Below are 72,089 nucleotides of genomic sequence, written 5' to 3'. Positions count from 1 at the left end.
CTTCAACAACAATACTGTATGAGGATGTATTCTGATGGAAGTGGAAATCTTCAACATAAAGGGGATCCAACTCACTTCCAGTTGATCAATGATGGACAGATGTAGCAACACCCAGAGAAGAAACACTGGGAAGTGAATGTAAATTGTTAGCACTAATATCTGTCTGCCCAGGTTACATGTACCTTCGTAATCTAATGTATATTGTGCAACAAGAAAATGATATTCACACACATGTATTGTATCTAGACTATATTGTAACACATGTAAAATGTATGGGATTGCCTGTCATCGGGGGGAGGGAATAGACGGAGGGGGGGATAATTTGGAAAAATGAATACAAGAGATAATATTATAAATATATATATATATATATATATATATATATATATATATATATGTATATATATATATATATATATATATATATATATATATATATATATAATAAAATTATTATTTAAAAAAAAAAAAAAGAATGAGCATCGTTTTCCAGGGAAGAAGATGGACATTTAATGAAATAAATGAATTCCATCTATTTTTGATGAAAAAAACAGACCTACATAAAAGGTTTGATCTTCAAATACAGAACTCAAGAGATTTCTAAAAAGGTAAAAAGAAATCTCGAGAACTATACTTCTTTCAAAAAAATATGTAAAGAACATATGTACAATTTGTCTTAGAAACTAGAGGTGGAAAGGAGATTATATCATAAAAAAGTGTAAAGTGGTGTTACTACATCTCATGAAGAGGCAAAGGTAACCTATTATATCTGAGAGAAAGAAAGGAGGGAGATGAACATAGCGTGTATCAATAGACATATTCGATTTATGGTGAAACTTCTTCCACTTCATTGAAAAGTGAAAGGGAAGGAGTAAGCTAAGGGGAAGGGAATACAGTAATTTCAAGGCAAAGGGGTAAAATAAGGGGAGGATCTTTAAGGTGGGGTGGGGATCCTAAAAAGGGAGGGCTGTGAAAAGCAAGTGGTGTTCACCAGTTTAATACTGGGTAGGAGGGTAAAAGGGAAGGAAAGGGGAAAAGCATAAGCAGGGGTTAATAGGATAGCAAGCAATATAGAATTAGTCCTTCTAACAATAAATGTGAATGGGGCAAACTGCCTCATAAAGAGGAAGCAGTTATCAGACTGGATTAAAAGTCAGAATCCTACTATATGTTGTTTACAGGAAACACACCTGAAACAGGGTGAGACATTCAAACTAAAAGTAAAAGGGTGGAGCAGAATCTATTATGCTTCAGGCAAAACCAAAAAAGCAGGAGTAGCCATCCTCATCTCAGATCAAGCAAAAATAAAAATTGATCTAATTAAAAGAGATAAGGAAGGGCATTATATCCTGCTAAAGGGCAGCATCAATAATGAAGCAGTATCAATATTAAACATATATGCACCAAGTGGTGCAGCATCTAAATTCTTAAAAGAGAAATTAAGAGAGCTGCAAGAGGAAATAGATAGCAAAACTATAATAGTGGGATATCTCAACCTTGCACTCTCAGAATTAGATAAATCAAACCATAAAATAAATAAGAAAGAAGTCAAAGAGGTAAATAGAATACTAGAAAAGTTTGATATGATAGATCTTTGGCGAAAGTTAAATGGAGACAGAAAGGAATATACTTTCTTCTCAGCAGTTCATGGAACCTATACAAAAACTGATCATATACTAGGGCATAAAAACCTCAAAATCAAATGCAGTAAGGCAGAAATAGTAAATGCATCCTTTTCAGACCACAATGCAATCAAAATAACATTTAATAAAAAGCCAGGGGAAAATAGACCAAAAATAATTAGAAATTAAATAATCTTATACTAAAGAATGATTGGGTAAAACAGCAAATCATAGACATAATTACTAACTTCACCCAAGAAAATGACAATAATGAGACATCATACCAAAATGTGTTGGATACAGCCAAAGCAGTAATAAGGGGAAGTTTTATATCTCTACAGGCCTACTTGCATAAAATAGAGAAAGAGAGGGCCAACGAATTGGGCTTACAACTAAAATTGCTAGAAAAGGAACAAATTAAAAACCCCCAGACAAACACAAAACTTGAAATTCAAAAAATAAAAGGTGAGATTAATAAAATTGAAAGTAAAAAAACTATTGAATTAATTAATAAAACTAAGAGTTGGTTTTATGAAAAAAACAACAAAATAGACAAACCCTTAGTAAACCTGATTAAAAAAAGGAAAGAGAAAAAACAAATTGATAGTCTTGAAAATGAAAAGGGTGAACTCACCACTAATGAAGAGGAAATTAGAACAATAGTTAGGAGCTACTTTGCTCAACTTTATGCCGATAAATTCGATAACTTAAATGAAATGGAAGAATACCTTCAAAAATATAGCTTGTCCAGATTAACAGAGGAAGAAGCAAGTAGTCTAAATAGTCCCATCTCAGAAAAAGAAATAGACCAAGCTATTAACCAATTTCCTAAGAAAAAGTCCCCAGGACCAGATGGATTTACAGGTGAATTCTACCAAACATTTAAAGAACAACTAACTCCAATGCTATGTAAACTATTTGTAAAAATAGGGATTGAAGGAGTCCTACCAAATTCCTTCTATGACACAGACATGGTACTGATACCTAAACCAGGTAGATCGAAAACTGAGAAAGAAAACTATAGACCAATTTCCTTAATGAATATTGATGCTAAAATCTTAAATAAGATATTAGCAAATAGACTTCAGAAAATCATCCCCAGGATAATACACTATGACCAAGTGGGATTTATACCAGGAATGCAGGGCTGGTTTAATATTAGGAAAACTATTAGTATAATTGACCATATTAATAATCAAATTAATAAAAACCATATGATCATCTCAATAGATGCAGAAATAGCATTTGATAAAATCCAACATCCATTCCTACTAAAAACGCTTGAGAGTATAGGAATAAATGGACAATTCCTTAAAATAATAAGGAGCATATATTTAAAACCTTCAGTAAACATCATATGTAATGGCAATAAACTAGAACCTTTCCCTGTAAGATCAGGAGTGAAACAAGGTTGTCCACTATCACCATTACTATTCAATATAGTACTAGAAACGCTAGCCTCGGCAATAAGAGCCGAGAAAGAGATTCAAGGAATTAGAGTAGGAAATGAAGAAATCAAATTGTCACTTTTCGCAGATGACATGATGGTATACTTAGAGAACCCCAAAGACTCTGCTAAAAAGCTATTAGAAATAATTCAGAATTTTAGCAAAGTCGCAGGATACAAAATAAATCCACATAAATCCTCAGGATTTTTATACATTACCAACACAATCCAACAGCAAGAGATACAAAGAGAAATTCCATTCAAAATAACAGTTGATAGTATAAAATATTTGGGAATATATCTACCAAAGGAGAGTTAGGAATTATATGAGCAAAATTACAAAACACTTGCCACAAAAATAAAGTCAGATTTAAAGAATTGGAAAGACATTCAGTGTACTTGGATAGGCCGAGCGAATATAATAAAGATGACAATACTCCCCAAACTAATCTATTTATTTAGTGCTATACCAATCAGACTCCCAAGAAACTATTTTAATGACCTAGAAAAAATAACCACAAAATTCCTATGGAAGAATAAAAGGTCGAGAATTGCAAGGGAACTAATGAAAAAAAAAAGTCAGAGGAAGGTGGTCTAAGTGTACCTGATTTAAAGCTATATTATAAAGCAACAGTCACCAAAACCATTTGGTATTGGCTAAGAAATAGACTCGTTGATCAGTGGCATAGGTTAGGTTCACAGGACAAGATAGTGAATAAAAATAGCAATCTAATCTTTGGCAAACCCAAAGATCCCAAATTTTGGGATAAGAATTCATTATTTGACAAAAACTGCTGGGAAAACTGGAAATGAGTATGGCAGAAACTAGGCATGGACCCACATTTAACACCACATACTAAGATTAGATCAAAATGGGTCCAAGATTTAGGCATAAAGAACGAAATCATAAATCAATTGGAGGAACATGGGATGGTTTACCTCTCAGACTTGTGGAGAAGGAAGGAGTTTGTGTCCAAGGGAGAACTAGAGACCATTATTGATCACAAAATAGAACATTTTGATTACACCAAATTAAAAAAGTTTCTGCACAAACAAAACTAATGCAAACAAGATTAGAAGGGAAGTAACAAATTGGAAAAAAATTTTTACAGTTAAAGGTTCTGATAAAGGCCTCATCTCCAAAATATACAGAGAATTGACTTTAATTTATAAGAAATCAAGCCATTCTCCAATTGATAAATGGTCAAAGGATATGAACAGACAATTTTCAGATGATGAAATTAAAACTATTTCCACTCATATGAAAGAGTGTTCCAAATCACCATTGATCAGAGAAATGCAAATTAAGACAACTCTGAGGTATCATTACACACCTGTCAGATTGGCTAAGATGACAGGAACAAATAACGAATGTTGGAGGGGCTGTGGGAAAACTGGGACACTGATGCATTGTTGGTGGCGTTGTGAAAGAATCCAACCATTCTGGAGAGCAATCTGGAATTATGCCCAAAAAGTTATCAAAATATGCATACCCTTTGACCCAGCCATACTACTACTGGGCTTATTCCCCCAGGAACTACTAAAGAAGGGAAAGGGACCTGTATGTGCCAAAATGTTTGTGGCAGCCCTTTTCATAATGGCTAGAAGCTGGAAGATGAATGGATGTCCATCAATTGGAGAATGGTTGGGTAAACTATGGTATATGAATGTTATGGAATATTATTGTTCTATAAGAAATGACCAACAGGAGAAATACAGAGAGGCTTGGAGAGACTTACATCAACTGATGCTGAGTGAAACTAGCAGAACCAGAAGATCATTATACACTTCACCAATGATACTGTACGAGGATGTATGCTGATGGAAGTGGATTTCTTCAATATAGAGAAGAGCTAATCCAATTCCAATTGATTAATGATGGACAGAACCAGCTACATCCAGAAAAGGAACACTGGGAAATGAATGTTAAACTGTTATTTTTACCTTCTGAATCCAATTCTTCCTGTGCAACAAAAAATTCGGTTCTACACACATATATTGTATCTAGAATATACTGTAATATATTTAACATATATAAAACTGCTTGCCATCTGAGGGAGGGGGTTGGGGGAGGAAGGGAAAAATCTGAATAGAAGTAAGTGCAAGGGATAATGTTGTAAAAAATTACCCATGCATATGTACTGTCAAAAAATGTTATAATTATAAAATAAAATAAAAATTTAAAAAAAAAAAAAAAGGAAAATCACAGAGGCAACTAACTGAAGGAGAAAGCTAAGGATAAATTGGAAGTGCATACAGTTCAGCTACCAAGTAACTTGAGAACAAGAAATCAGAACTATGAAATAGATAGATATTATAGAGACTGACACCATGAATGTATTCTAATAGTCCAATTAATTGTAGCAATGAAAACTCTTAGTTAATGTCTTTGTCTCATACATTTGAGTTTCCAAATTGATGAGCACAAAAGAAAGAAAGACAAAAAATGTGAGGGGAAATTTTTATTTCTATTTTAAAATTCTGATTGTTATTTTATGTCATATACTTATAAACACAGTGACAGAAAGGGGTGAAGAGAAAAGTTGTCCAGCCTTTCTATATGCTTAGGTTGGGAAAAGAGTGCCCTCAAACTTGGAGTATCTATGCTTTTTAATAAACTTATTGTGTAAAAACATGTTGATACAGTCTTTCAAATAATAAAGCCAATAGATCTGGAAAAAAAAAGATATACAATTCAGAACTTCAAATATTACTTTTAAAAGATTTAGATAGTAGAATAAAAACAATTCACTTAATTTTTCAAGATTGCAATTCATTCCTTAATAGAAAAGATCTTCTCTGTGTTGATGTTCAGATAAAGCAGGCTAACTCCACAAAGGACTTTGAAAAAATCCTTTGCTTTTCCCCAAATTTCTAGACCATATACCCATTTTCTTTCTAAAACTCTTACTTATCTGCCCATTTCATTTCTCCTAGAAGATTTAAAATATTAAACTTTCAATCTTTCTTAAAAGATACCAAATGGTTTGTTTTCAAATCACATTTCAAAGGCTCAATTAAAACTAAAACTAGAAAACAGGTCCTGTTTCATAATTAATATTGAATATTTTGATTCACTATTATAGAAGTTACTTAATAGGAAGTTATATAACTTCCAAAGCTATGTTAACTATTTAATCATTTGATTGGTGCAATACAATTTAATTGTCTGAGTTAGGAATACCTAACCAGCTAACTAACTAGCTTCTAATAATATCTTAAGGCCTATGGTTACTTCTCTGGAAGTACTGCTTAGGTACCTCTTGACATTTCTCTACCATTTACTAGACTAGAAGTGATTAATAAAGCTTTTATGCTTCATCATATTTCCTAAAATATGAATGGAATGAATCCATTTTCATATTTTTCCCTTCAGTATACTAAGTCAAACCTGACAGAGTAATTTTTCTTTAAAGGATGATCCATTTTTTTCTGGAAGAAGCCAAAACTCCTCTATGTGTTTGACATAAAATTTAAAAAAATATGTTTCCTTGGTTAAATATATATTATTATTTAATGGCTGTTTAAAATCAACTCTTCATTTCTGATATAAAACTGATTAAATTGTTTTATTTTTTTTGATGCAAGTGACTTTAAAAACATGATCCCTCAAATACTGACCTTTTCCTGACATCCATGTTAGAAGAAATAAATCAACTGCCTTAAATTAAGTCAGTTGAAGGAATCGAATACTTTAAATAAATTTAATAAATATTTCTCATATGTTTCAAACTCATTACTAATTTATATTTGGCTTGTAGGGCTTTTTCTTTTGTTTTTAATTTAGATGACTGAAGAGAGATGACAGATGCTTGATTGCTATGATCTTTTGTTCCAGAGATGAATTGTACTCAACTGAAACCATTCTATTTGGGTAGGTTTTCCACGTCTCTGCCTTTAGAACGATCCTGAAGGTGAAAACAGAAAATTATTTTATTTGTTTTTTTTGTTTTGTTTTGTTTTGTTTGTTTGTTTGTTTCTTATTTGCATCAGTTAAATGAAAAAAATAGTTAAGGATAAGTAGAAGTGAGAAAACCACAGATACAAAAATGAAAGTTCAAGTTCATATAGTAATTTACAGTTTAAAAAATACTTTGATTTTGAAAACCTTGTGAAGGGGGCAATTACAGTACCATATCCATGTATCATGTATGAGATTAGGAAGCTAAGCAATTAGGGAGACCTATGATGACATGATTTATAATAAGAAGCAGAGCTAGAACTAAAAGTCAAATCTCCTAATGACACCAAGGTCAGTGAATATGCCATTATACTCAGCATTACTCAATTTTTATGAATAACAAATATTAGGCAATAAAACAGTCATTATGAGGTATCAAAGTTTTATATTTTGTTGGATAAATCATTCCCCCCAGCTTTACTTTCAGGGACTAAATGTGAGTGATTTATCTAATACTCATGGATTCAATTTCCTTATCTCAAAATGACAAGATTGAACTAGGGAGCCTCTAAGAATACTCAAAATTAAAATATTTATTTTATTAAAATTTCAATAATGAAAGAAAAATAAGCAAGATATGGTTGCATCTAGGACTGGGAATATTAAAGTTGAATTTTTATCAGAATGAGGATACGTGTGTGGGGGTCTGTGTTTTTGTGTTTATGTGTATCTTAACTTTGGGTTATTGCTTTTTGTTCTACTTGTAAAAATTGCACAAGATTTATAGTTGGCTTTTATATTTATGAATACTTTTTATACCTGAAATTAAGTGAATAAGATTTTGTCTTTATCATGCTGCATAACAGTATCAGGACAGAGAAAGCTGTATCAGTTGAAAAACATTTCAGAATTTATTGATGTTTAAAATGATACTATAAACATTTAACTCTGCTAAAATGAACAAAAACAAAGAGACTGGACGAAGCTATTCATCAGCAGAATGGATAATTAATAGATTTATTATTTGTTAGTTGTATATTTAATTGGTATTTTTGAATATACACAATATATAATTAATTATATCATTGTTACAGAGATATCAGGCATTGTCTACCAAAGCCAAGTTAAATAAAGATTAGAAAACTGGAGATAGTTATTAATTTGAATCCTTCATTTAAAAATTATTTGTCTTTTTTGTTAAAGTTTTTTTTAATTTTCATAACATATAAATGGATAATTTATCAATATTTACATTTGCAAGACCTTGTGTTTCAATTTCCCCTGCCCTTCCCCCACCACCCCCTACATGGCAAGCAATTCGATATATGTTTAAACATGGTAGAAACACATGTTAAATATAATATATGCATACATATTTATACAATTATTTTGCTGCACAAGAAAAATAAAATCAAACAAAAAATGAGAAAAAAATAAAATGCAAGTAAACAAAAACAAAAAGAGTAAAAATGCTATGTTGTGAACAACACTCAATTTCTACATTCCTCTTTCTGGGTGTAGATGGCTCTTTTCATCACAAGATAATTACAACTGCTCTGAAACATCACAATGTTGAAGAGAACCATGTCCATCAGAATTCATCATCATATAATCTTGGTCTTGCCATGTACAACGATCTCCTGGTTCTACTTATTTCACTTAACATCAGTTCATGTAAGTCAACCATACCTCTCTTAAATCATCCTGCTGATCATGTCTTACTGAACAATAATATTCCATTACATTCATATACCATCACTTATTCAGTCATTCTCCAACTGATGGGCATCCACTCAGTTTCCAGTTTCATGCCAGTAAAGGACTATCACCAACATCTTTGCACTTGTGGGTCCCATTCCCTACTTTAAGATCTCTGTGATATAAACCCAGTAGTGTTTCTACTACAGGGTTAGAGTATGCACAGATTGATAACTCTTTGGGCATAGTTCCAAATTGCTCTCCAGAATGGTTGAATCCATTCACAATTCTACCAACAATTTGTCCCTGTTTTCTCACATTCCTTCTAACATTTTTCATTATCTTTTTCTGTCATCTTAGCCAATTTAAGAAGTATGTAGTGGTATCTCAGCATTGTCTTAATTTGTATTTCTTTGATCACTAGTGATGTAGAGCACCTTTTCATATGATTTTCATATGGTTTCTTATGGATTCATATGGTTTCATTTTCTGTAATATTCTGATTGGTTTTCTGGAAGTCTTTGGAACAGCCTTCATTTTAGCTGAGTAATCACCATGAGAATAGGCAGCGATAAAGTCCAAATTCTTTATTGTCTTCTTCACAGTTTTGTCTCCTTCCCTGGTGCCTGGGATAGCTTTCTGGAGTCCCTTCAGATGGGCCTTGGTCTCAGTGAAGAAGTGAAGGAGGACAGTCCAGCCACTACAATGGTGTGAGATGGAATGAATGTCTTTCCTACAGTATTTATTGACACTTTTATATTCTATTATAATTACATTATCATAGGTATGAATCTTGTGGAATAGGTGGCAATCTTGTAGAATTATATTAAGTACTAAGTACATGTAATGAACTAGAGAACTATTAATCACCATGCTAAACTAGACAACAATTCTCTTATCAATTCCATTGAGTTAACAACTTGTTTAAATCAATCATCCTGCTCTTAACAATTTTCTTCATTTGAAAATTGTCTGTTCATATCCTTTGACATATGTCAATTGGGGAATGGCTTGGATTCTTATAAATCTGAGTCAATTTTCTATATATTTTAGAAATGAGATTTTTATCAGGACCTTTAAATGTAAAAATGTTTCCCAAATTTATTACTTCCCTTCTAATCTTGTCTTCAGTAGTTTCATTTGTACAAAAACTTTTTAACTTAATAATATCAAAATTATCTAATAATGAATTCCAATTCTTTTTTGATCACAAATTTCTTCCTTCTCCACAGATCTGAGAGGTAAACTATCCTATGTACTTCTAATTTATTTTTATAATATCATGAAGCAATTTAAACCTTATCTTGGTATACTGTGTTGGTATGGGTCAATACCTAGTTTTTGCCATATTAATTCAAATTTTGCCAACAGTTCTTGTCAAACAATGACTTTTTATCCCAAAATCTGGGGTCTTTGGGTTTATTAAGCAATTAGATTGCTATAGTAATGTTCAAAGAACATTTTATTCTGTGAACCTAATGTTTTCACTGATTGTCTGCTTTATTCCTTAGGCAGTACCGAAAGATTTTGATAATCAATTCTTTATAATATAGTTTTAGGTATGGTAGAGCTAGGCCACATTCATTAGTATTTTTTCCATTAATTCCCTTGAAATTCTTGAACTTTTGTTCTTCTAGATGAACTTTGTTATTATTTTACCTAGCTCTGTAAAATAATTTCTTCGGGGTTTGTTTTGTATGACACTAAATAATTAGATTAATTTAGGTAGTATTGTCATAGTTATTATTTGGCCTATATATGAACACTTGACATTTTCCCAACTAATTAGATATGATTTTATTTGTGTGGAAAGTATTTTGTAGTTGTGTTCATATAGTTCCTGACTTTTCCTTGGCAGATATTTTATACTATTGACAGTTATTTTAAATGAAATTTCTCTAAGTATCTTTTGCTGCTGGACTTTGTTAGTCATATGTAAAAATCTTGATGATTTACATGGAATTATTTTGCATCCTGCAATTTTGCTAAAGTTGTGAATTGTGTATAGTAATGTTTTAATTGATTCTCTAGGGCTCTCTAAGAATACCATCATATCATCTACAAAGAGTGATTATTTGGTTTCCTCATTACCTACTTTAATTTCTTTAAACTCTTTTTTTTATTATTTCCAAACTAACATATTCAATACAATATTGAAAATAAAAGTGATAGTGGACAACATTGTTTGGCCCTTGATCTTATTGGGAATAGTTCCAGTTTGTCACTATTACATATGATGCTTACTGATCGTTTTAAATAGATGCTACTGATCTTTTTAAGGAAAAGTCCATTTATTCCTATATTCTCTAGTATTTTTAATAGGAATGAGTGTTGGATTTTATCAAGTGCTTTTTCTGCATTTATTGAGATAACCATGTGATTATTGTTAGTTTTGTTATTGATATAGTCAATTATGCTAATAGTTTTCCTAATATTGAACCAGCTCTGATATAAATCCTGTTGGTCAAGTGTATTATCCTGGAGATGACTGTCTGTAATCTTTTTGCTAATATTTTATTTAAGATTTTTTCTTTTTTATTCATTTTTCCAAATTATCCCCTCCCTCCCCTCCACTCCCTCCCTCCGATGGCAGGTAATCCCATACATTTTACATGTGTTACAATATAATCTAGATACAATATATGTGTGTAAATTACCATTTTCTTGTTGCACATTAATTAATTGCTTCCGAAGGTATAAATTTGACTGGGTTAGATAGACAGTAGTGCTTAACATTTACACTTTGCTTCACCAGTGTATCATTCTCTGGGTATAGTTATTTCTGTCCATCATTGATCAGCTGGAAGTGAGTTGGATCTTCTTTATGTTGAAGATTTCCACTTCCATCAGAATACATCCTCATACAGTATTGTTGTTGAAGTGTATAGTGATCTTCTGGTTCTGCTCATTTCACTCAGCAACAGTTGATTTAAGTCTCTCCAAGCCTCTCTGTATTCCTCCTACTGGTCATTTCTTATAGAGCAATAATATTCTATAACCTTCATATACCACAATTTACCCAACCATTCTCCAATTGATGGACATCCATTCAACTTCCAGTTTCTAGCTACAACAAAAAGAGCTGCCACAAACATTTTGGCACCTACAGGTCCCTTTCCATTCTTTAGTATTTCTTTGGGATATAATCCCAATAACAGCAATGCTGGGTCAAAGGGTATGCACAGTTTGACAACTTTTTGGGCATGGTTCCAAATTGCTCTCCAGAATGGCTGGATTCTTTCACAACTCCACCAACAATGTATCAGTGTCCCAGTTTTCCCACATCCCCTCCAACATTCATCATTATTTGTTCCTGTCATCTTAGCCAATCTGACAGGTGTGTAGTGGTATCACAGAGTTGTCTTAATTTGCATTTCTCTGATCAGTAGTGATTTGGAACACTCTTTCATATGAGTGGAAATAGTTTCAATTTCATCATCTGAGAATTGTCTGTTCATATCCTTTGACCATTTATCAATTGGAGAATGGTTTGGTTTCCTATAAATCAGGGTCAGTTCTCTATATATTTTCTCTATATACATTCTCTCTCTCTCTCTCTCTCTCTCTCTCTCTCTCTCTCTCTCTCTCTCTCTCTCTCTCTGTATATGTATATATATCTTTCCTTTTAAAAATATTTTCCCAATTTGTTACTTCCCTTCTAATATTTTTTGCATTAGTATTGTTTGTACAGAAACTTTTTAGTTTGATGTAATCAAAATCTTCTTTTTTGTGATCAATAATGATCTCTAATTCTCCTCTGGTCATAAATTGCTTCCTCCTCCACAGGTCTGAGAGGTAGACTATTCTCTGTTCCTCTAATCTATTTATGATCTCATTCTTTATGCCTAAATCATGGACCCATTTTGATCTTATCTTGGTATATGGTGTTAAGTGTGGGTCCATATCTAATTTCTGCCATACTAATTTCCAGTTTTCCCAACAGTTTCTTCCGAATAATGAATTTTTGTCCCTAATGTTGGTATCTTTGGGTTTGTCAAAGATTAGATTGCTATAGATGTACCCTTTTTTGTCCTTTGTTTTTATTTAAGATTTTCGCATCAACATTAATTAGGGAAATTCTTCTCTATTTTTTTCCTTTGTTTTCACCCTACCTGGTTTAGTTATCAGTACCATACCTATGTCATAAAAGGAATTTGGTAAGATGCCATCTTTTCCTATTTTTTAAAATAGTTTATATAGTTTTAGAATTAATTGTTCTTTAAATATTTGGTAGAATTCACATGTAAATCCATCTGTCCTTGGAAATATTTTTAATAAGGAGCTGATTAATAGCTTGTTCTATTTTTTTTTCTAAAATGGGGTTATTTAAATAATTTATTTCCTATTCTGTTAACCTGGGCAATCTATATTTTTGTAGGTATTCCTTTATTTCACTTAGATTATCAAATTTATTGACATATAGTTGTGCAAAGTAATTTTTAGTTATTACTCTCATTTCCTCTTCATTGGTGGAAAGTTTTCTCTTTTCATTTTTAAGACTAGTGATTTGATTTTCTTCTTCCCTTTTTCTCATCAAATTAACTAAAGGCTTATCTATTTTGTTGGGTTTTAAATAAAACTAAGTTCATTTTTTATTAATTCAATAGCTTTCCTACTTTCAGTGTCATTAATCTCCCCCTTTATTTTCAGAATTTCAAATTTGGTATTTAATTGAGGGTTTTTAATTTTTTTTTCTAACTTTTAAAATCGTAAGCCTACTTCATTGATCTTCTCTTTCTCTATTTTATTCAAGTAAGCATCTAGTAGCTGCATCCCACAAATCTTGTATATTATCTCATTATTTTCATTCTCTTGGATGATGTTATTTATTGTGTCTATGATTTGTTGTTTCACCCATTCATTCTTTAGCATTAGATTATTTAGTTTCTAATTAATTTTTGGTCTATTTTCCCCTAGCATTTTATTAAATGAGGTTTTTGTTACATCATGATCTGAAAAAAATGCATTTATTATTTCTGTCTTTCCGCATTTAACTTTGAGGTTTTTAATATCCTAATACATAGTTAATTTTTGTAAAAAATTCATGAAAGACCAAGAAAAAAGTGAACTTCTTTCTGTCTCCATTCAATTTTCTCTAAAGCTCTATTATATCTATTTTTTTTTCTAAAATTCTATTTACCTCCTTAATTGCTTTAGTATTTATTTTGTAGTTTGGATTACCTAATTGTGAGAGAGCAAGGCTGAAATCCCCTTCTAGTATAGTTTTGTTATCAATTTCTTCTTGCAGCTTTGTTATCAATTTCTTCTTGCAGCTCTGTTAACTTCTTTTCTAGGAATTTGGATGCTATACCACTTGGTGCATATATATTTAGCATTTATATTGCTTCAATCTATGTTCTCTTTAGGAAGATATAGTTTTCTTCCTTATCTCTTTTTAAGTAGATCTATTTTTGCTTTTGCTTGATCTGAGATCAGGATTGCTACTCCTGATTTTTTTTTCCTTCAGCTGAAGTATAAGTTGCTGCTCCTCACTCTGCTTAAACTGTGTTTGTTGTAAACAACATGTTGTAATATTCTGGCTTTTAATCCAGTCTGCTATCCACCTCCATTTTATGGGAGAGTTCATCCCACTTACATTCACAATTAAAATAACTAATTCTGTATTTCCTGCCATATTATTTACCCCAAGTTATAATTTTCTCTTTCCTTTCCCCCTTCCCTCTTCCAGTTTCTGATCACCACTTCTCTCAAATAGAGCTCTCCATTTATAGTCCCTTCCTCTTTCTTTTACCTTTCCCATACTACTTCTGTTTTCCTTGTTATTCTCTCCCTTTCCTTTCTCCTTTCTCTTCTCATTTCCTTATAAGGTGAGAAAAGTTTTTCAAAGAACTGATGTTTTTTTTTCATATTTATTCTGTAAGGAGTTATATGTTTTTCCCACTTCTTCAAGTCTATTTTAAAGGAGTTTTCTTCAGGTAATTTCTGTTTTACATTTTCCGTACTCTGTTGCAACTATTTCATTTACTTTTCCTGTTTTTTTCTGAGTCTCTTTTTAGATCTTCTTTTTGAAAAATCTTCCAAGAAAGTCTTGTGAAATGGATACCAGCCCATTCATATCTCCTTTTGAGGCTTTATTTGGAGTTGTTTTGTGTCTGAGGTCTGTTCTTTCTCTCCACAAAAGTTGTCTATGATTAGAGTTTTCTTTTGCTCTTTTTCTCATTTTTTTAAGGATTAAGATCTGTTCTTACAGCAAAGAAACAACAGCTGCACTTTAGTTTGCCTTGGGGACAGTTTTTGTGATTTTTGTGACAGATTTCCTGTGCTGGGTAACTGAGTTCTTCCAAGGCTCTATGGCTACAATTTGCCTTTTGCATTTGCTTTTGGGTGATTTTACAGCAAATCTGTTAAACAACCTGGTAGCAATCAGAATAGATAAGAGCCTCACAGTAAATTCCTGGGGTATACGGACTCTGCAATGCTCTGGCTACCCAAACCAGGTCTTTGCTCTAAGCTCCTTATACTGTAACCTAGGCTTAAGAGACTGTTCCCCTGCCTGACTGAAACAGACCTATTCTAAACTTCTTCCAAAGTATCTTCTTCTGAAATTGTGTGGAACCGCAAATATTTGTGGGTTCTTTCATTCCAAAATCACTTTAGGGGCTTAATCTGCTATTGTTTTGAAAGAAGGTCAGATAGAAATGTCAGATAGAAAGGTTATGTCTTGCAGGAGTTAAAGGAATTTCTAATAAGTTTCTTGAGGTGGTGAGAGGTGTGTACTCTTCCTAGATCTCCTCCTAGGATGCAACTCAATTCCACATGCCTCCTTCCTCCAACTCCACCTATGGCAGTGCTGAGTGGATGGGCACAAGGTAATCTGGGAAGAGAGGAAGTACTATATATATATATATATATATATATATATATATATATATATATATATATATATACACATATATATGTATATATTCATGTATTAAAGTCTATATTCAGAAATAAATGAGTAAGGGAATGGGGTGAGGAAAAGGGAGGAAGTTTTAGAGGGAACCTTACATTAGATCTGGGTTAAAGAGAAAACAACATAAATATTTAGAAGGGAATAACAGTCTTCTGAATTTATAAAGAAACAAAAGAGTGATTAAATTGAATAGGGGAATAAAGAAGGTTATATAGATTAATAGGAAAGGGATAAGGGATGATAAGAATAGGAAAAAAAGTGAAGAAAAGGGTAGAGGGAGAACACAAGGAAACACAAGGATACTTGCAGGAGAGTAAGTTAAGTAGAAAAAAGCAAGGTAGAAGATAAAGGAGAGGAGTCAGGCAGGATAGGAAAGAGTAGATACACACAAACATAATAATAATAAAGATCAGGAATAGAATTTGTCAGGTTGAAAAAAGAAAAAAGACTATAATTGATTTGAAAGTTAAAGCTAAAGTAGAGAAAAATAGGGAAACTACATTGTCAGCCATATTAATATTGTTTTAGATTATTTAACATAACTAAACAATATGAAATTGGAATATTTCTGTGGTCTAGGAATGTTAAATTGATGAATTTAAAAATTTGGAAAGATATAGACTTTGAAGTATTAGAAGTATTAATCCTTCTTTCAGGAAAACAGAGAACAACAAAGCAATGACAAATTGTAACTAGATATATAGAATGTATATCATGTGTGTATGGTTTTATATATATAAAATTATATATATAAATTGCCCAGCAGAATTTTCCTCTTCCCACAAAAAATACAAAATATGTCTTCTCAATTACATTTGAAAAATGTTTGAATAACTTTTTCTTCTTGTTTTATTGATACTATGAAAATAATATAAATTGTGGATAACAAAATAATTTGTAGTTCACTTTTATGGAAAAAAGTCTTGAAAAAGATTAAAAAAGTTAGGGTTAGAAGAATTAAGTTTTAGTTGCTTTTGTGATTTAAAAGCTATGACTATGTAAATCTTTTCTTCCACCTCTTATAACTTTTACATCCACTATTTCAGAAGGTACATTATGAAGAATTGGTTGAATGCAAAAGGGGCAGAAACTGCAAGAACCCATAATTTTCAAGTAGGAAAAAAAACATTCTTTATAAAATGTGGGCTTAAGGATTATTCAATAGAGAAAATAAGTCACCTAAAATAAATTTCCCTTAAAATGAAAATCAAGTCAGTGAATAAGTGACAAATTAAATAACATGGATAAAATATAAATTCAAATTCTTAGAAATTTGCTGAAAAAAGCAATAAAATGTTCTTAAACTGTTTTTCTAACAGAACATTTTAGACAATTTATATTTACATATATTTATTCATATATTTATATTTATTATATATGCTTATATATCTATCTCTATTTGTCTTTTTATCTGTCTATTTATCTATCTATCATATATCTAATTCACCTAAAGAGTTCTGTTGTTCTATCCAAACCACCTGGAAATATTTGTCCCTGAACTTTTCTGGTAGTTGCCTTTGCTTGACAAATTTTTTTGATGCCCAGGTAAGGTTTTAAAGAAACATTTTTTCCCCTTACAATGGCCTCTACTAATCTGAGTTCTACCATTTCCCTAGTTTTACATTTCTCTTACTGAAAATTTCCTATGCTTGAGTATATATGTGTATGTGGTTTAAAAACATGACAATTCGCTCAATATTTATCAAAAATTAATTGGCTATATTTCATATAATTGCAAATTGCTTACAAAAGACAAACACATATGTTAAAGAAATATTATTTGTATTTGATTTTTCTAGCATAAGATGTATTTAAATGTGACAGTAAGATTCCCTTTTTAATAAAGATAATAATAATAAAAGAAAACTACTTAGAAAATGGAATACCTTAGTGTACTCAGTGGTTAATCCTAATGAATATTTTTGGCTGAAAATAATTTAAATTTGAAAAATATTAAGGTAACTTTTAATCCTATTAATTTCACCTGGGGCCATTTGATAATATAAAAATGTAGGAGAAGTTTTATGAAGATATTCTAAAGAAAAGGTTTGGGCCTGAATAAATAATTTAGAACCTTGATCCTTGATACATATATATATATATATATATATATATGTATATATATATATATATATACACATATACATATATATATATATACATATATAATACATATATACTCATATTTATTAATAAAGATATAATACAATAATAGAAAGAATTGATATGGAGTTCAAGGCCTATTGACTTAAAAAGAAGTGATATAGTGTTATGGGGTCACTTGGAAATTCATCTTAAAATTTAATAAAAATTTTAAAAATTACTCTATTATTACCAGTTCAAAGTTTAAAATAATACAGTTCCACAGAGACTTATTTTAAAATAATAATTACATATAATTTTCTGCTCTAGGGAGCAAAATACATATTGATACATCATTATATAAAATATCAGTGTAGGGTGGAAATTATCCACCTATATAAATAAAGATATTCTAAACAGAAAACAGAAATTTTAAAAGAAAACTACATATGTATTATCTTGTAAAAAAATTAAGAGAAGTTGTAGATTTTTTTTTATTTTATTTATAAGATTTTTTGACAGTATATATGCATGAGTAATTTTTTAAATAACATTATCCCTTGCATTCATTTTTTCCAAATTATCCCCTCCCTCCCTCTACTCCCTCCCCTAGATGAAAGTCAATCCCATACATTTCACATGTGCTACAATATAACCTAGATACAATTCTTGTTGCATATTAAGTATTAGATTCCAAAGGTATAAGTAACCTGGGTAGATAGACAGTAGTGCTCACAATTTACATTCAATTCCCAGTGTTCCTTCTCAGGGTGTAGTTGCCCATCCATCATTGATCAACTGGAAGTGAGTTGGATCTTCTTTATGTTGAAGATATCCACTTCCATAAGAATATAACTTCATATAATATTGAAGTGTACAGCGATCTTCTGGTTCTATTCATTTCACTCAGCATCAGTTGATGTAAGTCTTTCCCAGCCTCTCTGTATTCCTCCTGCTAGTCATTTCTTACAGAGCAATAGTATTCCATAACCTTCATATACCATAATTTACCCAACCATTCTCCAATTGATGGGCATCCATTCATCTTCCAGTTTCTAGCCTCTACGAAAAGACCTGCCACAAACATTTTGCCACATACCGGTCCCTTTCCCCTCCTCAGTATTTCTTTGGGATATAAGCCCAATAGCAGCAATGCTGTATCAAAGGGTATGCACAGTTTGATAATTTTTGGGCGTAGTTCCAAATTGCTCTCCAGAATGGTTGGATTCTTTCACAACTCCAGCAACAATGTATTACTGTCCCAGTTTTCCCACATCCCCTCCAACACTCATCATTATTTGTTCCTGTCATCTTAGCCAATCTGACAGGTGTGTAGTGGTATCTCAGAGTTGTCTTAATTTACATTTCTCTGATAAGTAGTGATTTGGAACACTCTTTCATATGAGTGGATATAGTTTCAATTACATCATCTGAGAATTGTCTGTTCATATGCTTTGGCCATTTATCAATTAGAGAATGGTTTCATTTTTTATAAATTAGGATCAGTTCTCGATAGATTTTGGAAATGAGACCTTTATCAGAACCTTTAAGTTTAAAAATATTTTCCCAATTTGTTACTTCCCTTCTAATATTTTTTGCATTAGTATTGTTTGTACAGAAACTTTTTAGTTTGATGTAATCAAAATCTTCTTTTTTGTGATCAATAATGATGTCTAGTCATAAATTCATTCTTGGTCATAAATTCCTTCCTCCTCCACAGGTCTGAGAGGTAGACTATTCTCTGTTCTTCTAATCTATTTATGATCTCATTCTTTATGCCTAAATCATGGACCCATTTTGATCTTATGTTGGTATATGGTATTAAGTGTGGATCCATATCTAATTTCTGCCATACTAATTTCCAGTTTTCCCAACAGTTTTTTTTTCAAATAATGAATTTTTATCCCTAATGTTGGTATCTTTGGATTTGTCAAAGACTAGATTGCTATAGATGTGCCCTTTTTTGTCCTTTGTACCTAATCTGTTCCACTGATTGACTGGTCTATTTCTTAGTCAATACCAAATGGTTTTGGTGATTGCTGCTATATAATATAGCTTTAGATCAGGTGCACCTAGACCACCTTCATCTGACTTTTTTTTTTTCATTAGTTTCCTTGCAATTCTCAACCTTTTATTCTTCCATATGAATTATGTTGTTATTTTTATTAGGTCATTAAAATAGTTTCTTAGGAGTCTGATTGGTATAGCACTAAATAAATAGATTAGTTTGGGGAGTATTGTCATCTTTATTATATTCGCTCGGCCTATCCAAGAGCACTGAATGTCTTTCCAATTATTTAAATCTGACTTTATTTTTGTGGCAAGTGTTTCATAATTTTGCTCATATAATTCCTGACTATTCTTTGCTAGATGGATTCTCAAATATTTTATACTCTCAACATTTGTTTGGAATGGAATTTCTCTTTGTATCGCTTGCTGTTGCATTTTGTTGGTGATATATAAAAATGCTGAGGATTTATGTGGAATTATTTTGTATCCTGCAACTTTGCTAAAATTCTGAATTATTTCTAATAGCTTTTTAGCAGAGTCTTTGGGGTTCCCTAAGTATACCATCATGTCATCTGCAAAGAGTGATAGTTTGATTTCCTCATTTCCTACTCTAATTCCTTGAATCTCTTTCTCGGCTCTTATTGCCGAGGCTAGCGTTTCTAGTACTATTTTGAATAGTAATGGTGATAGTGGGCAACCTTATTTTACTCCTGATCTTACTGGGAAAGGTTGCAGTTTATTTCTATTGCATATTATGCTTACTGACGGTCTTAAATATATGCTCCTGATTATTCTAAGGAATAATCCATTTATTCCTATACTCTCAAGAGTTTTTAGTAGGAATGGATGTTGGATTTTATCAAATGCTTTTTCTGCGTCTATTGAGATGATCACATGGTTTTTATTAATTTCATTATTAATATAGTCAATTATACTAATAGTTTTCCTAATATTAAACAAGCCCTGCATTCCTGGTATAAATCCTACTTGATCGTAGTGTATTATCCTGGGTATGATTTTCTGAAGTCTTTTTGCTAATATCTCATTTAAGATTTTAGCATCAATATTCATTAAAGAAATTGGTCTATAATTTTCTTTCTCAGTTTTCTATCTACCTGGTTTAGGTGTCAGTAGCATGTCTGTGTCATAAAAGGAGTTTGGTAGGACTCCTTTATCCCCTATTTTTTTTCAAATAGTTTATATAACATTGGGGCTAATTGTTCTTTAAAAGTTTGGTAGAATTCACATGTAAATCCATCTGGTCCTGGGGATATTTTCCTGGGGAGTGGATTAATAGCTTGTTCTATTTCTTTTTTTCAAATGGGACTATTTAAGCAATTTATCTCCTCCTCTGTTAATCTAGGGAGCCTATATTTTTGGAGGAAGTCATCCATTTCACTTAAGTTATCAAATTTCTATGCTTCTTCCTGGAATGTAGTTTCCCTCTTTTTAGCACTCCTTCCCCTTTTTGTGATACTACCCCCATCCCTTTACTACTTCCCCCTTTTTTATATTAGTAAAATCAAATTATCCATGCATACTATCTATATATCCACAGCAGAGATACAGTTCTCAAAAGTTCTTTTTACCTTTTTCTGTTTCTCTTCAGTCTTGTGGATGTTGATCAATTTTTTTTTTGTTTAAGTCTGGTTGTTTTCTTAGAAACAAATGGAATTCCTCTGTTTCATTGAATAACCATCTTCTTCCATGAAAGGAAATGCTAAACTTAGCTGGGTAATTTGTTCTTGGTTGCAATCCTTGATCTTTTGCCTTTTGCAATATTGGGTTCCAGGCCCTTTGATTTTTTAATGTGGAGGCAGCTAGATCTTCACTGACCCTTATTGTGGCCCCTTGATATTTTTATTGCTTTTTTCTAGCTGCTTGCAATATGTTTTCCTTTTTGTGGTAATTTTGCAGCTTAGCCACAATATTCCGTGGACTTCTTTTTTTAGGGTCTTTTTCAGAAGGTGTTCAATGAATTCTTTCAACGCCTAATTTCCCTTCTGTTTCTATTATCTCTGGACAGTTCTCTTTGATGATTTCCTGTAAAATACAATCTAGGCTCTTTTTTTTTCGGTCAAAGTTTTTGGGAAGTCCAATGATCCTCAGATTATGTCTCCTGGATTTATTTTCCAGGTCTATATATTTTCCCAGTAATTATTTGACGTTATTCTCCAGCTTTTCATTTTTTTTGTTTTGTTTGACTGATTCTTGGGTTCTCAATGAATCATTCATTTCTGTTTGTTCCATCCTGACTTTTAAGGAGTTATTTTCTTCATTTACTTTTTTAGTTCTTTTTGTATATGCCCAATTGAGTTTTTAAATGAATTATTTTGCTCTGTTGAATTTTTTTCCATTTCCCTAATTTTTTTCTTTAGAGAGTTATTTTCTTTTTCTAATTCAGAAATCCTACTTTCTTGAAAATTTTTTATCTTTTCCAATTCAGAAATACTACTTTCCTGTGATTTTTTAACCTTTTCTAATTCACAAATTTTGTTTCCCTGCATCTACTGTGAATTCTTTATTTTGTCCAACTCCAAATTTCAGAATGTTGTTATTCTCTATCATAGCTTCTCTTTTCTTTCCCCATTTTTCTTCAAACTCTCTTAACTTTTTAATAGTTATGTGATTGGGGGGGGGCAGGTATTGTTCCCCTTTAGGCTGTTATCTGCTGACTCTCTGCTACTAACTTCCTTGGTGTTGGATACCCATTCTTTCTCTGTGTAGAAGGAATCAATGCTTCTCTTTAGCTTTATACTCATGGTTAAAAAATCTTTTGGGGTCTGTCCTTGGGATAAGAATTTTAGTTATTTATTTCTTTACCAGCTTCCTCCCAGACTGGATGGTTGCAGCGGCTCCTGTGTCTGAGCTAAGAGATAGCTCTGGGAGAGAGTTCCCCTCCCCTTCTCCCCACTCCTCCTTCAGAGGTGATTAGTATGGTGTGCTGTGAGGGTTGCCCAATGAAGGACCCCACTGTGTTTCCTAGAGACTTCCCTGAGGTTTAAGACTGAACAGTAAAGGTGACACAAAGCCCAGCCAATTCGTCCCGTGGTGCATGGGTATCAGCAGCTGACATGAAAAGCCCCTGCACTCAAACTGGAAGTATCTACCCAGAAACCATGGTCCCTAATTCAAAGAATCCATTTCTCTGGGACTTCTGTGGCTGAGTTCTACAGCCTCCACCGAAGCCCGGAACTATGTGAATTAGATGTTGCCTTGGGCTTTGTCCCTGCTGTTCAAGCTCTTAACTACCCCAACGTGGAGCCAGACAGCAGAAAGACGCTGCACAGCCTTGCCGAGATCTGTTAGGTCACTTCCGGATTTGGGTGGTTCTAGTATCTGGCTTTACATTTTAAAGAGGCTTGATTTCTCTTCTGAACTGCTGTTTTATAAGCAGAGAAGAGCTAACAGCCTGTGCCAGATTCTTCTATCTCAGTGGCTTCTCTGATCCCAGAGATCTCCCCAGCTTGTTCAGCTCAGCGTGCTAGCATGTAACCCTGTCTATGCTGGCCTTTTTTCTTCCTCCCCTGGGAACTGACCTTTTCTGTTGATACTCCAGATTCTCTTCAGCTGGTACGTTGTGCTTCCAGTCCTTGTGGTTTCTATCTGTACAGCATTATTTTTGAGGCTGATTTAACTAATTGGTAATGAGTGAAGAAGGGAGCTTACAGATTTGCGTGTATCTTCTCCGCCATTTTCTCTAAATTTTTTATGATATCATTCTTTATGCCTAAATCATGGACCCATTTTGACCTTATCTTGGTATGTGGTGTTAAGTGTGGGTCCATATCTAATTTCTGTCATAATAATTTCCCATTTTCCCAGCAGTTTTTGTCAAATAATGAATTCTTATCCCAAAAGTTGGGATCTTTAGGTTTGTCAAACACTAGATTGCTATAGTTATTCATTATTTTGTCCTGTGAACCTAACCTATTCCACTGTTGAAATAGTCTATTTCTTAGCCAATACCAAATGGTTTTGGTTACTGATTCTTTATAATATAGTTTTAAATCAGGTAAGCGACATTCAATCAATTTTTTTTTTTCATCAATTCCCTTGAAATTCTTGACCTTTTGTTCTTCTATATGAATTTTGTTGTTATTTTTTCTAGGTCATTAAAATAGTTTCTTGGGAGTCTGATTGGTATAGCATTAAATAAATAGATTAGTTTAGGTATTATTGTCATTTTTATTATATTCATTCGGCCTATCCAAGAGCACTTAATGTCTTTCCAATTGTTTAAATATGACTTTATTTTGGGGGCAAATGTTTTAGAATTTTTCTCATATAATTCCTGAATTTCCTTTGGTAGATAGATTCCCAAATATTTTATATGATCGACAGTTATTTTGAATGGAATTTCTCTTTGTATCTCTTATTGTTGGATTTTGTTGGTGATATAAATCCTAAGGATTTATGTGGATTTATTTTGTATCCTGCAACTTTGCTAAAGTTCTGAATTATTTCTAATAGCTTTTTAGTAGAATTCTGGAGTTCTGTAAGTATACTATCATATCATTTGCAAAGACTGATAGTTTGGTTTCCTCATTACCTACTCTAATTCCTTTAATCTTTTTTCTCAGCTCTTATTGTCGAGGCTATTGTTTCTAGTACAATATTGAATAGTAATGGTGATAGTGGGTAACCTTGTTTCACTCCTGATCTTACTGGGAAAAGTTCCAGTTTATTCCCATCATATATGATGCTTACTGATTGTTTTAAATATATGCTCCTGATTATTTTAAGGAGTAGTTCATTTATTCCTATATTCTCAAGTGTTTTTGTAGGAATGGATGTTGGATTTTGTCAAATGCTTTTTCTGCATCTATTGAGATGATCATATGGTTTTTGTTAATTTTGTTATTGATATAATTGATTATGCTAATAGTTTTCCTGATATTGAGCCAGCCCTCCATTCCTGGTATAAATCCCACTTGGCCATAGTGTATTATCCTGGGGATGATTTTCTGTAATATTTTTGCTAATATCTTATTTAGTATTTTAGCATCAATATTCATTAGGGAGATGGTCTATAATTTTCTTTCTCTGTTTTCAACCTACCTGGTTTAGGTATCAGTACCATGTTTGTGTCATAAAAGGAATTTGGTAGGACCTCTTCAATCCCTATTTTTTCAAATAGTTAATATAACATTGGAGTTAATTGTTCTTTAAAAGTCTGGTAGTATTCACACATAAATCCATCTGTTCCTGGGAATTTTTTCTTAGGGAGTTGATTAATAGCTTGTTCTATTTCTTTTTTCTAAGATGGGATGGTTTAACCACTTTATTTCTTCCTCTGTTAATCTGGGCAAGCTATATTTTTGAAAATATTCTTCCATTTCATTTAAGTTATCAAATTTGTTGTCATAAATTTGGGCAAAGTAACTCTTAATTATTGCTCTAATTTCCTCTTCATTAGTGGCGAGTTCTCCCTTTTCATTTTTAAGAATAACAATTTGATTTTCCTCTTTCCTTTTTTTAATCAGATTTATTAAGGGTTTGTCTATTTTGCTGGTTTTTTTCATAGAATCACTCTTAGTGTTATTAATTCAATAATTTTTTTTTTTACTTTCAATTTTATTAATCTCTCCTTTTATTTTTAGAATTTCAAGTTTCGTGTTTGTCTGGGGTTTTAAATTTTGTTCCTTTTCTAGCATTTTAAGTTGCAAGTCCAATTCATTGACCTTCTCTTTCTCTATTTTACGCAAGTAGGCCTCTAGAGACATAAAATTTCCCCTTATTACTACTTTGGCTGCATCCCACACATTTTGATATGATATCTCATTATTGTTCTTTTTTTTTAGTGTGAAGTTATTAATTATGTCTAAGATTTGCTGTTTCATACAATCATTCTTTAGTATGAGATTATTTAATTTCCAATCATTTTTTGCTTTATTTTCCCCTGAGATGAGTATGGAACGTCCATTAATCATGAGGGAAATAGGAGTAGAAACATTTAGTGACGCAATTACTAACAAATCTGATATAAAAAAAGATACCAGATGTCCATGTCTTGTATTCTGTATTCCTTCTTGTAAAATAAGTCCTTCATAAATGAAAGTCATAAAATTTTCAAAATGCATTTTACCAAGTTCATGTTAATATCTATACCTTTGTGTGTTTTTTGTGATATTCATATTTGCTTAGTAATTTATTTGAAATCCAAACTACTGAAGAAACATTTTTTAATTAGTGATAACAAATGCCACTCTTAATGAGAGCCCCTTTTGAAATTATATATGATGTAGAGTACTTGAGCTTTAGGTAGGTACAAAAGCTCAGAAAGTGCAAAATTCTGTAGATTGGTGTTGTCAGGGTAACACTTGTCATTCTCTACTAGGTTTGGTCCTTTACAGGTAATTGTGGTTCTTCTTTATAATTAAATATCATGTCAATTATGCCAGTCAATTTAATGAAAATATATTTGGCATAGGGGATTCAGGATAAATGAATCTGTGTCTTTTCTTATAATTGCATACTTTCTGTTAATTTGTTTGCTATAACACACACAGTACTTTTCAAATTTAATGAAAATGGAATCTTTAAAACTTATCATGTTGACTTCTCATCACTTGATATCCTTAAAATTATCTCAAGAGCATATATAGTATGAAAAATAATAAGGAAATTAAATCATTCTATTTAGATATATTCCAATATTACTAGTCCCTAAGAAGGTAAAGTGAAATTTAAATTCTTTTTAATCAAATGGATCTTTGGTTTTTAGAGGCATAGTAAAATTCTGCAGTGATGTGTATCACAACTTACCTGCGCCTGAGCATTCAGTGAAAAAAAAAAAATAGTCAATGCCTTCCTAGCAATTTCCTGCTGAAACTCTATCCCTTAGCTGATGGTCTCCCTTAAATTCTCTTTACATTGTAAGAATATTAATGGAAGACACCAACTCTCTCTACTTTTGCCACAAGACTTGTCCATCTTTTTTAAAAATCCTGTTATATAAGATGAATGTGGCAGAAGATGTATAGAGATGACCTAGAAGCCAAGAAGACCTAGCTTCTAGTTCTGCCTCTGACACATAGTGGTTGTATTAACATGGACAAGTTATTTAATCTTTCATTGCTCTAGGCAACTTTCCAAGACTAAGTAACAAAGAACCTGCCAAGCTGCATTGATAGATGGAGTCTACTTCAACCAGAATTTCTGTATACCAGTGAAATCACATGCTCACTTTCTATTCTTGTCTCTATCTGCATTTTTCTCATAACAGCAATTCTCATTGATGATGTGTTGCAGATTACTTACTCTCCATCTCTCCTCTCATAACCCCCTTCATACCATGCTTTTTTAGAGTAATCCTTAACTGTAATTCTTTGTAGTTTGTGATAGTCAATAAATCATGCGTATATAATATTATCAGAAGAATATAGAACTTATAGAAGATTTGCTTTTGTTTTAAGAAAAAAGCTTAGAGTCATTGGAAGAATTTGCACTATTTACTAAATGGAATAAAACTCACATTCCCTCTTCTCCTCAATTTTAATCCAGCTCATTGTCTAATTGTAATAATTGCATGATCTTCAATTATGTTAAATCCAGCACTTTACATTTAGTGTTATTTTTATCAAAGGTGAGAAAAATTTAGGTCAAATCTAGATTACACAGAGTAGAGTTGAGGGCTAAAGTAATTACCTGGTTAGTCTAGGCCAAATAACTTTCCTATAAATATTCAATTAAATGCAGATAATCTTGATTTAGGTGAATATATTTCTGCCTATATTATACAAATAATTATATTTTCTATATTGCTTTGCAATTATAGTGCTGACCTAAATAATCATGTACTTTCTTAAGAATTTATATGTTTTGACTATGAATGGTCAGTACTGATATTCCAAACTTCATAATTTACTTTCTCCTCAAAAGAAGTTCTTTTGAAGAATCATGTTGTTTAGTTCATCCTATATGGAATTTAATTTCTGGGTGAATTTATGCTTATTTCATTATTAAAATATTACCAACATCTGGTCAGGATGACTTTATAATGTGAGACAAATTCCTTGCTTGTATGTTTTCATTTTAAATAAGTACTAAGATTATATAATTCAATAAAAGAAGACAACCTGAATAAAATGTGCCAACCTTTTAAACTCACTTCTGTTTCCTTGATAGCAGGATTTTGTCAGAATTATCTACATTATTCATTCAAGGATTAATTTTAAATTAAAATTAAAAATTATAGATAAAGTAAAAAATTAATTTTCTATCTGTTGAAGATGAATATGCAATAAAATGTATATTCTATCTCCTAGAAATAAATTAAAATTACAAAACAAATTGGTATTTTTTTACTGGCTATTTCTGCTTGGGTATATATTGTATTGCTTCAAAGTTGGTAATATTCAATTCTAATATAAATGATAATCAAAAGCATACATAAGCTTTGTATACTATGGTTAGGGGGAAACTGACAGAGACCAAAATTAACATATGTAGATTATAATAATTTAATAATAACAAAATAATAATTTATTATACATGATCACAAAATCAAGTTATGGATTTTAAAATTAAGAAATATACAACTCTCTCTAGAAACTCCACTTTTACTATATTCAATCAGAAAGCCAAGTTATGATATTATCTCCCATAGGTTGTATTTCCCCTATAAGAGGTCTACTTATACTATAGATCCTTTTTAAATTTCGTTAGGAATTTAGTCCACCAGTCAGTGACATAATTCCATCTCATGGTATCTTCCCCTTGTCCTCTTCTTGATTAATTGTGAGTTCTAGAAAAGAACTTATCTTTCCCTTTGTTAGTTGCTAAAAAAACTACTTTACTAAAAACCCTGTACATCTAACTTGTTATTAGAAGCATAATAAAATCTTTGCCTTTTGATTTAAAGGTTTTCTAAGCCTACAAATTCTTTTGAGGTAACTCATGACACTAGCTGTAACTCCAATACACTTTTGAGGCATCACCTATACCCCATCATTCAGTGGCCTGGTGTGGGCAAAGTGTGATTGCACCCCAATACTCTCATTATCACTTCTCAATTATTTCACATTCTCTTGTATTTCACAGAGCATAAAATTCAAAAAATTCACTTAATACACAATGATATTTTGAGAACATTTCTTATAATTGAACATCAGCACAAGCACCAAATAATAATTGATAGGTTATATATTCTGATCATGAGCATAACCCCCCTTTCTAGCACTAATCTTTTAGTAAAATGTATCACACAAAGTAACATAAAATAATTTAATCAATAGTTAATTGGTACTTAGTACTTTATAAAAGATGCCACTGTCCAATATTTCCTGTCACTTGAGAAATCCTCAGAGTGTGTGTTAAGCATCCAAGATAATCCTTAAACAAATGTCCTGATTGCTTTATCTACAAAAAGAAAAAAATAACAGAAATATTTGCTTAGTGCATTTGTCAGAACAAATTATATGTATTATTTAATTATTTTAAAAATAGCAATTAGATGTTTTCCTACATGGGGCTCAAAGGAGGTAAAGAACAATTTAAAAAAACTGTGTCTTTATTTTCATTGTGGTATTGGTTGCATAGAAATATCATACAATATCATTAGATTAAGTTTATCTCCCTGTCTCTATCTCTGTCTCTGTCTCTTTTTTTGTTTGTCTGTCTCTCTCTGTTTCTCTCTCTCTCTCTCTCTCTCTCTCTCTCTCTCTCTCTCTCTCTCTCTCTCTCTCTCTCTCCTCCTCCTCCTCCTCCTCCTCCTCCTCCTCCTCCTCCTCCTCCTCCTCCTCCTCCTTCAAAATCATTTATTACTGGCTAAGAAATAGAATAGTTGATCAGTGGAATAGTTGAAATTCACAAAACATAATAGTCAATGATTATAGTAATCGAGTGTTTGATAACCCCACAGACCTTAGCTTCTGGGATAAGAACTCACTATTTGATAAAAATTGTTGGGAAAAGTGGAAATTTGTATGGCAGAAAACAGGTATTGACCAATAGAAACTAAGTATAGACCTAACACTCTATACCAAAATAAGGTCAAAATGGCTTCATGATTAAGACATAAAGAGATAGTCTATCTCTCAGATCTGTGGAGAAAGAATAACTAGAATCCATTATGAAATGCAAAATGGATAATTTTGATGATATTACATTAATTTTTTGTGGAAACAAAACTAATACAGATAAATTTAGAAGGGAAGCCGAAAACTGTGAAAATTTTATATACAAGCATTCTGACAAAAGACTCATTTCTAAAATATATACAGATTTGGGTCAAATTTATAAGAATATAAGCAATTCTCCAATTGATGTGATCAAAAACAATTTTCAGAAGAAGAAATTAAAATTTAGTCTTGTGACAAAAATGCTCTAAGTGACTATTGATCAGAAAAATGCAAATTAATACAATTCTGATGTACTACTAAACAACTCTCAGATTCTCAAAGATGACAGTAAAACATAATGATAACTGTTGGAGGGGATGTGGGGAAAACTGGGATACTAATACATTGTTGGTGGAATTGTGAATTGATCCAACCATTCTGGAGAGCAATATGGAACTATGTCTAAAGAGCTATCAGTCATGCATTCCCTTTGATCCAGCAGTGTCCCAAAGAGATTATAAAAGGAGGAAAAGGACCTATATGTGCAAAAATGTTTGCAACAGCCCTTTTTGTAGTGGCAAGGAACTGCAAATTGAGTGGACGACCATCAGTTGGAGAATGGCTAAATTAGTTAGGCTATATGAATGTTATGGCATATTATTTTTTTAAATAAAAATGAATCAGCAGGATGATTTCAGAAAGGTCTGGAGAGCCTTATATGACCTGGAGCTAAGTAAAATGAGTAGAACCAAAAGATCATTGTACTCAGCAACAATAAAATTAGGCAATGATCGATTTTGATGGATGTAGTTCTTTTCAATAATGAGATGATTGAGGCCAATTCCAATAGACTTGTGATGGAGAGAGCCATTTGCAAACAGAAAGAGAACTGTGGGGACTGAATGTGGATCACAATGTAGTATTTTCACCTTTTTGTTTTTGTTTGCTTGATTTTTGTTTTCTTTCTCATTTTTTTTCTGGTTTCATCTGATTTTTCTTGTAAAACATGATAAATATGGAAATGTGTATAGAAGAATTGTACAACTTTGTCATATATTGGATTGCTTACTGTCTAGGGGTGGGAGGGAAGGAAGGAGAAAATTAGGACACAATGTATTGCACTAGTGAATATTTATAGACTATCTTTGGAAATATTTTCAAAGCAAAAATGGTATTATTTTATAAAGTAAATAAAATTAACTTGTTTTTATATCTGTTTATATATGTTCACACACACACACACACACACATTATATATATAGATATATATATTATATAATATATATAGTGAGAAAATGTTATTAATAAAATTAATGTTTAGTGAAGTTCATTCATGAGCAATGAAGCTATTCAATCCTCTGACCTCCCTAAGGTGGAAAATGTCTATTTTGCTTCAGTAAGATTTTATCCTTACTTTTTTATGGTTACCTTTTAGATCCTCCACATTCTGAGATTTTATTATTCTTACTCAGATATGCTTTTTTATCCATATATTTATGCTTTGGTACCTCAAGCATCTATGCTTTCATTTATATGAGTATTCCTTCCTTGTGAGAGATCTTGGATGGAGAAGACTCAGAACTACAATTCTTCTAAATTTCTCATTTAAAAAGTTCAGTTCTTTTTCATAAGGATCTTAATGATAATGATATACATTAATTCTCCTAGAATTAGGTAAGACCCTGCTCAATCTTACAAGGATTTAATCTAAGGTAAGAAAGCCCAATGTGTTCTACTCAAACTTGAGTGAAGACAGATCCTTTTGTCTAGATAGCTCAAGCAAGGTTAGGTGGAGTCTGGTATAGATGGGAGTGGCTGAGTAGATACTTTTCTGGGTCCAAGGGTGAAATGATGATAGGTGACATCAGTTCTTTATTTTGTGATGGTAAATCCCACCTAACCTAGCACAATTGTCTTTGGCTTAAGAGAGACAACAAAATAACCATCTCTTTATTAATTAATCTTTTAATGGTCTTTTTAATGAAGTTATTATATCTCTCAAACTTTTGTAAATGGAATGAGAGAGACACACACACATACACACACATAGAGAGAGAGAGAGAGAGAGAGAGAGAGAGAGAGAGAGAGAGAGAGAGAGAGAGAGAGAGAAATGGACAGAGACAGAGAGACAGAGACAGGGAGAGACAGAAAGACAGAGAGTTGATAAAATGAAAACTCCTTAAGGGTAGTAACTGTTTCACATTTTGCTTTGTATTTCCAGCAGTTAGTACTATAGTACTCTATCTAAAATAAAAGGAGAGAGAACAAACTCAACCTTTTACAGTAATTACAGGGGCAAAGAAGATATAAATTCTATTCAGAGGAAGATTAAAGTGCTTAAATAGTCACTTTTTTTTTTTTTTAGTGAGAAACGTGAAATAGTTCTTCATTATATTCTCTGAAGGTAGTTAGCACCTTTTTATCATGAGTCCTTTAGAATTTTCTTAGATCATTGATCATCTTGTGCTATCATCAGCCTTTTTCATCTTTGTCTTGTCACTTAACTTTGATGATTCTGGAGGAGAGAGTGAGGTTGATGGCTTTGCATACTTCTGCCCCACTCATATCTAATTCACATGCAACTCAAGACATGAGAATGAAGGACATAAACAACAACAACTTAGTCAAAACTATCATGTTTCTTATATTAGCTTGACCCAGCCTTGAACAATTGATATTTTCTAATAGTTAGTTAGATCTGACCTTATTTGTGTAAGAAGTGTTTTGTAATTGTGTTCATATATTTCTTGGCTTTGCAGATAGAGCCCCAAGTATCTTATTTTTTCTACAATAATTTAAAAATGGAATTTCTCTTTCTGTCTTTCCTGATGGATTTTGCTAGTAATGAATAGAAATGCTGATGATTTGTGTTGGTTTATTTTATATCCTGCAACTTTGCTAAAACTTTGAACTGTTTCCAGTAGGTTTTTGGATGCTTTTCCTTGAAAAAAGAAATCTAGCTCATTAATCACAAAATATTTTGGAAGCTTTTAGGGAACAAAATGTACATTTCTTTGGGAAGAACACTTACAGGAAGGGATGGAGAGGAAGGAAGTGAAAAGGTAGGAAGAAAAGGAAAGAAGGGAAGTATGGAATGAAGGGAAATAGGCAAAGAGAGACAGAAAGAGGGAGGGAAGAAAAGAAGGTACGGAGAGAAGGAAAAAGGAAGAAAAGAGAGAAGGAAGAGAAGAAAGCAAGGGAAGAAGCAGGGAGGAAAAGAGGAAAGGAGAGAAATAAGGAAGGAGGAAAGGAGAGAAGAAGGGAGGGAGAATGGGAGGAGGGAAGGAAAGAAAGATGACAGGTCAGAAAGAAGGAAAGTAAGAAAATAAGATAGGAAGGAAAGAAAGAAGGAAGGATGGAAGGAAGGAAGGGAGAAAGGAAAGAAAGAAGGAAGGAGGGAAGAAAGGAAAGAAGGAAAGAAGGAAGGAAGGAAGAAAGAAGGAAGGAAGGAGAAAGGGAGGAAGGAAGGGAGGGAAGAAGAAAGTGAAGAAGGGAGGGAGAGAGAGAGGAATGGAAGGAAAGATGGAAAGGAAGAAAGAAGGAAAGGAAGGAAGGAAGTAGTGAAGGTGAGAATGAAGGAAGGAGGGAAGGAAGAAGGAAGGGAAGAATAAAGGAAGAGAAGAAGGAAAGAAGGGGATATTATTAGAGGGAGAGAAGAAAGAGAGGAGGGAAGAGAGAAGGCAGGAGAAAGATAGAAAGGAAGGAAAAATTGTGTTGTCTGGTTTTTATTGGGGGAGTTATTACTCAAAGAGGTGGTTATTTTTCCTTCATTCTTGAAGATAATCATGATCACCAGGGAGGTCATATTAAAGGTGAAATGTGACACTCACATTTCTGGAGAGAGATAATAAATTTTAAATATAGAGTCACATATTTTTGTTTTTTTTTTGAAAAAAAATCAAACATTCTTGTCTTTAAAAATTTTTAGCTCAAAAATTTTTACAACTCTATCCCTTTCATTCCCTCTGTCTCCCACTGAAAATATAAGCAATATGATATAAATTATACACGTGACATCATACAAAATATATTTCCATATTAGCCATATTGTAAAAAAAAGTAAGAACATTATGCTTTAATTTGTACTCTAGAGTTCTTCATTATATTCTCTGAAGGTAGTTAGCACCTTTTTTTATCATAAGTCCTTTAGAATTTTCTTAGATCATCTATCATCAGCCTTTTTCATCTTTGTCTTGTCGCTTAACTTTGATGATTCTGGAGGAGAGAGTGAGGTTGATAGCTTTGCATACTTCTGCCCCACTCATATCTAATTCACATGCAAGTCAAGACATGAGAATGAAGGACATAAACAACAACAAATCACTGTATTGTTCAGAGTAACTAAATATTTTACAGTTGATCATTATTACAACATTCCTGTTAATGTGCACAATGATTTCCTAGTTTTTTCATTTCACTTTCCATGAGGCCATATAACTCTTTCTATTTTTTTTTTCTGAAACCAATCCCACTCATCATACCTTACAGCACAATAGTACTCCATCCACAATCATATGACACAACCTGCTCTAATTGGGAGCATCTCAAGTTTCATTTTTTTGCTACTACAAAAAGGACTGCCATAAATATTTTTGTATAAGTAGGCCTTTTCCTTTTCCTTTGATCTTTTTGGGATACAGACTTATTAGTAGTATTATTGGGTAAAAGAATATGTGTAGATTTATAGCTCTTTGGGCATAGTTCCAAATTATTCTCCAGCATGATTGGACTAGTTCACTACTCCAGGAAGAGTTCAATAGTCAGGGGTGGAGCCAAGATGGCGGAGAAGAAACACACGACTCTGTGAACGTCCTTACTCCCTCACAACCAATTAGATAAATCAGCCTCAGAAATAGCGCTGGACTGATAGATACCACAAGGACTGGAAGGATGACTTACCAGCTGAAGAGAATCTGGAGTTTCAACAAAAAAGGTCAGTTCCCAGGGGAGGAAGAAGAAAGGCCAGCACAGACGGCTGGGTGCTAGCATACTGCGCCGATTGGGCTGGGGAAGGCTCTGGGATCAGAGAAGCCACTGAGATAAAGGAATCTGGCAAAGGCTGTTAGCTCTTCTCTGCTTATAATATAGCAGTTCAGAAGAGAAATCTAAACTACTTTAAAAATTCAGATAGATTAGATTTTCCCGGATCCTGGGGGTGACTCAGCAGATATCAGCACTGGGGATGTGGCCCCTAGCTCCCACCTGAGACTAGTTAAGAGATTGAGAAGTGGGCTGATATGGCCCAAGGCAACACACACTGCCTAGCTCAGCTGGAGGGTGTGAAACTCAACTCTGGAAGTCCCAGAGAAGTGGAAAGTTTGAACTAGGGACTGCGGTTTCTGGCAGACACTTCCAGTTTGAGCGCAGGGGCTTTTCACATCACCTGCTGCAGACATCCACGCCCCACCGGGACACATAAGCTGGCCTTTGTGCGTTCTTTACTGTTCAATCTCAAACTTCAGGGAAGCCACTAGAACACAATGCCCTCAAGGCACAGCAGTGCTAGTCCTAACCTCTGAGGCACTTCCAGGGAGGGGGTGGGGAACTCTCTCCCAGAGCTCTCTCTTAGCTCAGGAGCAAGAGCCACTGCATCCATCCTGTCTGGGAGGAATCTGGTAAAGAAATAAATAAATAATTTCCTACCCCAGGGACAGACCCGAAAATATTTTTTAAGTATGAGTAAGAAGCCAAAAAGAACCATTGACTCATTCTACACAGAGAAAGAGTGGGTATCCAACCCCGAGGAAATTAACAGCAGACAGCAGATAACAACCTAAAGAGGAATGATTCCTGTCCCCCATCACATAACTCTCTCCTTGAAGAGACTATTAAAAAATTAAGGGAGTTTGAAGAAAAATGGGGAAAGGAAAAGGAAGCAATGATAGAGAATAACAACGTCCTGAAATTGGAGTTGGAAAAAATAAAGAATTCACAGGAGATGCAGGGAAACAAAATTTGTGAATTAGAAAAGGTTAAAAAATCACAGGAAAGTAGGATTTCTGAATTGGAAAAGATAAAAAAGTCTCAAGAAAATAGAATTTCTGAATTGGAAAAAGAAAATAATTCTCAAAAAAAAATTAGGAAATGGAAAAAGATTCAATAGAGCAAAGTAATTCATTTAAAAACGAAATTGGGCATCTACAAAAAGAACTAAAAACTGTGAAAGAAGAAAATAACTCATTAAAAACCAGGACTGAACAAATAGAAATGAATGATTCACAGAGAACCCAAGAATCAGTCAAACAAAACAAAAAAAAAATGAGAAGCTGGAGAACAACGTCAAATACTTACTGGGAAAATCTATAGACCTGGAAAATAGATCTAGGAGAGATAATCTGCGGATCATTGGACTTCCAGAAAACTATCACCAAAAAAAGAGCCTAGATTCTATATTACAGGAAATTATCAAAGAGAACTGTCCAGAGATAATAGAAACAGAAGGGAAAGTAGATTTGGAAAGAATTCATCGAACTCCTTCTGAAATAGACCCTAAAAAAAGAACACCACGGAATATTGTGGCTAAGCTGCAGAATTACCACACAAAGGAGAAAATCTTGCAAGCAGCTGGAAAAAAAAATTAAATACCAAGGTGCCACAATAAGGGTCACTCAAGCAAGATCTGGCTGCCTCCACATTAAAAGATAGAAGGGCCTGGAACCTGATATTCCGTAAGGCAAAAGATCAAGGACTGCAACCAAGAATGAACTACCCAGCTAAGTTTTTCATCTTTTTCCATGGAAGAAGATGGTCATTCAATGAAACAGAGGAATTCTATATGTTTCTAAGAAAAAAACCAGACTTAAACAAAAAATTGATCTACATCCACAAGACTGAAGAGAAACAGAAAAAGGTACACAGAACCCTTGAGAACTGTAACTCTGTTGTGGGTATATAAAAAGTACTCAAGGATAATTTGATTTTACTGATATAAAAGAAAAAAAGGGGGTGTAGTAAAGGGATGGAGGTCGTTTCAGAAAAAGGGGAAGGAAAGATAAAAAGAGAGAAACTACATCCCAGGAAGAGTCATAGAAAATACACCATATCTGAAGGAATTTAGTAAGGGGGAGAATCATTGTGTGAATCTTACTCTTATCAGGAGAGGCTCAAAGAGTAAATAATTAACATATTTATTTTTCAGAGAATTTTCCTCTCACCTCATTAAAAGGGGGGAGAGGAAAAGGGAAAAGGAAAAGGAGACTAAGTAAAGGGATTTGGAGGGAGGGGGGAGGGATACTAAAAAAACGTGAGGGTTGCGTGTCACAAGGGGGGTTTGTAAATTAAATATCGGGGAGGGGGATCAGGGGGGTCAAGGGAAAAAGCATAATCTGGGGATAATATGATGGCAGGAAATACAGAATCAGTAATTTTAACTGTAAATGTGAATGGGATGAACGATCCCATCAAACGGAGATGGATAGCAGATTGGATCAAAAATCAGAACCCTACAATATGTTGTCTGCAGGAAACACACTTAAAGCAGGGAGATACATACAGAGTAAAGGTAAAAGGCTGGAACAGAGCCTATTATGCTTCAGGTAAAGCCAAAAAAGCAGGGGTAGCTATCCTTATCTCAGATCAAGCAAAAGCAGAAGTTGATCTCTTTAAAAAAGATAAGGAAGGAAACTATATCCTGCTGAAAGGTAGCATAAATAATGAAGCCATATCAATACTAAACATATATGCACCAAGTGGTATAGCATCTAACTTTCTAAAGGAAAAGTTAAGAGAATTGCAAGAAGAAATAGACAGTAAAACTATAATAGTGGGAGATCTCAACCTTGCACTCTCAGATTTAGACAAATCAAACCACCATACAAATAAGAAAAAAATTTAAAAAGTAAATAGAACATTAGAAAAACTAGGTATGATAGACCTTTGGAGAAAACTGAATGGCAATAGAAAGGAATATACTTGCTTCTCAGCAGTTCATGGATCCAAAAAAAATTAGACCATATATTAGGACATAAAGATCTCAAAATTAAATGTACGAAGGCAGAAATAATAAATGCCTTCTTCTCAGATCACAATGCAATAAAAGCTACATTCAGTAGAAAGTTAGGGGTAAATAGACCAAAAAGTAATTGGAAAATGAACACTCTCATCTTAAAGAATGACTGGGTGAAACAGCAAATTATAGAAACAATTAATAATTTCACTCAAGATAATGACAATGATGAGACATCATACCAAAATCTGTGGGATGCAGCTAAAGTGGTAATAAGGGGAAATTTTTTATCCTTAGAGGCTTATTTGAAGAAAATAGAGAAAGAGAAGATTAACGAATTGGGCTTACAACTTAAAAGGCTAGAAAAAGACCAAATTAAAAACCCCCAACCAAAAATTAAACTTGAAATACAAAAATTAAAAGGAGAAATCAATAATATTGAAAGTAAAAAAAAAAAAAAAAAAAAACTATTGAATTAATAAATAAAACCAAGAGTTGGTTTTATGAAAAAGACAATAAAATAGATAAACCTTTGGTAAATCTGATCAGAAAAAAGGAAGAGGAAAATCAAATTGTTAGACTTACAAATGAAAAGGGGGATCTTTCCACCAATGAAGAGGAAATTGGAGAAATAATAAGGAGTTACTTTGCCCAACTTTATGCCAATAAATTTGATAACTTAAGTGAAATGGATGACTTGCTCCAAAAATATAGGCTCCCTAGATTAACAGAGGAGGAGATAAATTGCTTAAATAGTCCCATTTCAGAAAAAGAAATAGAACAAGCTATTAATCAACTCCCCAGAAAAAAATCCCCAGGGCCAGATGGATTCACATGTGAATTCTACCAAACATTTAAAGAACAATTAGCCCCAATGTTATATAAATTACTTGAAAAAATAGGGGATGAAGGAGTCCTAGCAAACTCCTTTTATGACACAGACATGGTACTGATACCTAAACCAGGTAGATCGAAAACTGAGAAAGAAAATTATAGACCAATTTCTTTAATGAATATTGATGCTAAAATCTTAAATAAGATATTAGCAAATAGACTTCAGAAAATCATCTCCAGGATAATACACTATGATCAAGTAGGATTTATTCCAGGAATGCAGGACTGGTTTAATATTAAGAAAACTATTAATATAATTGACCATATTAATAATCAAATTAATAAAAACCATATGATCATCTCAATAGATGCAGAAAAAGCATTTGACAAAATCCAACATCCATTCCTACTAAAAACTCTTGAGAGTATAGGAATAAATGGATTATTCCTTAGAATAATCAGGAGCATATATTTAAGACCGTCAGTAAGCATAATATGCAATAGAAATAAACTGCAACCTTTCCCAGTAAGATCAGGAGTGAAACAAGGTTGCCCACTATCACCATTACTATTCAATATAGTACTAGAAACGCTAGCCTCGGCAATAAGAGCCGAGAAAGAGATTCAAGGAATTAGAGTAGGAAATGAGGAAATCAAACTATCACTCTTTGCAGATGACATGATGGTATACTTAGAGAACCCCAAAGACTCTGCTAAAAAGCTACTAGAAATAATTCAAAATTTCAGCAAAGTGGCAGGATACAAAATAATTCCACATAAATCCTCAGCATTTTTATATATCACTAACAAAATGCAACAGCAAGAGATACAAAGAGAAATTCCATTCCAAACAAATGTTGAGAGTATAAAGTATTTGGGAATCCATCTACCAAAGAAAAGTCAGGAATTATATGAGAAAAATTACAAAACACTTGCCACAAAAATAAAGTCAGATTTAAATAATTGGAAAGACATTCAGTGCTCTTGGATAGGCCGAGTGAATATAATAAAGATGACAATACTCCCCAAACTAATCTATTTATTTAGTGCTATACCAATCAGACTCCCAAGAAACTACTTCAATGACCTAGAAAAAATAACAACAAAATTCATATGGAAGAATAAAAGGTCGAGAATTGCAAGGGAACTAATGAAAAAAAAAAAAAAAAAAAACTCAGAGGAAGGTGGTCTAGGTGTACCTGATCTAAAGCTATATTATATAGCAGCAGTCACCAAAACCATTTGGTATTGGCTAAGAAATAGACCGGTAGATCAGTGGAACAGATTAGATACAAAGGACAAAAAAGGGTACATCTATAGCAATCTATTCTTTGACAAATCCAAAGATACCAACATTAAGGATAAAAATTCATTATTTGGAAAAAACTGTTGGGAAAATTGGAAATTAATATGGCAGAAATTAGATATGGATCCACACTTAACACCATATACCAAGATAAGATCAAAATGGGTCCATGATTTAGGCATAAAGAGTGAGATAATAAATAGATTAGAGGAACAGAGGATAGTCTACCTCTCAGACCTGTGGAGGAGGAAGGAATTTATTACCAGAGGATAACTAGAGATCATTATTGATCACAAAATAGAAGATTCTGATTATATCAAACTAAAAATTTCTGTACAAACAATACTAATGCAAACAAGATTAGAAGGGAAGTAACAAATTGGGAAAATATTTTTAAAAGCAAAGGTTCTGACAAAGGTCTCATTTCCAAAATATATAGAGAACTGACCCTAATTTATAAGAAATCAAACCATTCTCCAGTTGATAAATGGTCAAAGGATATGAACAGACAATTCTCAGATGAAGAAATTGAAACTATATCCACTCACATGAAAGAGTGTTCCAAATCACTACTGATCAGAGAAATGCAAATTAAGACAACTCTGTGATACCACTACACACCTGTCAGATTGGCTAAGATGACAGGAACAAATAATGATGAATGTTGGAGGGAATGTGGGAAAACTAGGACACTAATACATTGCTGGTGGAGTTGTGAAAGAATCCAGCCATTCTGGAGAGCAATTTGGAACTATGCCCAAAAAGTTCTCAAACTGTGCATACCCTTTGACCCAGCAGTGCTACTACTGGGCTTATATCCCAAAGAAATACTAAATAGCGGAAAGAGACCTATATGTGCCAAAATGTTTGTGGCAGCTCTTTTTGTTGTAGCTAGAAACTGGAAGATGAATGGCTGTCCATTAGTTGGAGAATGGTTGGGTAAATTATGGTATATGAAGGTTATGGAATATTATTGCTCTGTAAGAAATGACCAGCAGGAGGAATACAGAGAGGCCTGGAGAGACTTACATCAACTGATGCTGAGTGAAATGAGCAGAACCAGAAGATCACTGTACACTTCAACAACAATACTGTATGAGGATATATTCTGATGGTAGTGGAAATCTTCAACATAAAGAAGAGCCAACTCACTTCCAGATGATCAATGATGGACAGAAATAGCTACACCCAGAGAAGAAACACTGGGAAGTGAATATAAATTGTTAGCACTAATATCTGTCTGCCCAGGTTACATGTACCTTCGGAATCTAATGCTTAATGTGCAACAAGAAAATGTTATTTACACATATGTATTGTATCTAGGTTATATTGTAACACATGTAAAATGTATGGGATTGCCTGTCATCGGGGGGAGGGAGTAGACGTAGGGGTGGATAATTTCGAAAAATGAATACAAGGGATAATATTATAAAAATATAATAAAAATTATTATTAAAAAAAAGTTCAATAATGTATCTATATTTTCCTTTATAACCTTCAATATCCATCATTTCTAATAGGTATGAGGCAGTATTTCAGAAGTTTATTATTTGTGATTCTCTAATCAATAATGACTTTGAGCATTTTTCATATGACTAAAATTAGCTTTGATGTCTTCTTCTGAAAACTGCTTGTTCATATCCCTTAACCATTTGTCAATGGAGAATGGTTCTTATTTTAATAAATTAAAAATGGCTGACATCAGGAAGAAGATGCCATGACTTGCAAATAAATTGAATTTAATTGAGGAAGGGCTTTGTAAAGTCACCAGCCTCAGTTTTAGTTCCAGAGCCAGAAGAATCTAGTCACCAGATATAGATCAGGAGGACTAGAGATAACCATGAATGCTGTGAGAGACCTTGGCCTCTCTATATGCCTGAGAAATGTGATCTTTATGAGAGAAACTTCCTGTGATTTTTTCAATATTACATATTTAATATTACATATGGTACCCTTTAGGAAAATATAATTTCTTTGATTATCTCTTTTAATTAGATTTAGTTTTGCTTTTCTTTTGTCTGAGATCATGATTGTTACCCCTGCCTTTTTTGCTTCAATTAATGTATATTTAATTCTGCTTTAATCCTTTATTTTGACTCTGTATGTCATTTTGGTTCAAGTGTCTTTTATAAACAATACATAAATGATTTCTGGTTTCTAATACATTCTATGTGCTTCCATTGTAAGTGTGAGCTTTCACAGTTATGATTACTTTTTGTATATTTACCTTCATCCCATTTTCTTCTGTTTCTTCTCTCTCTTTTCGTTTTGTTCCTTCTCAAAAATATATTTTGATTCTAACCACTGCCTTCCTTAATCCAACCATGTTTTGTTTTGTTTGTTAACCATCCTAAGTCTTTTTCTTACCCATTTGATAAAAGAGATTTCTATACAAAATGTTATGTGTTTGAATATATATATGTGTGTTTTTTTCCTCTTTGAACAAATTTTGATGAGAATGGTGTTCAAACATTGAGCCCATCACCACCAATTTTCATCCCTGATGTAAAAGCTATACTTTGAGTGTTTCTTCTATGTAGGAAAATTTCCCCCATTTTATCTCTTCCTTTCTTCTTTTTACAATGAATCCTTTTTTCTCACCCCTTCATTTTTTAAGGTCATTCCAATATTACCAATTTATATTCATGAACATTATCTATGTAAATTATCTTTAATTGTTATAATAATGTGTAAGGGCCCTTTAAATGGGCGGACACAGTGCATCGGGATTGAGGCCCAGAAGTAATTTCTGTGGATATTAGGACTGCCCTTGGGCGGGATCCTGGCCATATTGAGATAGTTTTGTAATGGGTGACTCTCTCGCTGATTGGCTGTGTGTGTGACCTCACAGGCCCTATATAAGCCCACTGCAGGCAGCAACCGCCCTCTTTAACCTCCTGCTGTTCACCCTGGCTCCCCAGCTGGGTGGCCAAGCCAAGATGGGTAGCCAAAAGAGGTAAGGGTTTTGGTAGTGAACACATGGGTCTTCTGACCAGGTGTTCACCAGGGAACCAACAAGTCAGGGCATCAGTTAGGGCATTATGTGAGTAGGTATAATAAAGGCTTTTAAGATTACACGTGGCTGTTCTTGAGTGCGCTACCGGTTACTAAGCTATAGATTCAAGAGATTGTGGCCAGAGACCTTAGAAGGCCTCAGAGGAGGCGAGCCGGGTAGAGCTCACACTGCAAAGGACAGTGGTCAAAGGTACTCTGGTGGGTCTAGGACAGACTAGTAATTGTAACTGCCAGGAGAGCACGTTACAAATGGCGCCCAACGTGGTGGACGCATCAGGAATTATCAGGTTTTGAAAATATTTAATATTCAGAATTAAGATTCTGAAAGATCCGGTAGAAACGCCACTTAAGAGGGAAGACAGAGAAGCAATATGGACCCAGGTAAATCTGGGATCAGACTCAAGGACACAGCTGAACATAATGCTTATATCAAGAGGTTAAAGAGCCAGATGGAAGATCTTTTAACAAAGATCGCCACTGAAGAACAGCAGGAAGCTTGTAATCAAGCTCCACAAAGGCTATCCCCACACCCAGTAAATATAGCTCGGAGAGGAAGCAACCTAGAGCTAATGCGTATGTATGACAGTATAGAGTATAAAATGCCACAGCAAGAGTTGCTGGAATTGCAGGTTAAACTACAGATGGAGATAGAGAAAGAAGAAAAAGCTAGGTTAATACAGATAGAACAGGAAGAGTTCAAACCAGTGGCTGAAACTAAGGAAGGAAATAAAGGAACCACATGGACTTCAGTTGTAGAAATTCTTCTTAGCGTTTTGTTGGTTTACCTTGTGCATTGTTGTTTTAAGGAATTTATTGATTACTCTTTCATTGAGAAGAAGTTTAGTTCTTTTTATGTGCAAAGCTCAGGTTTGATTTTAAATCAGCCTTTGGGGGATTTTCCAATTCTTCTTCCCTCTGCCTCACCTTCTTGGGCCAAGGGAGAAGGGGGAGGAGGAAAAGGAAGGGCGATAATATCATCAGCACTGCCCATTAATCCATTTAAAATTCCTGTGTCTTCATTTCAAAGGACTGGAGAGGGCTTTATGCCCCAAGGCAAAAAGGAATTGTGGGGTATTGACTATAATCAGAAAAGTTTTAAAAATACAGTTCAGTTAATTTCTAAGAAACCTTACAGGGATAAGGCCTTGCAGTTAGAGAGAGTGGAGTTTTATACTTGTAAAACTGCTAGGATCGTCTTTGGAGAGTTGAAACTCTTCTTTTCATACCTTGTGGATTTTCCACTTCCACAGGTGAGCTTGATTTCCCAACCCCCTACGGGTACTTATAAAACAGGGTTTATGTTTAGAATGGGTTGGAAAATTGCTGTTTTAATCACTAGAATAAATAGACAGTGTGTGATCTTTGACCCAGGAGGAAAATATCAGATTTATTGATTCACACTCCTGGAGTACAATTCGGTATCAGAAACTCAAACTTTGATTTTTAGGCAAAAGAATTCAGGGATATAGCCGAGTGTTAGTAAAGTCATTACTGCACAGACTATCCCCAAGATCTTCTCTTCTAAACAAGAGAAGGGAATTTTGGGATATGTGATTGCTTACAATTTTTAAATTTTGATTTTACATTTTTAAACATTTTTGATTTTACATCTTCAAAGTATTTTGATTTTACATTTTAAAGTTATTTTGGTTTTATATTTTTAATCTATTTCGGTTTTACACTTTTAAATTATTTTGGTTTTACATTTTTAAATTCTTTGCATTTTACCTTAGCAATGCACTTCGGGCATACACAGAAAGTGCAGCTAAGTGACAGACTGACTAACTTTTGTCTGACTTTTGTTAATCTTTTTGACAACAACTTTGTTCCCACTGTGATGTGGAAAGGCCTGGATGGCATTTGGAAAGGCCCAAGTTGGGCCCCGAGGACATTCCTTCCTAGGTGCAGATCCAGCAGTAGAGTTCATCCCTACCAGAGACTTTTGTAACCTGGGGATCCAAGAGAAGGACCAGACAACAGTCCAGAGGGACCAGCCAGATGTCCGCAGCCCTCCAGACACTGATGGCAGCAATGCCCCTCCTGACCATGACACCAGAGACAGCAGACACAGTTCCAGTGTTGCAGCTGAAATGGACTGTTTTGGGTGATACTCAATATAAAGACTGTAAATGGACAATGGGCCTGCTTGCTTCTCCCGTGGCCACTTGCCATATGGTGGCCTGGGAAGAGGCTTTGCCCTATGCTTTCTATTGAAGGACTATGCTTTTAAATTAGTGGGTGAAAAACCAACACACCCACCTGCCATTGTTATTGAGACAATGTTACTGGACATGACTTTGCTTATGTGCACCTGTGAATCTAGAATTGTTCTAGAATTGTGAAAAGTGCAATAGAGAATTGTGATAAACTAGAATTGTTCTAGGATTGTGAAAAGTGCAATAGAGAATTGTGATAAGCTAGAATTGTTCTAGAATTGTGAAAAGTGCAATTGAGAATTGTGATAAACTAGAATTGTTCTAGGATTGTGACAAGTGCAATTGAGAATTGTGATAAGCTAGAATTGTTCTAGGAGTGTGAAAAGTGCAACAGAAAATTGTAAGAAACTAGAATTGGTCTAGAACTGTGATAAATGTAACTAGAATTGTGACAACCTACCTACTGATATTTGTTAACTAGAATTGTGATGTTTTACCTTGTTGACTTCCCACCTCAGTGTTGACATCCTACCTCATTGGCATCCAATCTCTTTGGCCTATTATCTCGAGTATGACTTTGATGAATGGGTTGAACATTTGGGCCACTGTTGAGCCTGGTTCTCATTGTCATACTTCTGTTTACTGATCTGCTGCTTTGTACCTCCTTGAGCATAACACTCTGTCATCTCATGGACCAAGTGAACTATAGCTGGTGCTAAAAGTTTAGCTTGGTGAGATGTGCGGTTCCCGCAAAACAAGAGAAAGGGAATTGTAAGGGCCCTTTAAATGGGCGGACACAGTGCATCGGGATTGAGGCCCAGAAGTAATTTCTGTGGATATTAGGACTGCCCTTGGGCGGGATCCTGGCCATATTGAGATAGTTTTGTAATGGGTGACTCTCTCGCTGATTGGCTGTGTGTGTGACCTCACAGGCCCTATATAAGCCCACTGCAGGCAGCAACCGCCCTCTTTAACCTCCTGCTGTTCACCCTGGCTCCCCAGCTGGGTGGCCAAGCCAAGTTGGGTAGCCAAAAGAGGTAAGGGTTTTGGTAGTGAACACATGGGTCTTCTGACCAGGTGTTCACCAGGGAACCAACAAGTCAGGGCATCAGTTAGGGCATTATGTGAGTAGGTATAATAAAGGCTTTTAAGATTACACGTGGCTGTTCTTGAGTGCGCTACCGGTTACTAAGCTATAGATTCAAGAGATTGTGGCCATAGACCTTAGAAGGCCTCAGAGGAGGCGAGCCGGGTAGAGCTCACACTGCAAAGGACAGTGGTCAAAAGGTACTCTGGTGGGTCTAGGACAGACTAGTAATTGTAACTGCCAGGAGAGCACGTTACAATAATGAATGCATTTTAGAAAGTAAATGAATCATCTGCCTATATAAGAATATAAATAATTTAATCTTACTAAGTTCCTTATAATTTCCTTTTTGTATTTGACTTTTTTATTCTTCTCTTGAATCTTATGTTTGAATTACAATTTTTCTATTCAGCTCTGGCCTTTTCTTTAGGAATTCTTGATAGTCTTCTATTTCATTAAATATGCTTTTCCTCTGAAGGATTATACCCAGTTTGGCTGAGTATGTTATTTTTTTATGGTAATCCTAATTCTTTCATTTTCTAGAATATCATATTCCAAATGCTCCACTCCTTTCTTTATCTGCGAATTTAAATGAGACTTGAAGGGTATTAAGGAATTCATGAAGTAGACATAATTCTTGGGCACCACAAGTAAAAACACTTAGATTCAGATGTTGGGATGATATTTTTAAGGAGTGGCAAGGAGACCAACATAATTGTAGAGTAGTGACTGGTATAGGAAGTAACAGGATTGTGAAAGGCTTTAAAAGTCATTCGTGAGATATTATATTTGATTTTTTGATAAATTCCTCATTTATGATATTGGGGGAATCACATATGTAGTTATAGACTGATCTTGATGTAGACACATTTATGGTCAGAATGAGACTTAGATGCCTTTTTTTTTTTTTTTTTTTTTTTTTTTTTTTTTTTTTTGACATTTGGATCTATCCCTATCAGCATTTTGTTGCTATTCTGACAAACTTTTGTTTCAGAAAGGCAGACTTTAGCACCCTATTTCTATTCATTATTGTGGCTCTAGCCATTTTTTTTTTTTTACTTACGGTTCACTTACCTTTAAATATATTTCTCCTTACCCACAAAGCAATTCATCTTCCTTTCTTTAATATCTTACTCTCCAATTACTTTTTGGAAAATGTCTCCTAATCAGATGGGTTATTACTTTATAATTTTCTTTTTATTTTTTGGCATACATTTTTTCTCTTTTGTTTTTACTTTTTATTGCTTTCTTTTTCTGATTATATTTAAATTTTAAAATACACATTTCTTTATGAATCATATTTGGTTATTCACAAAATTCTGTGTCAATTCATTTAAAAGTCAATAATTTAATTAGTATGGGTACTTCCTCCATCACTGAAGACCTTTTTGGAGCAATATATATATATATATATATATATATATATATATATGAATTTATAGTTAATTTTTTTAATCAAAAGAGTCAATGTACAATTTTGAAAATAAAAGTCATAGGATCATATATTTTGAGCTTGTAAGAATCTAGAGTCCATCTTATAGATATAGGAACTAAGATTGTGATTAGGATTGCAGAGCTTGTAAGGCATGGTGACAGAAACCAAGTCTTCATTATTCTAGGTACTATCCTCTATGGTTTCTACTACTCTGCCTAAATAACTGAAAAGACTTGAAGTTCCTATGAACAAGAGTATATAGTTATCATTTGATGCTCGATATGTTTCTACTTGATGGATGAATTTAAATGTTCAGTATTAATGATTCCAGTCAAAATTATTTTTTTACAAGTTATCTACATTTTCTTTTAAAATTTTCATAAATATAGAGGGGGTGGATCCAAGGTGGTGGAGAGGACACATGCATCTCCCTAAACTCTCCTTTACCCTAAACCTATTTTAACAAAATTCAGCTTCAGAATTAGTGTTTGACTGTCAGAATTCATGAATATTGGGAGTACAACACATTACCAACTGAAGATAATCTCAAAATTTGCCTGAAAAGATGTGTTTTGCTCATACATGAGGACCGAATGGGGTTAGGCCAGGCACAGATCTCAGGCAGGCAGTGAGAGCATGGGAAACAGTTCATGCTGAGTAGACTGAAGTAGGGAGGAATGTATACTCTGCTGGGAGAAAATCTGCAGGGGGGAGGGGGGAAGGGCACACTATCACAGTGTTGGCTCCTTTGCCCTGGCAGAAAGCCAGTAGATCAGCAGAGAAGCTATAAACTATAACCCCAAAATTCTAGAGTCTCTCAGAGCCTGGCCACACCCACCCAACACCTGGAATCACTCTGGGTAATCTAAATGTAGCATCAGTTGTTAGTCCCAGTGCAGTTGCACTTGCTCGTCCCAGCATAGTTCTAGTAGCTGCTTTTCTACTGCTGCTGATTTCAGCACAGCTGCTAATCCCAGCACAGCCTGTAGGTGCTGTCCCACTGCCCCTTCACTGACACTTCCAGTTGTCTATAGAGGCAGATTCAAAACACCCCACTGCTCCCCATAAACAGACTGCAGTTTTTGTTTTGTTTTGTTTTTTCTCAAAAAAAGCCAAAGTGGGCCTCTAACTATACATACCTTCTTTATGGAAAAAGAGAAGACTTCAACCCCTGAGACCAAAAACAGTTTGTCTCTAGATTCAAAGGTGGATATGATCTTATCCCCATCACACAAGGCTCTCATAGAAGAAATTAAAAAGGAACTTGAAGAGAGCTAGAAGAAAAATGGGGAAAGGAAAGAAAAGCTTTGCAAGAGGATCAGGATAAGTAAAAAGCTAGAAAAAGAGTAAAATAAAACCCTCAATCAAACACTAAACTTGAAATTCTAAAAATAAAAGGAGCAATCAATAAAGTTGAAAGAAAAAAAATAATGAATTGATAAATAAAACTGAGTTGGTTTTATTAAAAAAAAAAAAAAAAAAAAAGAGATAAACCCAGGTAAATTTGATTAGAAAAAGGAAAGAGGGGGGCAGCTAGATGGTGCAGTGGATCGAGCACCAGCCTTGAATTCAGGAGGACCCGAGTTCAAATCTGGTCTCAGACACTTAACACTTCTTAGCTGTCACTTTACCCCAGCCTCAGGAAAAATAAAAATAAAAAAAATAAAAAAAAAAAGAAAGAGGAAAATTAAATTGTTAGTCTTAAAAATGAAAAGGGAAAACTCTTTACTAATGAAGAGGAAATTAGAACAATAATTAGGAGTTACTTTGCCCAACATTATGCCAATAAATTTGATAACTTAAATGAAAAAGATGAATATCTTCAAAAATATAGGTTTCCCAGATTAACAGAGAAAGAAGCAAATTGGTTAATTATTCCCATTTTAGGAAAAAAAATCAATTCCCTAAAAAAATTCTCAGGACCAGATGAATTTACATGTGAATTCTACCAAACATTTAAAGAGCAATTAGCCACAATGCTATACAAACTATTTGAAAAAAATATGGAATGAAGGAGTCATATCAAATTCATTTTATGACACTGATACTGATACCCAAACCAGGTAGGTTGAATGCAGAGAAGGAAAATTACAGATCAATCTCCCTAATGAATATTGATGCTAAAATCTTAAATAAGATATTATCAAAAAGACTACAAAAACTAACCCCAGGATAATACACCATGATCAAGTAGGATTTATTCCAGAAATGCAGGACTGGTTCACTATTAGGAAAACTATTAGTATAATTGACCATATTAATAACCAAATTAACAAAATAACATATGATCATCTCAATAGATGGAGAAAAAGCTTTTGATAAAAACCAACATCCATTCCTAATAAAAAACACTTGAGAGTATAGGAATAAATGGACTTTTCCTTAAAATACTCAGTAGCATCTATTTAAAACAATCATTAAGTGATGGACAGAATCAGCTACATCCAGAAAAAGAACACTGGGAAATGAGTGTAAACTGTTATTTTTACCTTCTGAATGCAATTCTTCCTGTGCAACAAGAAATTCAGTTCTACACACATATATTGTATCTAGAATATATTGTAATATATTTAACATGTATAAGACTGCCTGCCATCTGGGGGAGGGGGTTGGAGGAGGAAGGGAAAAAATCTGAACAGAAGTAAGTGCAAGGGATAATGTTGTAAAAAATTACCCATGCATATGTACTGTTAAAAAAAAGTTATAATTATAAAATAAAATAAAATAAATTTAATTTAAAAAAAATAAAAAAAGAAATAACACAATCATTAAGCATCATATGTAATAGTGATAAACTGGAACCATTCCCAATAAAATCAGGAGTGAAACAAGGTTGCACACTCTCACTATTACTATTCAATATTGCATTAGAAATGTTAGCTTTGGCAATCAGAGATGAAAGTAAAGAAATTTGAGTAGGTAACAAGGAAACCAAATTATCACTCTTTGCAGATGATATAATGATATGCTTAGAAAACCCTAGAGATTCTACTAAAATGCTATTAGAAATAATCCACAACTTTAGTAAAGTTCTACAAATAAAACTACATAAATTATTAGCCTTTTTATACATCACTAACAAAATCCAAAATCAAGAGATACAAAGAGAAATTCTATTTAAAATAACTGTCTATAGTATAAATATTTGGCAATCTATCTGCCAAGGGAAAGTCAGGAACTATATGAACAAAACTACAAAACACTTACCACACAAATAAAGTCAGATGTAAACAATTGGAAAAATATTAAGTGTTCCTGGATAGGTTGAGTGAATATAATAAAGATGACAATACTACCTAAACTAATTATTTATTTAGTGCTATACCAATCAGACTCCCAAGAAACTATTTTAATGACCTAGAAAAAATTAACAACAAAATTCATCTGGAAGAACAAAAGGTCAATAATTTCAAGAGAACTAATAAAAAATAATCTAATGAAGGTGGCCTAGGTGGTACCAGATCAAAAATGATATTATAAAGCAGCGGTTACCAAAACCATTTGGTATTGGCTAAGAAACAGACTAGTTAATCTGTGGAATAAGTTAGGTTCACAGGACAAAATAGTTAATAAATATAGCAATCTATTGTTTGACAAACCCAGAGACTCCATCTTTTGGGATAAGAATGCACTATTTGACAAAAATTGCTGGGAAAATTGGAAATTAGTATAGCAGAAACTAGGCATTGACCCATACTTAACACCATACGACAATATAAGATCAAAATGGGTTGGTGATCTAGGCATAAAGAAAGAGATTATAAATAAATTAGAAGACTATAGGATCATTTATTTCTCAGTCCTTTGGAGAAGGAAGGAATTTGTGACCAAAGGAGGACTAGAGGTCATTATTGATCAGAAAATAGAAAATTTTGATTATATTAAGTTAAAAATCTTTTATGCAAATAAAACTAATCTGGACAGCATTAAAAGGGAATCAATAAACTGGGAAACATTTTTACAGCTAGCAGTTCTGATAAAGGCCTCATGTCCAAAATATATAGAGAATTGACTCTAGTTTATAAGAAATCGAGCCATTCTCCAATTGATAAATGATCAAAGGATATGAACAGACAGTTTTTGGATGAAGAAATTGAAACTATTTCTAGTAATATGAAAAAATTGTCCCAAATCATTATTGATCAGACAAATGCAAAATAAGACAATTCTGAGATACTACTACATAACTGTCAGATTGGCTAAGATGACAGGAAAAGATAATGATGAATGTGGGATGGTATGTGGGAAAACTGGGTCACTGATGCATTGTTGGTGAGGTTGTGAATCAATTCAACCATTCTAGAAAGCAATTTGGAACTATACTCAAAAAGTTTTCAAACTGTGCATACCCTATGTTACTACAGGGATTATATCCCAAAGAGATATTAAAGAAGGGAAAGGGACCTGTATGTGCAAAATTATTTGTGTCAGCCTTTTTTTTTTAGTGGCTAGAAATTGTAAATTGAATGGATGCCCACGAAATGGAGAATGGCTGAATAAATTGTGGTATATGTTTGTTATGTAATATTATTGTTCTATAAGAAATGGACATCAGGAAGATTTCAGAAAGGCTTGGAGAGACATACATGAACTGATGCTAAGTGAAATGAGCAGAACCAGGAGATCATTATACACTTCAACAACAATACTATATGATGAGCAATTCTAATGGACATGGCTGTCTTCAACAATGAGAGGATGCAAATCATTTCTAATTGATCAGTAATGAACAGAACCAGCTGCATTCAGCGAAAGATCCCTGGGAAATGAGTATGGACCACAACATAACATTTCCACTCTTTATGTTATTTTTTGCTTGCATTTTTGTTTTTTCTTCTCAGGTTATTTTTACCTTCTATCTAAATCTGATCTTTCTTGTGCAACAAAATAACTGTATAAATATGTAAACATATATTTTAAGATATTTAACATATATAGGACTACCTGCCATCTAGGGGAGGTGGTAGAAGGAAGGAGGAGAAAAGTTGAAACAGAAGTTTTTGCAAGGGTCAATTGGGAAAAATTACCTACATATAGGTAATTTTTCCCAATTGATCCTTGCAAAAACTTCTGTTTCAACTTTTCAACATATATATATATATATATATATATATATATATATATATATATATATATATATATATATATATATATATATATATATATATATGTGTGTGTGTGTGTGTGTGTGTGTGTGTGTGTGTGTGTGTGTATATGTGTGTGTGTGCATACACACACATATATATATATATATATGTTGTATGTAAAATCTATAATAAAAATAAAATTGTCATAAATATAGTGAATATTTTTACATATTATTTGTTATACTGGCAACTTTTGCTTTCTTTTCCATTTGGACTCAGGGTAAAAGTATCTTGATGCTCTTTCCAGATTTCTGGAGGGAATTTACATCTTCATCAATTTCCACATTGATGGCTTTGGCTGCTTGTTTCATAATGTGAAACATGAACTCTTTGCATAGAACTGAAAATGTATCTTTCAGTCAGCTGCATTTATTCATTTGGCATTTAAAAATTATAAATTCCCTTTTAATCCATTTTTTCCTTTTTCTCCTAAAAACAAAGTGGAATAGATAAAAGCTTACAAAACAATTTTCTTCAAGGCAAATCCACTTAAGATGCTTGCAAATCAATGATAATATAAAAATAATACATCATTATATCATGTGGCACAGTCAAAAGACTATTGGCTCTACAGTAAAAGACCTATGATTTAAGTTTTTTCTAGTGCTTACCACTTGTTGAACTTTAGACAAATCAACCTCTTTATGTGTAATGGACTCTTATCATTCTAAGTTTCTTTCCATTCCATGTCCATAATCCTTGTTGTTCTTGTAAAGCTGTTTTTCAGTCATTTTCTATTCTTGTGACTGATTTGTGTTTTTCTTGGTTGTCATTTCTTTTTCCATCTCATTTTTACAGATGAGAAAACTGAAGCAAATAGATTTTTAAATTATTTGCCCAGAGTAATACATCTAATAAATGCAAGATTTGAACTAAAAAGATGTGTCTTTCCACTTCTGGAGGGGGGCGGGAATGGATAGTTAATGAAATAGATGATTTTCATGCATTTCTGATAGAAAGATTGTTAGGATTCTTACAAGGTGCTAAGTCACTGGAATGAATCAAGAAAATAATTATTTAATTCAATATGATTGATCTCATTCTACAAGAAGATGTTATGGGCCAGAACTTGAGACAAGGTAATGTACTTAGTTCACACCTTTAAAGGGATTTGCTCATTGGTTCACACATTAAACTTCACACCTTTAGAGATCATATAAAAGGACAAGCCCATTGGAGGGAGATTCACAACTCAAGAATGACTTCCAGGAGATTCACAAGGCAGAAATCCACAAGCCTACTCTCTGAGATTCAGAGTCAAGATTAATTTCCAACTTCAACCTTTGTGCTGGCTGGAGACATTTGGACAAAAGCTCTCGGGAACCAAGGAGAGAGGAAGGCCTCCAGAAAACTAGCTGAGCCCCAAATGAAGGAGATAAGATTTTGGAAGAGACAAAAAAAGATCTGGACTTTAACCTCTGGCTGCATTTGGGGTGATTACACAGACTGAAAGGAAGGCTGCCTTCAGAAGCTCTCCAAAAAATCTACTCCAAGAGAATGATTACAATTTAGAGAAGAACATTACAAAAGATCAGAGCTAAATAGAAAATTTAACTTTCAAATATGAGAGTCAAGAAAGGTATCCACATGTAAACAGGAAAAAAGAAATCAAGTTTCAAATATTTACTTTTCTACAGAGGAAGATCATACTTATAAATCCTAAGATTGTTATCTTAGAACTACTTAGAAACTACTGGTGTGAGTTGAATATGCTGGGATGATAGCTAACCAAAAAAAAAAAATTAAATTAAATTAAAAGTTGATAAAAAAGGAATGTATTGGGAAAGGAGGGGAGGGAGAGAGAAAAGGGAAGGAACAGATTATCTGATACAAAAGAATAATGATAAAGCTTTTACAGTGCAGAGGATAATGGGAGAGGAAGACAAGAGCACTTGAATATTACTCTCATTGAAACTCATTTAAAGAGAAATAACACATACTCAGCTGGACATGGAAAACTATTTTACTCTACAGGAAAGTAGGAGAGAAAAGATTTAAGACAAGGGAGATGAAGAGAGACTCTAGATTAGGGGAGGGTGGTAGTCAGAAGCAACCATATTTGAGGATGGATGTGTGAAAGGAGAGACAGAGTAGAAAGCAGGAAAAATATGGTGGAAGGAAATGTACAGTTAGAACTCATAAATGTAAAAAAAATACAGCAAGTGTCTCTAAAAAGGCCTCATTTCTCAAATATATAAAGATTTGAGTTAAATTAATAAAAATAAGAGCCATTCTGAATTGTTAAATAATCAAAGGATATGAATAGGCAGTTTCCAGACAAAGTAATGAAACCTATCTATGCTTATATAAATGATTCCTTAAATCACTATTGATTAGAAAAATGAAAATCAAAACAACTCTGTGGTAAATTTTATATCTCTCAGATGTTAATATGACAAAGATGATAAATGTTGGAAGGAATATGGATAAATTATTGGTGGAGTTATGAACTGATTCAACCATTCTGTAAAACAATTTGGGAATATTCCAAAAGGTTTATAAAAACATGTATACTCTTAGACTAACAATACTACTACTAGCTCTGTATCCAGATATTAAAAAAAAAAAAGAAGAAAAGGAAAATGATTTACATCTATTAAAAATATGTATAGGAGATACAAAATAATTGCAAATTGAAGGGGTGATCTTCAATTGTGGAATTCTGAACAAGTGGTGGTATATATACTTGTGATGGAATACTATTATAAAATAAGAAATAATGAGCAGGTAAATTTCAGAGATATCTGGAAAGATAAACTGATGTAAAGTGAAGTGAGCAAAGCCAAGAGAACGGATACACAGTAATAGAAATATTTCAAAATGACCAACTGTTAGTATTCTTACAAGATGCTAAGTCAGTTATTTAATTTAGCATAGTACTTAACAGTGCTCTAGTTCACAAATATACTTAGTGCTTATTAGAGTTCTACAAGATTCACACCTTTAAGAGAGCATATATAAGCTAGGAGCCTCAGCCAGGATTCACTCTGGGAGATTCAAAAGCCAAGATTCAGTCTAGGAGATTAACAAGCCAGAGAAGGCATTGGAAGAAGAAGGAGGACTGAGAAGTGGTGACAGTCTGTCCTGTGGAGAACACTGAAACCAAGATCAGGAAAACCAAGATCCAGAAAGCCTCCAGAAAAGCTAGCAGAGCCCCAAGTGAAGGAGATAAGATTCTGAAGGAGACAATAAAGGATTTAAAGGATTTGGACTTTAATCCCTGGCTGCTTTTGAGGTGATTACTCTGAACTGAAACAAAGGGTGCCTCCAGAAGACCCCAAAAAAATCTGATCCCAGAGAACATTACATTCTAGAGAAGAATATTACAACTGTGAATGATTAAGTATAATCAACAATGCAGAAATCTAAGAAAATTCCTAAGAACATAAGAAAAATGCTATCCATCTCCAAATAAAGAACTGATGTAGTCAATGAAAATCAAAGCATATTTTTAAACTTTCTTTTTTTTGTCTTTTCTTTTATAATATCATTAACATGGAAATGTATTTGGTATGGATGCTTATGTATACTATATCAAATTGCTTACCTTCTTAATTTAGGGAGGACAAGGGAATCAGGGAGATAATTTGGAATTCAAATAAATGTTAAAGTTGTTTTTAACATGAAATTGCAAAAAAGTAAAATATTAAATGAAAAAAAAAAAAAAAAAAAGAAAGAAAGCAAGCATCTAGAGGCAACTAGGTAGCAACATGAATAAAACAACAGTCCCCAAGTCAGGAAAGTTCAACTTCCTGAGTGCAAATCCAGCCTCAAACTAGCTTTGTGACCTTGGGAAAGTCACTTAATCTGGTTTGCCTTATTTTCCTCATTTGTAAAATGATCTAGCAAGGAAAAGAAGAATTACTCAAGTTACCTTGCCAAAAATACCTCAAATGGAGACACAAAAGATCGGTTATAACTGAATAACAACAAATTCAATGCCCAGATCTCTGCTTTTTATACCAACCTTCACTCCTTAGAATCTTCATTATTCTTCTAGTTTAAATATTTTAAGCTATCATTTTTTTGATGCTGGCTTCCAAACTGTATCTGGAGTTTGGCCCTTTTTCATTGCCCATTTCCAAATTTTCTATTCCTATCAAACATTACCATTTAAGGAACTAGTTACTACAAATTCAGCATATATAAAGATTTCTTCATCTTCCTTCTGCAACACATTTTTCTTCATTTCTACCCTATATTGATTAGTAATTCCATCATTTTATGTATCTTCCAAAACTAACAACATCTCCCCAAATGAACATATCTAATTATTTTTCTATTCTATGTTCAAAATTTCTCATACATCTCTCTTCCCCCCCATTCCTGTTGATTCCAGTTATTTCCGGAATAAACAGGAAAAATAAGGTGGAAGGAAATGTACAGTTAGAACTCACAAATGTAAGAAAAAAATAAGCAAGTATCTCTGATAAAGATGTTATTTCTCAAATGTATAGAGATTTGAGTTAAATTTATAAAAATAAGAGCCATTTCAGAATTGTTAATAAGTCAAACAACTCATTTCTCATTGATTCCTCTGCTTTACTTTCAATTGATCTTCTAAACTACTAAGTTCATCCTTCTAAAGTAGTCTCTATTAAAATTATTCTCTTAATCAAAATCCTACAATTTCTTCTAATTGCATATTGGATAAAATTAAAGTGGCTCTTCTTTTTGGCAAGATTCTCTGTAAGTCAGTCCTAATCTACCAGCTTTGTCTTTTCTCCAACTAGTGTCCTATACAAACACTCCATGTCATTCAATCTCATTTATTTATTGTGATAAAAATATAATATTTTCTTTCCTACCTTTTTTTTTTACTTCAGAAATGCTATACTTCCCTTTTCTCTGTCTATACCAATCCTACTTATAATTTAAGGCCAGAATCCTAAACTGGTGATACTGTAGCTACATGCTAGACAATTAATGTACATCAATATATGACTTTTTAAAAATATACATATTTGGTAGAGAGAGGGAAAACATCTCAAATTAAATGCCAAGTTAGTGGGCAATGATATTTCATAATACTAAACTACAGTCTTCAAAAAACCCAACTCATTCTATTTCCAAATTTAACACTCTAAACCTACTCTTTACTTGGGTAACATATATATATATATATATATATATATATATATATATATATATATACTTGTAACAAATATATATATACATATATATATTTGTTACAAGTATATCTATGTATTATATACTTTTAATAAAAATATGTAGCATTTTTATTTTCTAAATAGAAGGTAAATCTAGGGTATCAGACTTGGAGAAATGAAGGGCTCTTATACTTATTATATAGATGGCACTGAGAAATTAATTTAAGTCTTATGTACCACAGGCAGCTCTCCAGTATTGATTCACATAGTCACAAAAAAGTGCATCACTTTAGAGGAAAAGGGCTTTTCCATGTTAAAGTTTCAAGTATTGTATGATTAAGTTATTAATAAAATAAGTGTAGATACCAACAAAACTTTATAATAAAACTTTGATATTGTTTGGGTATTTTGATCCTTGAAAAGACTATTTTAGATATATTTTATTAAAAACTATATTATTGTTATTTTCATATATAAATTGTGTAGACTGTAGAATCAAGTTTGGAAAAACCAAACATAGAACACAAACACATACATACTTATACACACACATACACACAAATAATTCAAAGTAGCTGTCATGGAATTTCAATTCAGAGTTGTCATGGAATGTTAAAAATTTTTAAATGCTCCACCTTAATTTTTGCTTTGTTAAGTTTCCTTGTACAAACAATGTAACATTTTAATTTTAAGAAAAATTATGCAAAAATATCAAACCAAAATTTTTTGTATATAATTCTGCTATATAAGAGAATATGAGCAGATTAGCAAGAAGTCTTTTTATGTTGCATTGTTCAACTAAAATCCCCCTTCCCTACTCTGAGTTTTAAGAAATATATTTTATAGAAATTTTTAAAATTGGCATTTAAAATAGTGAGTAAAAGTAAGTATATAAATAAAATGTTACTGATAGCATTTTGAACTTTATTTCAAACTATGACACATGTAATGCATGCACACATATATTTTACCCACATACATATGAATGTGTGAACACTACATAATTCACAAATAGATATATTTTATACAACTACATACATATTTGCATGAAAATAGGAATATGTACCTTTGACGCACCCATGAGTATAACTTAAACTTGTCCACTGGAGAAAAAAAAAAAAAAAGCAAATAAAAACAAACCCCAACTTGAGATTACATTAGTATTGGTTCCTTTGATGCAAAAACCAAAATTTTTGAACAAGTTTATAAACTTTCTTTAGATTTTTTTGGGGGTTAAATAAAATAAAATATAATGAAAAATAGGAGACAATGCATAGGGTGATTAAATTATTCAGATAAATTTAAATCACATAGACAATCTCCCTCCCCAATTTATATTTGTTAAAAAATTATATAGCTGCTTTAGGTAGCTTTATATACATATATATATATATTTTTTTTTTAATTTATTTATTAATTTTATAATTATAATTTTTGACAGTACACATGCATGGGCAATTTTTTACAACATTATTCCTTGTACTCACTTCTGTTTCGAATTTTCCCCTCCTTCCCTCAACCCCCTCCCCTAGATGATAGGCAGTCCCATACATGTTAAATGCTTTATAGTAAAACTTAGATACAATATATGTATGTAGAACCGAATTTCTTGTTGCACAGGAAGAATTGGATTCAGAAGTTAGAAATAACCTGGGAAGAAAGACAAAAGTGCAAACAGTTTACCCTCATTTCTCAGTGTTCCTTTTCTGGGTGTTGCTGATTCTGTCCATCATTGATCAATTGGAACTGAATTAGATCTTTGTCGAAGATATCCACTTCCATCAGAATATATCCTCATACAGTATTGTTGTTGAAATGTATAATGATCTCCTGGTTCTTCTCATTTCACTTAGCATCAGTTCATGTAAGTCTCTCCAAGACTCTCTGTATTCATCTTGCTGGTAATTTCTTACAATAATATTCCATAACATTCATATACCACAATGTACCCAACCATTCTCAGTTGCTAGTCACTACAAAAAGAGCTGCCACAAACATTTTGGCACATACAGGTCCCTTTCCCTTCTTTAGTATTTCTTTAGCATATAAGCCAAATAGTAGCACTGCTGGATCATAGGGTTTGCACAATTTGATAACTTTTTGGGCATAATTCCAGATTGCTTTCCAGAATGGTTGGATTCATTCACAACTCCACCAGCAATGCATCAGTGTCCCAGTTTTCCCACATCTCCTCCAACATTCATGATGATTTTTTCCTGTCATCTTAGCCAATCTGACAGGTATCTCAGAGTTGTCCTAGGCCCAACAGAGTACCTTTGACCACTGAAATTTGCAGTGTCAACTCTACCTGGCTCGCCTCCTCTGAGGCCTTCAAAGGTCTCTGGCCACGATCTCTTGAATCTATAGCTTAGTAACCGGTAGCGCACTCAAGAACAGCCACGTGTAATCTTAAAAGCCTTTATTATACCTACTCACATAATGCCCTGACTGATGCCCTGACTTGTTGGTTCCCGAGTGAACACCTGGTCAGAAGACCCATGTGTTCACTAGCAAAATCCTTAAATCTTTTGGCTACCCATCTTGGCTTGGCCACCCAGGCTAGGGAGCCAGAGTAAAGAGCGCCAGGTTAAAGAGATCTGAGTGGTATCTCAGAGTTGTCTTAATTAGTCATCACTTTTTAAAAAAAATTCCCCAATGAGACAAAGATATGGAAAATATTGGTTTCTTTGAACTCATCAACCTCTGAAGAAACTCTCCTTTTGTAAAATTTAATTGGAACAAGATCTTTATGTTGTTGCTATAGTCAAGGTATTCATTTTATGGATTCTAACATTTATTCAATTTTCTTTAAGGAAATCACTGGGAGAGAGAGTCTTATTTTTTTTAATCTATGATGTCAATTACAATATTACTATAGCACTGTTAATATTTGGACTCACATCTTCCTGACTCCAGAGCTCATATTCTATCCACTGCAACATCCTACTGCCCCTGTATTGTTAATATAATATTAACATATAATCTCAGGAAGCAAAAACAAACAAACAAACAAACAAACAAACAAACAAACAAACAAAAAAAAACTGATAGAGAAGACATACAAAGTTATAACAGATAAGAGAGATGTAAAATGTTTTCTCCCCTCAAACCAGTTAATGGAAAGCATGCCAGATTATTTAGCTTCATTCTTTCATTCATTTGATCATTCAATCACTTTCTAATTTTCTTAGTACATTCAATAATATAATTTATCTTTCTATATACTTAGGAAAATAAAACCAAAGAAATAACAACAACAACAAAAACATAACATGATCCTTTTCTTCAGGTAATAGAAGCAGCAGAAAGGATGGCATGTACAGAAATAATTATGGCAGCTAGGTAGTACAGTAGATAGACAACTGGGCTTGGGATCAGAAATACTTATTTTAATGATTTCAACTTTGACTTCAGATGCTTATGATGTATCCCTGGGCAAGGCACTTAACTCTTGTTGCCTCAGTTGCTCATCTAAAATGAGCTGGAGAAGGAAATGGCAAACCATGCCAGCATCTTTGCTGAACCATAACTCCCTTCCCTCCCCCCACCCCCAGGAACATTGAGTTGAAAATGACTTAAAAAAACCCAACAAAATAATAAAATCAATTCAATAAGTATTTAGAATATGATCGTTAGAGTATAATAATTACAAAAAAGAAACACAAAGTACTTGTTAAGATTTCTGTTACTGGAAATATGTGTCTTATCACTATTAAAACAAAAGGTAAACTATATCAAGGATTATAGGCAAATCCTGAAAAGAGTGAAGTCTTCGCTAGATCATGCTCAGAGTCCAGTCATTATATAATTATATGTTGATTGCTGTGATGTAAAAGGGTACTCACTTTGTGGATAGAAGTTATAAAACATTTAACCTTCCTCAAAGGAAATTTAAATTATAATATATTGAGTTTGTATCATTACAGTGATACTAGTTTATCATTATTAATGTGTGTGGTCGTGTATGTATGTGTGAAAGTCTGTCTTGAAAATAGTGGTCAAAATGTAAATTTATTGTATGAGGGAAAGAAAAATAATCAGACTATTCAAATTCAATCTCTACCCTTACTTAACTCCCTAATTATATATAGAGAGATATTTTAAAAAAAAAGTTTAGTAAAAGGCATGATTCACTGTAATTATTTGCTAAAAATGGAGGATATAAAAGTCATGACTAAGCCAGGATAAACATATTTGAAATTTTTTGATAGAGGAGATTTCTTACCTGAATTCCTGATGATACTGCATACACAAGTATACCAGAGATGCATGCTATGTGTATTTAAAGCTAGATTTATGTGCAAAGAAGGCATCGTGTCAAATGTGTGGCCTTCAGAAAATTTAAAAAAAAAAAAAAAAGTACTCCAGATTCGTTGCATTGTGTGGATCAAGACCCACTCAAAATATCTTTTTACAAGCCCTTACATATCTATTTACTTTTACCAGTCAGTGAGAGGGCTAAAAATGAGTTCAAACAAAAGATATTTAGTCAAGAGATACCTGCTATACACATTGATTTGATTGCTAGAGTTACCTTTCATTTTACACAAACTAGTGAGCACAGTACATATATTGCTGGATTTGGAATCAGGAAAACTTAAGTATAAATAAATCTGGCCTTAGACATCTGCTGTATAACCTTGGCTAAATCACACCTACTGTTTGCCTCAGTTTTGTGTGAGGATAATAACATCTACCTCCTAGGTTTATAAGGATTACATGAGATAAAATACATAAAGTGCTTTCAAAATGTAATGGGATGATATCAATGCTAGAATCATCATTATCATTTTATTAATATGTGTAAGCTTTTTCAACATCATACCTCAGTACTTGAAAAGATATGTGATTTCATCAATTCTGTTCTTCAAGATAAATTATCCCATGCCTTCAGTGACACTTTATTGAATTGTTCTTAGGAAAACAATTATTTACTTGGTGACTAGTCTTCTGTTAGGAATGTTTTTGAAGATTCATAGCTTATCTTTTATACAAATCTATTACTAAGTCTATATAAAAAGCTCTTTTATCTTGATAGCACCTGCACAAAGGTGAATGGCATTAGCATAGCCTTTGAGACTGTTACAAGTCTCTAAAACACTAAAGCAAATGTCAGTGGAAGGATAACAAAAAATTATAGTTTTTATGTGATGGATGCACACTGTGTGGTACATTAGGGCCACTGCTAAAAACCAATGCATATAATACATGGAGGGACATTTTATGGGGATGCAAGCATAATTTTAGTATTTTGAATGATTCACAGATGTTTATAGTTGTATCTTTGCTTTTATGACACATTGAAAACTGAATTTTTAGTCAAGAATATAACCTCCAGTTACAACTTGTCATAAAGTAAATCAATTTTTCTTTTAGAAACACTGTTTTTAAGATAGATTCTAGGATATTATTTCTAGGACTTAATGCTAAAAGTTCTACATTTATTATGCATATACATGTATACATGCTATGCCTATTGACATATGCAATATATTCATGGATATACAGGCATATATATATATATAATTTCCTTAATTTGTTTTAGAAAATTTTCTGAAAACATTATTTGAATTTTAGTTTTCTATTGAAAATGACACATTACTGATGATTCTATAATATTCCAGATTATTATAGAATGGGAAAATTTCAAAATGGGGAAAATTTCAAAATGGAAATTGGCACTGAGTAATATCTGCTGAACAATTTGTGTCAATTAATGATAAAGAAAGACTAACAAAATTTTTTTCTCTTCTGTTTTCACTATTGAACTCAATAAAGAATGAAAGCAAACTCAGAAACTATCAAGTTTAGAAGACAAAAAAGTTTAATATGCTTAGAAATCAATTTATGATATATACAGATGAAAGTTGAATTAATACTCATTTAAAGATTCTAGAATTTATGTATTTAAGGTATGCTATTATTCAACATTAAAATTAGCTTTGCATAAATATACACATGTAAATAAATTCATATATAATTTTGCATAAATATACACATATAAAAATTCATATATATACATACACATACATACATAGTTTATGTGTGTGTATATGCACTAGATGGACCTGTAGTTAGAACACTTAGTCTGGAATCAGATAACCTCATCTTTGAGAGTTCAAATCAAGTCTCAGTTACTAGCTGTTTGACGTGGGCAAATTATTTGATCCAGTTTGCCTCAGTTCCTCCTCTGAAAAATGAGCTGGAGAGGGGGAAAATGCCAAATTACTCTATTATCATTACTAAGAAAATTCCAAATATGCTAATTAAGATCTGAACATGTACATATTTCTTTATTCATTCATGCAATGACATATACATATGTGTTTGAAAATTATAGAGATAGAAGGGAAGATGAAAAAAAAAAATGGTAAGATGAAGTTCCTCTCTTTGAGAGCAGTTTTAATGACTTTCCTGGAGTTTCTTATCTTTATTAGTTTTTTTTTTTTTTTTTTTTTTTTTTTTGTCCTGACTCTCTATAATATGTGACTGCTTGTTGACAGTTTGAAATTATCTTATAGAGCAACAAACCAGATAGTGTGGTGTAGTGGATAGAGACCTAGCTTAAAAGGAACTGTTTCTCCTACCTTTGACATTCCTTGTGATTCTAAGACATTTAATCTTTATGTGCTCCTGGTAATTCATTAAGACTACAAGTTGTAGAGAAGCTTTCTTTTCTGGAAGTTCCCAGGAACAATTTATTATATATCTAGGCCATGTCTTCTACAGAGCAATATATAATGTATATTTGCTTATGTAGATTGAATTCATGTATATGTATACACAAATACATATGGATAACTATGTATTTATGTATGAATCTATCTTCATACATATACATTCATACACATGTCTGTCTCTTTATCATTGTAACAGAACAAAGTTCAGTTGGAATGCTTAGAAATTAGAATGTGTCAATTGATTTCCTTTTCCCTTATTATTACCAGTCTTTGAAAGGTTAAATTATTTTATTTTTTGTCCCAGTATCATATATTGAGCATATGCAATTTTCTTGTTTTGATGTCATACACATCTTCAGAGTCAAATTTTTAAGTTCATAATTTTAATAATATTAAAAACAATTTTAATAAATAATTTATTGGCACTGTAATTTTGGAAGAAAAAAATTCAGTTGATTGTGTTCTGACAATGAGCAGTCCACAACCTGAAAGATGCTTTAAAATAAATCTTCAGTGTCTTTTTATTTTCTTACTATTTGTTTCATCTCCTTAAAGATAGAACAAGGGGCAGCTAGGTTGCGCAGTGGGTATAGCACCAGCCCTGAATTCAGGAGGACCCGAGTTCAAATCTGGTCTCAGACACTTAACACTTCCTAGCTGTGTGACCCTGGACAAGTCACTTAACCCCAGCCTCAAAAAAAAAAAAAAAAAAAAAAAGACAGAACAAAACATAACTGGGTACTGTGATTATCTTCTGTTGTTAAGAAATGTTTATGGAAGAGGCTTAAACTTTTACTAAATAATTGTTCTTGACTGTTTGCATATGCAGGTATTTTAGGGATCAGAACAATAAACAAATGAATAGGGAATAATGTTTGACATTGGTATGATGAAATATGAAAGCAATTTCCAATAATTTTAGTGATTGCCTTAGACTTCTCTCCAAAATGTTAGCTGCCCTAAATTTCCCTTTGCCTAATGACTTTGTCTGCATAGCATATCAATAGAGCTGTCATAGCCATAACTATAGTAATACATCAATAAAATGCCCTTTCTCTTATAGCTTTACCTAAAGCAATAGAAGAACTACTAGGTAGAATAAAGATTTTCAGGATGTCTACTGCAAAGACCATAGCAAGAATATATATTTTTTTGGAAAAAATAAAGGTTCTCATATATTTAAACAAAATGCTTAATGGAGTTATACTTCACTTAACAAAGAATATTTAGGTTTGTTCTGTGCCTCAAATCTCATTTGTCATTTTTGTGTGTACAGAAAATAAATTTATGGAGTCTATAACAATTTTTAAACTATAAAAAAAATATAGGTTATTAAAACAAGTTCTGGTAACTTACTTTGGGGAGGGTCCCATGTTTGTATCACCTAATTAGATGGAAGTATGTTGCTTTCTAAAATGTATATGAGGTAATTTGTAAAAATCATGAGCTATGCTTTAAAATTTTTTCAGCTCTGCTGTACATATACATACATGTATGTACATGCGTTTTATGAAATTTGGTTCAAAACTATTTAAATATTAGTTATATTGGGAATCTTAAAATTAAAAAAGGGTGATTTAAAGACAGGGGACAAGAAAGAATGATGTGCAAAAACAATTGATAGTTTGAATGGAACATCTAGTTAGAATATCATGAGATAAAGTATTGCTTTTTAAAATAGCCCTTTAATTGATAAAATTGGAAATGAATATAAATTACATGAGATTTCTCTCCATTTTTGTGATAGGCTATGTTATTTTTATTTGCCTATCACTCATGAAAATTGAAAAATTGCTAATTAAATTATTTTGGGATAATTCTAGTAATATTGAAACCTAAAAAATTGTAGGTGTTATGTGAATTATGTAGACATGTGATGATAGGCATCAAAGTTGGGGTTCAGTCATGTGGAGAATATTCACATTAGCTATTATCTTTGGTAAAAGGTAGATTTATTACAGAAAGGAGCAAGGTCCTAGTGGAATATGACATTTGCCAGAGAAAAGGAGACACCCATGAGTTTGGGTCATGTCTTTAACTGGCATGCTAAATTCTAAGGGGGTACTTGACAACCTAAAAAGAGTTAGCTGTAAGAAGTGGAATCAGGAAGCTTTGTGGAATTGGAAGAAATACATGCAGAGGGAGAAAGGGAAAGAGAAAGACCTTTGGGCTTGTAAAGATAAAGATTTAACTCACATCCTCCTCCCCAACCCACCCCTATCCCCTCCCCCCCCCACACACACACACACTGGGTGTAGCTGCTTCTTAAAAGTGAGAACAAATTGTACTCACTGGAGCTCACCCCCTCTCCCCCCCCAATGGTTGAATTAAATTACTTTAATATTAATTGCTTTTATAGTTAAAGGAATAGTTTACATTTACATGGTGTTAACCAAATGTTTGTTTTTATTTTTCAAGTCTATGGCTGCTTTAAGGCAAGGTCACTTCTGATGCTGTATCAAAGATTTCCCTGTTTAGCAATGCAAGGAAAATTTTAAGAGGTTAATTAGAATTGCAAGTTCTTTGAAAGTTATTTCTATCAAGGTCTCCATCTGTCTTCAGCAAATTATTTAATATTTATTTCAGTGGGAATTGATTTCCTTGTTTAATTAATATAATAACAAACATGATCTATAGCTTTCTTAAAGTACCTAGAGAAGAATTTTAACTTGATATCCCTGCAGTAGTTTTGAAAGCACTTTTGATAGGGTTTGCACAATTGTAAGATTTGTTCGTTTTATGTAGACCTGAAGCGCCTGATTGGTATTGTATCTGTTATTTATATATCCAAAAAGTTTATAGGGACTCCTCAATTGGAAGAAGTTGAATTAATATTGTTTTAGAATGAAGAATTTTTTTTTATTAATAGTTTTTATTTACCAGATATATGCATGGGTAATTTTACAACACTGACAACTGACAACCCCCTGATCCAACCTTTCTCCTCCTTTCCAGCCCTCCCCCTCCATGGCAGGTTGACCAATACATGCTAAACACATTAAAGTATAAATCAAACACAATATATGTATACATGTCCAAACAGTTGTTTTGCTGTACAAAAAGAATTGGACTTTGAAATAGTGTACAATTAGCCTGTGAAGGAAATCAAAAATGCAGGCGGACAGAAATAGAGGGCTTGTGAATTCTATGTAGTGATCCATAATCATCTCCTAGAGTTCTTTCACTGGGTGTAGCTAGTTCAGTTCATCACTGCTCTATTGGAACTGATTTGGTTCATCTCATTGTTGAAGATGGCCACATCCATCAGAATTGATCATCATATAGTTTTGTTGTTGAAGTATACAATAATCTCCTGGTCCTGCTCATTTCACTCAGCATCAGTTCATGTAAGTCTCTCCAGGCCTTTCTGAAATCATTCTGTTGGAGAATGAAGAAATTATTATTAATTCTGATAAGGTTCTTTTATGTGAAATTAGGATATTCTATATTCTGTATGAGTTTTAATTGATTGTATTGTCACCTTAAAGTTTTATGCTTTATTTAAAGGGTCTCTGAAGATACATTTTTTGCCTTTGTTCCTTTGAACATGTTTCAAACAGTATATAATTTAAAATTTGTCTATGTATTGAGCATTTTAAAAGCAAATTTGTATAATGTTGAACTTAAAACTAAATATAAAAGATAAGAGGGTGAACTTCTTAGGAGGAATCTTTATCAATATAAAATCATAGTTAATATCTATTTAGGATAATGATCCTTGAGAGCCAAATTCATCTGAAGCTTTGATTCATGAGATTTATTATTGGCGATAAAAATCTATTGGGATTGTAGGTGATATAATGTGGAGTTTTAAATTCAGGTATGACTGTCTGATAGATCCACTGAAAAGAATATGCCACTGTGCCACTACTTACAAGAATGTGATCCTGAATTGTTACAGGTGGAAGTTAGTATCTGGACAAGAGTTGTGAGGATGACCTTCTGACTCAGTTTCCCAGTGGTCTTTTGAATAAGAACATGCATGATTATTCTTGAGTCTGACTTAAGGTGTAATTGTTACTACATGATTAATTGAAAACTGGAATAATTATCTGAAAAAAAAAAAACTGGGTTAAGGATGCTTTATCCTGTATCATATATGTGTTCTCAGGTCAAGACCTGAAGGACCAGTTTTGATGCTATTTAAATCCAGTCTCTGCTTTTCCTCTTGTAGCAAATTTAAGTAATCACAGTGAGTGGTCAATGGAAGTACATACAATACAAATATAAAACACAATCTGCACAATACAATCTGCAGCCCAGCCCTGGAGGCTTCTCTGGTTGCTGCTTAAAACCTTTAACTCTTTTGCTTCCTGGGGCTAGAGTTCCTTTGTCTGAATACCCACTTTGCCTAAGTATTTGGGGCCACCTCTTACCTTTGCTTTTGTTCACTGCAAGAAAAAGACAATCTTAGCACTTCCTGATCAGGCCAAAGTTTTTAGGATCCTGAAAGGTAAACTAATCCCTTGTCTGGGCCTTAGCCCTACTAACACTGTACATTGATGTAAGGCAGAGCCAAGTCCTAGAGGTGTCTGGAACCCTAGCCTAGATCCTTTTGCTTACTTCTCAAAGAAACTTGGTGTTTTTTTTTTTTTTTTTTTTTTTTTTGTTTTTGTTTGTTTGTTTGTTTGTTTTTTTTGGGGGGTTGAAGCCTTCCGTCTTAGAGCTAGTTGCCACAGCCCTTCTAATTGGGGAAGATCCTAAGCTCATTCTGGGACAATGGTTGGAGATTCTGCTCCCCCTTTCCCAAAAACTTTGGAGCATTTTTGCCTATATCAGAGCTTTGGAATTCGGGGGAAAATGAGAATGAATATCTATACTAACGTTTTCGTGTTTTGCATGATCATGGGCACTATATGGAAAGAAAGGTGATTTTTGATAGCCCAATAACAATCCCCCATTAAGTATGCAGGGGTTTCCTAAAGGAAGGTGAATTTACTTCAGGCCAAGAAAAACAGGCTTACAAATTCATCTGCCCATGTTACTGCCTGTTCGCCCCTGGCCTTGGCATCTTTAATTCCCCATCTCCTGACTCCTGAATTCCCTCAAATAAATTCTGAAAGGACTGTTATAAAGGCCTACACATATGCCTCCTGGCAGGGGCTTCAAACTATTTTTGGTTTTGTTAACACCTGTATTAGATTAGGTAAAAGACCTCCCTTGTAAGACTAAGGGCTGTGGAGATTTTGCTAATGAGATCATAATCATTTAAGGTCACAATGCTTCCCTCTCCCCCCCCCCCCCATTCCTTTAAGGAAACAAAAGCAGAAACTTGGGGAAAACATTCTTTGGTATTTATCCTAGGAACTAGCTGTTTGGATGAGAGGTATTCATGACAGCCTTCTTTACCCCCCAATCTTCCTCTGAGTGGGGTTGCTTGTTATTGAATGAGATGAGGTAAGATCTTTCAAGACAGTTGTGAAAATCGAGTCATCTACTTCATCTACTTCAGAGTTTGAGTAGGCCTGAAGGATTTGGAGCATTGATTCAAGGGCACAATTGAATCCCCTTCCTGCTATCCTCCCATGACACAATTTCCTCCCTATTTCAGTCAAATATGGGCAACTATGTACTTATTGGTCAAGTTCAATTTTGTGGTAGATCTCATGTTTAGAATGTAAGACTCTCAGCCAATGAGGATGAGAGTCAGTGGTGGGAGGGGGTGTTTTGCATTAGGGATAAAGGGGCTGTCCTGCCCACAGGAGGCGATTCCTCTCTTCGATTGTCTGCTGGAAGGGTGGGACATCCTTTTTGTGAGAATGTACAATAAACTTTGCTTTACTCTAGAGATCTCTCCAGCTTTTTTATTAAATGTTGACCCCTCACCATTTCTGTACCACACATTATTGTCCCTAATAACCTCCATATTAATTCCACTTTTGTTTTGCTCATATTTGGTCTTTGTATTTTTAATCTACTTGTGAGAGTTGTTTCTTTCAGACTGTAAGCCATGAAGTAGTTTGGTCAACCTGAAATCACCTGATACCTGATTCTTACCTTCAGCACTGAATGCTGCTGACACCACTTACAAGTCACTTGTTTCCCCCCTCTCTCTCTGGATTCCTACTGAGCAAAGCCAGCTCCAAGTCCCTTATCAGCCTAAAACAGCTCCAAAAGATAAGAACTTCATCCCTTTGTCCCAAATGAATGTGGGTCTGGATTGCTTGAGGTGGGAAGGATTGAATAATGGCTCTGAGGCCCCCAGGCCTTCACAGTGCTGTATAACACTGGTTGCCAGATGCCAATCTGTTGGTCTGTGATGACAGGGTTTCCAAGACAGATAGTAGTAGTTGGTGGAAGCAGAGTTTCTGATTTCTGCTCATTGCTCTATCTATCACTCACTTGCTTATGTACTTAATCATTAGAATAGTTCAAGATTTCTTGGCTAAAGTGTTTTTTGAAAGCTTTCACTAATGTGTGGATGTTGGTTCTAAGAGAGGGCAGGTTACAGTTAATAATGAAGAGCAGAACCAGCCTGAAGATAGATAACAAAAATGCTCTAATGGAAGAAATATATCAGAATTGGTATGAGAAATCTTCAAATGTATGAAAAAGACAGGGAACCAGGTGAGGATTTCTCAAAAAGTCTATGAGATGGAGTGGATCAGACCTAAGCCATCAGGCCTGTTATGTGATCCCTATTCCCAGAGGTCTGTAGGGCAAGAACATCAGGCCCAAATTGCAGGAAGTCACATGATCTCTAGTTCTAGTTTTCTGTAGGGTAAAAAAGGTCAGAACCTAGGCCTAAGTCATATGATCCGTATTCCCAGAGGACTGTAGGACAGGAAGTGACCCACAGGAAGTAGACAACATTGCTGACCACTGGTTAATAGTGGTTACTTCCTTCTTAGTCCATCCTGTGAAAAGATTTGGGTCTTTTGCTATTTAATCGGATGTACTATTTCCTGCTCACTAGGCCAGGTACATGCTAGGAGATGGGAGCTGAGAGTATTTATGTCTGCTAAGGTGTGCTTGGGCCTCTCCTTGCAAGGACTGAATATATGCTTACTCTTTGTATCTGAAGATGTCTCTGATTAGTCATTTTGGGTAAGAGGGTCTGGCACCCATCCCACACATAACCTTCTTATATATAAAATCTTTATCCATTGTTTATATTTCTTCATCAACCATCCAACCTTGCCTAAATCACCATTTTGCCTAGGGGAGGTCATTGAAGGAGAAATACAATTATAATTAAACATTTATAGTCAATAACAGGAAACTATATAGTATGATAAGACAAGAGAAAGGCAATACAATAAATAGCATATGGAGCTTCAGAAAAGATTTTTTTTTTTATTTATTTAGAATTTTTTCCCACAGTATATATGCATGAGTAATTTTTTTATAATATTATCCCTTGTATTCATTTTTCCAAATTATCCCCCCCCTCCACTCTCTCCCCCCATGACAGGTAATCCCATACATTTTACATGTGTTACAATATAACCTAGATACAATATATGTGTGTAAATACCATTTTCTTGTTGCACATTAAGTATTAGATTCCGAAGGTATAAGTAACCTGGGTAGATAGACAGTAGTGCTAACAATTTACATTCACTTCCCAGTGTTCCATCTCTGGGTGTAGTTATTTCTGTCCATCACTGATCAACTGGAAGTGAGTTGGATC

This window comes from Sminthopsis crassicaudata, chromosome 1 (genome assembly GCF_048593235.1).
Source record: "Sminthopsis crassicaudata isolate SCR6 chromosome 1, ASM4859323v1, whole genome shotgun sequence".
Classification (NCBI taxonomy): Eukaryota; Metazoa; Chordata; class Mammalia; order Dasyuromorphia; family Dasyuridae; genus Sminthopsis; species Sminthopsis crassicaudata.
This window is presented reverse-complemented; position numbering follows the sequence as displayed.